This window comes from Canis aureus, chromosome 28 (genome assembly GCF_053574225.1).
Source record: "Canis aureus isolate CA01 chromosome 28, VMU_Caureus_v.1.0, whole genome shotgun sequence".
NCBI lineage: Eukaryota > Metazoa > Chordata > Mammalia > Carnivora > Canidae > Canis > Canis aureus.
Window position 1 is genome coordinate 31,696,141 of NC_135638.1, and position 72,089 is coordinate 31,768,229.

At 35.3% G+C, this 72,089-nt stretch overlaps 1 long non-coding RNA gene across 1 annotated transcript; it reads left to right on the top strand.

The window, feature by feature from the left end:
- The first annotated feature begins 6,391 nt into the window (after positions 1–6,391).
- LOC144300608 (uncharacterized) lies at positions 6,392–59,196 on the top strand. Its single transcript, XR_013367385.1, has 2 exons — positions 6,392–6,830; positions 59,051–59,196. It is a non-coding gene; the product is annotated as an uncharacterized LOC144300608 (long non-coding RNA).
- Positions 59,197–72,089: the final 12,893 nt, after the last annotated feature.

The following is a 72,089-nucleotide window of genomic DNA, read 5'->3' on the forward strand; positions in this document are numbered from 1 at the left end:
TACAGTTAGATAGGCAGTTTATATTTTTTAGGAAGATATCATATATGGCATGTTCCTCCCTCTTCAGATAAACCAGTTTCTGATTTAGAGAGAGCTTTGAAAGTTATCTTATGGTGTGTTTGGAGGTTAAAAACAGAAGTTTAGATTTATCATAAGAAATGTCTAAGATAACTGTTTAGTAAAATAATTTATTAAAGGAGAAAACAAACATGTAATCATCAATTTGGTCTCCAGGTAGAAGTATCTCAGAGAGAAGCTAATTTGATTAATTCAAATTAAGTGTGAAGCCATTTATGTAAAAAGACACAGATACATGTGACAAAACACTTAAATTTTACATGCACATAGATATATAAATGCTAAGGAAATAGAGATTATGAAAGAAATATATCAGAGCCTGATAGCTTTGGAAGACACTGGCACTTGGTGTTGGGAAGGGAGGAGGACTATAGGGAAATAATGGCTGGACTCAATTGCGATGAGGTAAGGGTTTATATCTGAAAGCCAGGAATCAGTAAGGTTGCTTTTCCTGACTTCTAGGTATAAAATAAACAAACCAAAAATATTTCAAATATCCTAACAAAGAAGTTAAGAAGCCTTCAGTTTATAAGTCAAAATTATATACAAAGCTGGAAAAAGCAGAGTCAGTATTGTACTATGAACCTACCTTACCTATTTAGTAAGAATGAGATTGTTTATATTGCAAAATATAAATAGTCTAATAAGCTAACAGTTTTTGATGAAGAAGAGTATCGGTAGAGTAGAATTTGCAAAATAGTGATGGATTTGTAACAAAGTTTGTTTTTCTAATCTGTAGTAATATAAGAACAATATAGGCAGTCTAGTGAGTTCTTCATAAATTTATTTCCTTAAAGGGCTGTTCTTCTATTTTCATTATAAAAGCTTTTTATAAAATGGATGGTGATAGAAGATGATCTATTTTTTCCCCTAATTGTCTTGCTTGATGAAATAGAAATTGAGCAAACTTTTATTAGTACTTTTATTAGCTGTCTGTGAACTAAGAATTGTTCCTGGTAGATTGATGTTTTATCATTATGCGAAGTCTCTCTTCACCTCTGGCAACGACACTACCCTAACCATCCACCCTGCTTGCATAGGATAGCTATATTAGTTTAGTGTTAGCTTACTATGTCTTTTCCCATTCTTTTCCTTTCAACTTTCCTGTATTCTTAATTTTAAGGTGTCTCTCTAGTAACAGCATATATTTGGATTTTTCTAAATCACTATGGCAGTACCTCTTTTCATTGGAATATTAATTATATTTACATTGGGTATTTTACTGAAATATTTGTGTTGAAATCTACATCATCCTGCTTGGTTTCTACTTTTCTATCTTCTTTGGTTCTCTTTTTTTCCTCTTCTGTGCTTCTTATAGAAAAATATCAAGAATTTTTGTTCCAATGTTCTCCTGTATTAGATATTGGTTATACTTTTTGTTTTTCCCACTTAAACTGTTACCATAGAGATCAGAACTTTCATCCTTGACTTATTAAAGATTAATATAAATTAGTACTTTTACGCATCCCAGATAATGAAAGATCTATTTTAAATCCATTTACCCTTTTGTGCTATTGTTTTCATGTAATTTATTTTACCTGTATGCCTTGGTTTGGCATCTCTTCCCCTCCCCCACACAGATCCTAGGACAAGAATCAGCATTCAGCGCTTATTCAGAAATTGATCCCAGAAGGAAAGTGATCAACTGGGGAAGGGAGAAAACTCAACCAAATATATCTTAATGATCAGGTCACAGTTCGGAAGCCTAATGTGTTCAGGGCTATACTACTACTTCAACCACTTATTACATTCTCAATTTCAATTAGTGTATTTTTCAGTACCAAAATGTGTATTTGATTTTTTTTTTATTAATTCGATTTCCTGACAAAATTCAGATGACAAGATGAAGAATTTTACCAGAACACTATAGCTTATTAAACCGTTATACTCCAGCCTATTTCTATTCCTGGTATTGGGACTATGTGTTGATCTGTTTTTGGTGTTCGTTCTTTCCTTTTTAATTTCATTTACGTGGTCCTGACATTGTGCGGCACTCTGGATTATGCTATCTTCCTCCACAGAAGATTTGCTTTTCTTCTGAGAATCAGAATAAATTCTAATCTCCTTCCCTCGGTCAAGGTTTTTGATCTATGTCAGGGCTGCTGTAGATCTCTGCTTGGATTCCTGAGGCATAGCCTTTCACAAGGATTGACTGGAATCCTGGGGTACTTTCTGTCCTAATGGGCCTTGAATCTCAAATTTTCTTTCCTCCTCCTCTGATTACTGAAACCATTGAAAACTCTGCTTAAATGTCAAACCGAAGGTTTCTGCCTGTCTTTTCGGTACTCACTTGATGTAGTTTAGGAATCAGAAAGTGCCAGGAGGCAGGGCTCTCTTTAAAGCATTTCTCTTTTCACCAAAAGCTTGGCCCCTTAAAACCTTGTTGCATAAAATTGTTTTCTTACTCATAAAAAAGCTATTTCCTTTTTTGCGTTTATCCAGTTTTTATTTATTTGTTTTTGATGGGATCATTGGTTTAAAGTGACCTATTCTCTCACAGCCAGAAGCCAAGATTATTGTGTTAAGGTGGAAATTCTAAATTATTGTATGGTCTTAGTGAATAACCCTAGCAATAAATGTTGAGAGTCTCTGGAGATTTTTGTTTCCCCATAATTAGTAATGCCCTAAGTGCAGATGCCATATTTTTTATGAAGGTGGAAATAATAAGGATGAAAAGATGTATAGGCCTCGGCAACTTATGAGTGTAAAATCCACTCTTTTTTACCTCCCCCCCAAATTACTACAGTGCCCCAGGTGGTGATCTCTTTTAATGAATTAATTAATAACTTAATTATTTCAATGAAAGCTAAAGTTTTAAAACATATATTAATTTTTTGTTCCTCTGTGCTCAGAGCTGTTCTAAGCAGTAAGAGCTATAAATGTGGAAGGTGACAGTGAACAAAAAATAGATATATGATAAATAGTCCCTATTAACAGTGCTTTTATAGCTAAGTTGGTCAGAAAAGACTAACAAGTATAAGAAATCAGTGAACAAATAAATGGGAATTATATCACATTGATAATAAGTGAAAAGGAATAATAATGTAAAAAAGATTCACAGGGACACTATCTAATGAGGTGTTAGAGCCATTATTTGGTAAAGTTATTTGCAACCAAAATTTCTACTAAGATTAGTCTCATATATTTTATGATATCCTCAGAGGAAAATAGCGAATGTATGCAACATGTTTATTCTTATAATCCATCATAATTACCATTATAAGTCCTAGAATGAGAAACTGTACATGCATGTCCACACATAGAATATTCTAGTTAATGAAAAAGCTCTAGTAACAAATTCTCTTTTTAAGAGGTTACCATTCTCAAGCAAAGAACAGATTAGGAGCACTTACTAACAGTATTATTTAATTTTTATGCAAATACAATGTGAAGTGAGTTTATTCCTGATACTTTTCACAAAGAAACTGGACAATTTCTTGTGGTGATATTCTCTTTTGTTGTTTTGGCCAAAGATATCACAGGACTCAATTATCTCAAGTCATTTTTAAGATTACACACTTTCATTTTCATCTTTATTTATGATTTTTACTCCAAAAAAACCCACAATAATAATAATACATCAATGATATGCTTTTTAAAAAAATCACAGTAAGAACATGAGATTTAAATAGTAGATACTTTGTAAAAAGTACCAGGTATTTCTATGATATAGCCATCATTTTAATATAAAAATCTCAGTTTATCCTGAAGCATAACTAGGTAGAAAAGCATTATAAATATCAGTTATACATGAAGGCATTGACAGCATTATGCTAAGAGCTATAGCAAAAAAAAGTGAAATGGAATCTATTCATATGTGAATATATGTATATATAAACATACACCTATTACATAAAATACCACCGTGCTTTAAGAACCATAATAAAATGAATGGAGTACTGCTTTAAAGTCTAGTTAATGCAAGTAACAACCAGTTATAAGACCTAATGGAGAAAAATAAAACTTTAATAGTAGCAACATAATAGCTAACGTACTTAAGACAAACTTACTAGTAATGGACCATCTATAAGAAGAAAACCTTAAAATACTGAAAGACACAAAAGAAGATTTTCATTTAAACAAGTGGAAAGTTCTGCCATATTTTTGAAAAGAAAAAACCAACAACATAATGAAGTTGAATCTCCCAGTATCAATCTTATCAATTGGTTGGCCAAATATACACAAAAATTCTAGAAAAAAAAAACATAATAAATTGGACTGCTTTGTAATTTATTAAACCACATTATAAAGCTAACTATATGAAAACAGAGTGGTATGTGCCTATAACTAGATAAAACAGAATAGAAAATCCATCTAAGTCCATTAGTCATTTTTTTCATCTGATTAAGAAAGCACTTTAAGTTAAGTAATAAAAAATATGAGTTACTAAGTAAATTAAACTGAGTCAATAGTAAGTCATTCTGAAAAAAAGTACATAAATTTGGATTCTTGCCTCACACAATAAATTCCAGGTGGATCAAAGAATTATAAATTAAAAATTAAGCATAAATTATTATTAGTGGGAAAAAACTCAAGCACACAGAATTATGTTATAATCTCAGAATGGTGAAGGCCTCTTAACCATTACACACAATTCTAGAAGGCTTGTAATAACATATTGGTAAATGTAACTAAATGAGATATAGTATTCCTGGCTGAAGAAAAAGCAAACAAAATCATAAGAAAATTGACAAATGGGGAAAAAATTTGCAACTTACATTACAAATTATAAGTTTTCCTAATGTGGAAACATTTCTACCAATTAATAAAATATTCTAAAACAGTTAAAAATTTGCAAAGCACATGAAAAATCAGATTACAGAAAATGAAATATAAATATTTGACTCCTAAACATGAAAAGACACTCAATCTCATTTATAGTTAGGAAAATACAAAATTATAATTTTGCACGATATGGTTTTCACTTATACATATCGGCAAATATTAAACAGTTTGATAACACAGAGGCACTTGCATACTTCTTACTAGAAGTATAAATTGGTACAACTATATGGAAGGCAATTTAGCACTAGTTAGGACAAGTTTCAAAAATGAGGCTTATCCTTTGCCCTTATTCATATTCTGCTATTGGGAATTTATTCTACATATGTATCCACACATGTTTAAAATAACGATGCTTAATTACTCATTGAATTACCTTTTGATATTGCAAAAATACTGAAATAAACTTGTTTTTGTCACTAAAGGAGTGGTTAAGATTATTGTCACATTTTTTTAATTCTTTAAAAAAAAAGATTTTATTTATTCATGAGAGACAGAGAGAGAGGGGCAGAGACACAGGCAGAGAGAAAAGTAGGCTCCATGCAGGGAGCCCAATGTGGACTCGATCCCCAGACTTCAGGATCACACTCGGGGCCAAAGGCAGGCACTAAACTGCTGAGCCACCCAAGCATCCCATCTAAGATACATTTTTAAAAGAATAAAGAAGATGAGAGTTCTGTTATCGGAAAACTACCTGTTTGGTGCTGAATTATGATCCTTCAAAATTCATATGTTGAAGTTCTAAACTCCAGTACCTCAGAATGTGACTGTATTAGGAGATAAGGCCTTTAAACGGGTTATTAAAGTAAAATGAAGTCATATGGGGGCCCTAATCCAATAAGGCTGCTATCCTTATAAGAAGAAAATAGGGCATAGACAAACCACACAGACCTAGGGGAAACCATGTGAGGATACGGTGAGAAGAGAAGCCCCTGCAAACCAAGAGAGGATTCAGAAGAAATCAAATCTGCCAACATTCTGATCTTAGACTTCTTCCTTCTAAAACTGTTGTTTACATGTCTGTTGCTTAAACTACGCTGCTTGTGGTGTTTTATTATGGCAACATGAGCAGACTAATACCATGTTGACTAATACACTACCATTTGTGTAAAAACAATCTATATGTATGTATACATGTATTTACTTGTATAGAAAATATCTTGAAGGGTAGACAAGCTGGTTTCAGTGTCTTCTGTGAGAAAACTAACTGTGCTGTCAATGAAAAGGTGTGGGAGAGACTTCTGGAAAGAGGAAAGGAACCCAAAGAAAAGTTTGAGTAGTAACACCTCTCCATTTAATTAGCATGTTACTTGGAGGAAAATCATTTAGCCATACAGTGCCTCCATGAGACATCTGTAAAATAGGGTGTGATATGACCACTAACTGATCTCCTAGCTCTACAAATGAGCACATAATTAATGTTATATCATTTGAGAAGTTTTTACCCAAATTAGGAAAAAGTGATGACTGAGGAAAAATAAATATGTGAACAGTTAGTATCTAACCAAAGGATTAGTAGTAGTATGTATCATGAAAGACTGAAGTTCAGAAGAAACTGAGGATGAAAACATGGGTTAGTTCCAACTTGAGCAAGGAAAAATACTGAGAAATAATCCCATTGATTATGGGCAGATGGTATAAAGTTAGCAAAAGAGAGAAAGGAAATAGGAATCCCCTATTTTATTTCTGTCCTCCCTGTCAAAATGAATGATCTTCAGCCTGCAAAGAGTGGAAAATATATTGGGTACGGGGAAATTGAAACTGAAAGATAAGTGAACAGATTGTAAGAGAGTATCCAGCTTCTCAAAATGAATCCACTTTTCTGGACCCAGATGAACTGTTCCAAGGTACTGAGAGAACTTGTCGGAGAGAGCCCTTGGCTACCATCAATAATCATTAAGGAGATAGTAGAGAAGAATAAATGTTATCCTGGTTTTAAAAAGTTTCAGAATGTGCCTTCAACAAACCACGTAAGTGTCTTCTTTCTCCTCTTATTCTTTATTTCTAAAACTTTTTATGTGGTTATAGAATGAAGGCAAGTCTCTGGAGCAAATGGTTAATTATTTCAGATACAAGCTTGTAGAAAGGAAATTCATAATCCCTAGAAACCAGACTAGGTACACACAAAGAATAAATAAATCATGGCGGACCGACTGCTTTTTTTGTCCTTGCAAATTATTTTTCTCATATCTCTATCATGGCCCATGTGATGTTGTGAAGTATTTGCTTACATACGTGTGTCCCTAAATATACTGTGAGTTCTTCAGGATATGGATGATGTTCTATTTTAGGTTCTGAGCTTTTAACATCCTAGTAATTTTTTTGGAGGCTTAGGAGCAATATCAGCTGTAAGCAGAGTACTTGTGGGTTTCATCAAGGCATTTGACAAAATTTCTAACATCTGTGATGTGTGGTCACAGTGAAGAAAATCTCTACAAATAATATTCATTGCCTGTTGAATTGCATTATGCAAGGATTGCTGGTGAATGGATATTAACTAGGGGGAGGTCTCTATTTACTCACTTTGAACCCTTATCTTCAGTTCAGCTTTGTTTGGAATCAAAGAAGTCATAGATACACTCAGAAAATTTATGAATCATATATACGTTATTGAGTATGGTACTGTGCCAGGCTTGTATCAAGGATAAAACAGTGGGGAGGGGCAGGGAGTGCTTAGTCCTTGCCATTGGAGAATTTGTAGCATGAGAGAAGGAACAGATAAATATATTTAAGTACAAGATTGGCAGAGGAAACTGCAAAGTTTTTCTATAGAATGAGTTTAATGTTGGCAATCTGGCTGAAGGTGGTGCCTACAAGGCTTGTCTGGAAGCTGTATTTGCACAGTAAGGATTGATTTTACTTAACTATATATTTACTTGAGGATGTTTTGGGTGAGGACTATTCTGGAAGATTATGAAAATGTGGGTTGAGGATGAAGCTTCTAGACAGTTCTATGACAGAGAAAGTACAGAGAGCTATGGGGTTACATAGTAGTAGAATCTCACTCAATCCATATCCGAGAGGCATATGACTTAATTTAGTGGAAACATTGTTCTGCCTGCATCATGAAAATAAGTAAGAGGAATTAGTGGAGAAAAAGACAAATGTTGCAGATAGAAAGAGTAATACCCACCAAGTTATAGAGACAGGATCACTACATCTTAGAATATCTAGAAATGTGGTATGATTAGAATGCAGACTGAAATTGAGGGAGTATAACATGATGAGCCAGGATTAATAGCCTTGTTTGCAAAGCTACAGTCTGTATTTATCCTTAGAATGATGGAAGCAAATGTAGGTTTTTAACCCTAGAGTATAACATACTCACTGTGTTTTCAGAAAGGTTCTTTGGGCTGAAAAACAGATTGGAGATGCTGCAAATGGAATCAGGGAGCCCACTTAAAAAGATGTTACAGGAGCAGGAGGTATTGGTGGCTTTCCTGGGGAAGTGGAGGAGTAGAGGAATCATGACCTTACCAGACATGGTAGCATTGATGGAAATGTGGAATCTATTGCCTGGGTTGCATGGAGTCAAGAGGAAGAGTCATATTAAATTGCAATGTTTCCAGCTTGGGCCTCTATGACATTCACTAAGTCAGGACACAGGATGAAAAGTATGCTTGGAATTTAAAGGGTAGATGAAGATTTGTTGTGGTAAATGGTGAGCAGAAGAGACACTACAATAAAGATACTGATGTGTTCTCTCTTTACCTTGGGAAAATACAATAAATAAAAACTTATTGGTACTGAAAAAAAAATACTGATGTGTTTATTGCAGCATTATTTTCAATGGCCAAGATATGGAAGTAACCTTAGTACCCATCTATAAATGAATAGATAAAAAATATTATACACACATACACACACAATGGACTATTACTTAGCCTTAAAAAAGAATGAGATCTTGCCATTTGTGACAACAAAGATGGACCTGGAGTGTATTATACTAAATGAAGTAAGTCAGACAGAGAAAGACAAATACCATGTGGTTTCACTCATATATGGAATTTAAGAAACAAAACAAATGAAAACAAAGAAAAAAGAGACAAACAATAAAACAGACTCTTAAAGACAGAACAAACTGGTGGTTGCCAGAGGAGAGGTAGAGGAGGGGATGAAAGAAAGAGATGAAGAAGATTAAGAGGACACTTATGTCGAGCACCAAGAAATGTATAAAATTGTTGCATTACTATATTGTACACCTGAAACTAATATAACACTAGATGCTAACTATACTTGAATAAAAAAGATAATTATATGATAATCAACAGCATATAGATCAGATTATTATTATTATTATTATTATTATTATTATTATTATTATTACTTTGTCATTCCTGGCTTTAAGAACTTAATGAATGCTGTGGTGCAAAACATATGCATAGCAATGTTTATGACCTCCCCTAAAGCCCTTCTTTGGATTCTAGATTAAGAACCTTTGTTAGGGATCCCTGGGTGGTTTAGCAGTTTAGCGCCTGGCTTCGGCCCAGGGTGTGATCCTGGAGTCCCCGGATCGAGTCCCACATCAGGCTCCCTGCATGGAGCCTGCTTCTCCCTCTGCCTGTGTCCCTGCCTCTCTCTCTCTCTCTCTCTCTCTCTCTCTCCGTGTCTCATGAATAAACAAATAAAATCTTAAAAAAAAAAAAGAACCCTTGTTAAAGGAATGAATAGGATCCCCTAGAAGGTATGTATATGTTGAAATGGAACAAGTATTATCATGGGACCCTGAGGAATAATCGGCAGAGAATAATAAACTTACAAGATGACTAAGGAAGAGAAGTCAGAGAGTAAAGAGTAAAATCAGGAATGTGTGTCATGGAAACCAACTGAAAATATTTTAAGTATGAGGAACTTGCTAGCTGTTGTAAAAGATAGATTTGCCAATACATAGAACAAATGTGGGTAAATAAATATTTCAAGCAATGAAGAGTGATACAACAAATCCAATAAGAAGAAATGTAAGTATTATTAAACAGAAAATCTTAGACTTGGGTCCAAAATGCCAGCTGAAAGATGATAGAAAAGCAACATTTTTATTTAACTGAAATTCATGAAAAGCTTTAGGACTGGTACTATCAATAGAATAATCATTGTTTACAGTAATGTAGGTAGATTGGGAAGAATAAGTAATTGTCCCATTCTTAATACTAAGTAGCATTAAATAGTTTAAGATCTTCCTTTGTAAAACCTAGATCAGTTAGAAATATTGGTGTCTTTAAAACTATGATTCATCAATTCAGGTAAGAATCCTAGTAATTACTTGTGTCTAGAAATGGCTGCTCCTGAAATCAGCATGTTCGTCAACATTGTGGAAGGAGTTTAAGCAGAAGTTAGATGATCAACGTCTGCAATATTAAGGAGACTAATCAGACAGTAATTAGAGGTTGGGGCTGGATGACCTTTAAGTTTTATTCTAATTCTACTATTTTAAGATTTGAAGATTTCTACTAAGCTTTTAAAATATAAGCCTAAGTAAATCTAAAGAAAACTATGTGTTCTCCCAGTCATTTTATTACTATATACATTATATCATTATAATACATTTTATCATTGTAGACTCTAGGTTTAGTCTTTTCTGGACTGTAGTGATTTTATATCCCCAACAAACTTTACATAAGAAGTTATGTTGTGAGCCTTCAAGTTTTAAATTTTCTTTAAAGGTTAATCATTTGGATGTTATAAAATAAAAAAGTAATTGCTAAAGCCGTTGTTCATTATGCAAAAAAAAAAAAAAATAAGTAGTGAGTATATCAGGTTGTCCCCAGAACATACAGGTCACAGAGAGGTGCTTATAATTAAAGTAATATTTAAAAACAAACAAACAACTGTCCACTTCCAGAATTATATGATACCAGTGATTTTCATCAAACTCTTAATACTTTAACTTGATTGTTGCTTTGAAAAACTTAATGAAAATGGAGACACAATTTTCTAATAAAGAGAAAGGAAAGTTTCTATAAAAGCTGAGGCAAACAATTTATTGAACGGTAATAATGCCAAGAACTTTTTTTCCCTTCTTTTCAGACAGTATTATAACACCACTGAGAAAAGTGGTTGGAAAATAAAAATAAATAAGCGTTTAATCAAAAGACAGAATTTGTACAAGGCTATCTGTATTTTATGTGTGATGTTATTCATACATATTTGTAGAAAGCATGTTCCCATCCTGTCTCTTCCCCCCAGTTGCTGGAGAAAGAAAGGCTGTACCTGCATTGGAACTTGCCTCAGAATGTCTACCCACAAGATCCTATTCCAGCCAGCTTTTAGTGCCTTATGATTTTGCCAAGAAATAAGGGAAAAAAGATTCCTAAGATGGCTCTTTCAGTGCAGCAAAGAGAAGGAGAGGCTGTATGTTTTCTATGGCCCTATGTAATTCAGATCCAAGATGACTCATACCTCTTAAGTGAGAATAAGCTTAAAAAATTAGCCCATTTTCCTCTCCTTCAGGCTTAGTGTCCCCATCAGCCAAACCAAGCAAAGAGTTCACTTTGAAAGAAATGTCGCAGCAGACAGCAAAGCTTGACAACAAAGGACTCGTTTGTGAAGAGATTATCACCAAGGCAGCTTGTGGTTATGATTTTGGGCAAAATAGATTCATAGGAGTCATAGTTCTTTTAAACACATTTTTGTACTTGGACATATGAAAATTGGTATCAGTCTCATGCCAAAGAAAGTATATGCAGAAGATCTTCAAATAAACTCATCGATGTGCAAGTAATTAAATATAAATATCATAAACTGTAATTAATATCATTATCACTAAAAAATGATGTTTTATATATACAAAGGCATGTGTTACATGAAGCATGCAGACAGTGGTCTATAATACCATTCTAACTAAAAGGAATAGGTTCTGCAGATCAATGGGTAATCCCAAGACTGGGCATAAAACACCTTTTGATTTCAGAAAGTAAAGAAGTGCTTAAAAAATGATAAGGGTATATGACAAAGACATGAGTCAGGTAGAAGAGGCTCCCACTGCCCCAATACAGGAAAATTTGAGCACCAAAATAATCAAGAACAGTAAAGAATGCTAAACCATTGGAAAAAAGAAGAAACTATTAGTTCATACCAGTAACAAAAAGATTATTGATGAGTAGATAATAGATGAATAAATTAATGATAGATCAGATAGATGATAGATAGGTAGATAGATAGTAGATAGCAGACAAATAATGGTAAGAGAGTCAAAAAACTAAATGTAGAAGGAGAAAACTTAAAAAATCATGATTTTGTATCCATCATAGTAAAAATTGGATCAAGCAGGATGATCAATGTCAGAGGAAATTTATATGAAAAGCGGGATATTTACATAGTCATAAGGAATCTCCCCACAGATTGTTGATTGATAATAATATGGTGCAGGGATTGGACAACATATTGGCTGAATGATCAAAATTAACATCACCACTGAGAGGCAGATGGACATTGTGTGCCTCCAGATGTGATAACGCTGAGACAGGCACAACATCACTTACACATCATTCTAGCCATGATCCTAAGAAAACATTGACAAAATCAAAATAAGAAATGGTTTATTTAAAAATAAAACAAGTTTATTTTTCAAAAATGTTAATGTTGAAGGAAAAAAGAGACACAGTGGAAATATTCCAGATTAAAGGAAACTGAAGAAACATAACTGATCCTAAAGAGGACTGTGTAAGAAGGGAACAACATATTATTAAGCATACTTTTGGGTCAACTGGCAAAATTGGAATACAAACAGTAGATTATACAGAGGTATCCTATCAAATTCATCCTTCTACTGTGGTTAGGTAACAGAATCTCTGTGTTCTTAGGAAATATCCATTGAAGTCTTTAAAAGTAAGGTATAAACAGCTTATTTTCAATTAATTCAGAAAATAAAACACACATGATGAAGCAAAAGGGGTAAGTTAATAATATTTTGGGTACATGTTGAATCTGAGTAAAAGGTACTTTGGGAGTTCTTTATACTGTTGATATTTTTGCATTTTTGTACTGCACTTATTTTTTACAAATTTTCTAGAAGTATAAATTTATTTTTAAATTAAAGGTTATTTTTTTTTAAGTTCATGCTAGATCTTTGAAGATAAAGTTGGTACAATATGTAGTCCTGTCGTCCTGGAATCCAAATCCTAATTGGGGTGGAGGATCCAACGCATGTATGAAAAACTAATCCTGAGGATCGTACATGACAAAGAATTTCCATAAAATACTTTTCTTTTTGCCTTTTTGAGTGCAAACTCTTTTTGATGCTGTAAGCTTTCAAAATAAAATCGATATCATCACTTTGATGGTATTTTAGTGTCTTTCCATTAAATGGTTTTAGAGTTAATTTGATTGACCCTGATGTTAAAGTACACTAAAAAAAAAAAATATCAAACTCAAAGAAATGCCTCACTTCGATGATAGTCTCAGGTATTCACAATGTAGTGTTGTATTTTTTTAGAATTGAGAGCATAAATGTGGAAAATCCCAAAACTATTCCTCACCAAAGCTAAATGTGGAAAGTGGAGGATGGGAACCAGCAGACATCAGCCCATGTATTGATTAGGTTGCAAAGACCAAATTTTAACTTACTCAGCAGCCATACTTTATTTTGAAGACTTTCATGTTATTATGGTGGTCATGCACATGTGCATGACCACCATAATGAATTCAGGGGCATAAATGATGTGTGATAACAAAATACAAACATCCACCAACACAGAATTGTGAAAGACGAGTGACTTCAAAGCAGTCAGTAGTCCTATGGAACAACGCTGAAAAAAAGAAAAGATATGCAGCAAACTCCTCTGCATGGAGTCTTTTACCACCTAGCTCTTTTTTTTCTCCACTACTACTGGGGTCACCATTCAGGATGACTTCCACATCAGGACAACCCACCTGATAATACAGCCTTTGGGTCCCTTGATGTTTTCATGCCTCATGGTTAATTCCACAGGCCAGCTCTATAATCACTCTCAAACTACTTTCAACTTCTGTGCCCCTTTCTTCTTCCCAAATGCTGCTGGAGAGAAATACACAACTCTGCTGCCTGGTTTCATTTCAATTTGTAACTACAGAGCTCAAGTGAGTCCTGAGTACTTGTCTGCAGTCAAGTACTCTCCCATCTGCCAGATGCCTCTTTCTTGATACCTTCTCTCTCTTTGTATGCTCATCATCCTTTCTCCCATACTTACTTCTTTTTTTAACTGAGAAAATGTAGGTTATTAGAAGAGATCTGAGTAATATCAAATTGGCCATTGTTTCTGTATCTGCCTTCCTTCAAGGGGTATGGTGGTCCTCCCTTCTCTAATGTAACCCCTCCACTTACACACAGGACCCTAATCTACACAAGGACTCTGTTCATGCCATTATCCCTCTCTCCCCTTTGGCAATAAATTTATTGTCTCCACCACCAGTTAATCATCCCCATCCTGCATCTGTCTTTCATCTCCATTCACTTCTGCATAAGTCATTTTCTATTTAATCACTTTCAGCCCTAGAATTCCATATTTATATTTGACAGAAAACATCTGACACTCTCTTTGTATTTCTAATAGACATGTCTCATGTCAAAATAGGTATTTTGATCTTAACCCTCTCCCAATTGCTTCCTCTTCTCCCCATTATTTTATCTCCCAGTAAAGTGTACCATCGTTTCATGCCATTGCAAAGTATAAAAGCCTAGAAGCCTGGATTGTTTCTTTACTGCCCCCAATCTAGCCAGTCTGGCCACTTTTAACTAATTTTTACAGTTACTACCATAATCTAAGCGACTGTCATGTCTTGATGGATATACTTAAGGATGATCACAACTATCATCACCAAAACCATGTTGATGCCTATTTCAGGCAATAGATTAATTTTGAATGATAGAAATATAGTAGGGTAGGAAAAATTCACCCACTTTGTAGTAAGTAGTGGTGATCTTAAGTTATAAACATGGTTCCTTACCTTAGGACTTACAAAGTAATCACAAAAATATTAATATTCACTGGTAGTTTCTACTATTCATCATACATAATTGACACTGTGCTTAAAGCTTAAAATAAATTATCACATTTGTTCTTTACAATCTTCTTTTAAAGTAGGGAGTTTGATCCCCAATTTAAAGCTAATGAATAAAGGCTCATAAAGAATAACTATAGCTAAGGATCCCCTAGCTGGTAAACACTACAACAAGCCATGTTCATGCTTATCATCACATCAGAGAACCTCTTGATCTCACACTTTCACCTTTTAGCACAGAAAGTTTCATAGCAATATAAGAGACTAATAGAAATGCAGCATAACTTGTAGAGACTTTGAGGGGAGAGAGAGAGAGTCTAGCCTGAAGCTCAGAGCATCAATATCTGGTCAGTGAGAAGACTTCGTGGAGGAAGTGTTAGAGCTCAGCTTTGAAAGAAATAACAGCATGACAAAGAACTAGGCCCCAAAATGGAACTCAAATACACACTTATGATAGTGTGAGCAAACCGGCAGCTCATGTAGTAGCAAGGTTAGATCAAGAAAGGTGATGAAGCAAAATCTTCCTGACCTTGAAGACAAGTGCAAGAGTTTATACATTATTCTGCAAGCAATATATTGACCAATTTTTCTGTAGTGAACAACCTTGAACTCTCAGGGCCTTGCAAAAGCAAATCTTGACTTTCATGCTCACACGGCTACTGGTTAGCTGTGTTTCTCTTACTTTGACTGAGGTTGACTGAGTCTGGCTGGACTCCAGGCTTCCATTTCAGGATCTGGTGTGCTCCACCTGCCATCTTTCTCAGGCTCACTCTGAAGGCACAGGTACCAGGAGAATGCATTTCTCATGATGGATCACAGGCTCACATGCCCTCAAGGCATGTGTGATGCCTCCTAGGCATTGGTTCCAAACTGGCCAGCACACTCTCACTTCTGTCCTATTCCATTGCTAAAACAAGTCATATGGCCAAGCCCATAGCGAGAGGCACTGAAGAATCCGAGGGCAAACTGGGAGGAATAATGAAGAGGGAACAGTAATCCACAGACAATACAGAGTACTTAAGGTATTTGAGAAGATCATCAGAAAATGCAATCATGACAGGATAGGAGGGAGCCAGAAGGAGAGATAGAATCCAAGAAATCAGATAGGAAATTACTGTAACAACTATGAAGGAGATAAGGTCCTTGACTAATGCAACTTCAGTAGAAAAAGAGAGATATTAGAAGGGGAAGATACAGTACAGTGGCAAGGAAAAGCTGGCACGACTTGGTGACACCCTAGATATTGGGAAAGGAGAAGTGAACTCAGCATGACTCCAAGGATCTGTTGACAGAAAGTTTAAGAAGGGGAAATAAAGTGCTGAATATTGAGGAAAGATGATGAATTTGGTTTCTTGTTTTATAATGAGTTCTGGTGCCATCTTAAACTAACCCCCCATCCCAAATAAAACAATTAACTTAGGAAATGGGAAAAGTTTCTCTACTCCCACCTCAGGGCAAAAACCCAGGCTGTCTTGACATGCTTTGCAGTTGGCCCATGGCAGGAAGTTACTGTGTTTATATCAACTTAACCTCTAGAGATTGTGGATATGAAATAAGTTGTACACGGTAAATACTACTGTGTGCTTCCCCACACAGGGCTCTCTGGGCTCACACTTCCCCACCAAGGCCCCCACCACACTGCATTTAATGGTCAATCTTCAGTTGTCTCTCAACTACACCATTTCTTTATTCACTTTGCCTCTCTGGTGCCTCCAAAGGAGGCTGCTGGGGCTTCAGGGTTACATTTTCCAGCTTATGCCATAGAGGAAGGTGGGGAAGAAGGGAGATCTAATAGGCCCTGAGTGAACTAGCTCATTTGCCTCATTCAATAGTAATAACTATAATTTATTGCTAAGAATGTAAAACTCTGAGTTGATTTTTATTAATTTATTTTTTAATTATTTGACCTACAAATATAGCAAAGTGGCTGGGCTTGCTAAATATTCTGAAAATTGAAAATCAAATATTTAATATTTAAATTGGAAAAAAAAGTCAGCTCTAGATAACAGCACTGTAAAGAATGAAAACAATTTTCAAAGACAGTGAAAGGAACCTGCCTCTATGCCTACCGATCACCAGGAGAAAGGAAGAGAGACGGTAAAAAGAATGGCAAAGCAACAAGAAAGCTAGGTTTATTTTTAGTGTATCTTTTCTGCAGAAGGAAATGAGGACATTTTTTATAACAAAGGCCATTTTATAAGAGATTGGATTGTGTCCTTTCTAAAGTTATAGAATCACTTGAGAAAAATAGTGTTGGAAGTCACTAAGAAAGTGTAATAGTGAAGATTTTTTTGAAATAAAGTGCGAAAAAAGTAAAGATACATATATTAAAGTTTCTTTGAAGAATTCTCTGAGGAGAAACAATTTAAGTCACTATTACAGATAACATTAATGCCTATGTATCCTGATCCTAGAATATCATCTTAAAACGCTATCTTAAAACCTGAGTGCAAGCATACAGATGTATACATTTTTAAATATATCAGAATATTTTTTGGAATATACTTAGTTTGCATGTTTAAGCTAGTCAATAGCAAAACTGTTTACTGTAATTCACATTTGTTTTTCTTAAATTAGTAATTAATTTTTAATATCCTCCAAGGTATTTTTGCTAATGAACATTTTATAATTTTTTCCTCTTATTTTGCATTCTACTTTTAACTGACAGAGGAGAAAAACAATGTGACATATGGATCAAAAGCAGAAAATAAGTAAGGTTCTTTCCTTATTTCTTATGTTTTCTTTATCATCCTGAGTCTATGCTCTAAGTTATCATTATCAGAAATGTGTGTAAAATGCCTTCATAAGAAACCATTGAATTACTAATTTATTGCCATTTTAGCTAAAAGAGGTGAGTAATAAACCTGGCTCCTTTTTCAATGAATGTGAAACTAAATAGATGGAATTTCCTGCTTAGGTAAAGGTTTGTGGGATACATAGAAATGAACAATTGAAGTGTTGTAAATTTTGTCTCTGAAACACTGAAATCTGAAGACATTCCATTTTCTTATCTTGATCCATGCTTAATAGCACTTGGCTTTCTGCCAGATGACCATGGCATTATTTACATCACTGAAACTTTGGCATGTCTGTGTGGGACTTACAACTTTTTCCCAGACTCTTATTTTTCCAATTTGCTGCTACTTGGTGACCGGGTGCTTTTTTCAACTTATAACAGCTTGGATGTGTGTCCAAGGATGGCAAAATTAAGGATAAAAACCATGCAGAATTCTGATCCCACTGCCATACCTACACGACTTAGGATATTCCATCAGCAATTAATAAAATGTTACTTATTACGTTTTTCTTTTCATGTTATATAAATATATTTAATTTTTTCAAGGATAAATAAATAACTCAAGCAACCTCAGGTATAGAGCAAATGTGTAAAACATTCAGGGTACTATACTCATGCTTTTTGTAAAGTTTAGGTTCATTGGTTTAAACCAATCTCTCTGGATTTTCTAGGACAAAGTCCCAGTATTCATCTAATCTTAATAATGCTTTTCTTCATGATTGATTAAGAATTATTAAGTCTTCAGTGACCATGGTACACTTCTTTCTTTGCTTTTAAAGCAATCCATCACTTCTTTTAAAAACTAGCCAGAATGGATTATTCCTTTTAAAGAAAAACCTACATTATGGAGTAAGACCTTCTTTTGGAAAGCACAGTGGTATATATGCAAGTCTAAGGACAGTGTCAGACCAACCCAAATACAAATCCTGATTCTACCTACGACTTGTGTGATCTTCAAAAATAAGTTCATCTGCCTGAATTTCAGTTTCTTTATTTGTCAAATTGGGATAATAGCTCACTTGAAAGTTTATTACTAGACTTAATGACATTTGTGAAGTACCTTCCATACTGTGCGCTCCCAACTATGCATTTTCTCTTCTTTATTATTCTTATTTAAAAAATCACTCCCAATAACGAGGTTGCCCTTCTGCACATGTGGCACTATGTCTTTCTCACATGATTCTCGTGGAAATCCTCAACTTAAGTCTGTATAAATGAATAACAAACTTGGTTTTTAATTGGACCACATTGAGTTTTATGCCTGGGAAATTTATTTTAAAATAAACTGTATAACATTTCTATAAAAACATAAAAATTTTAAATCACTCTTGGCAATAAAAATACTTTATCCCTCAAGCTGGTGCAAAACACTGGTTGAAACAGATCATCTTTCTTCAAGTCTTCCTAGAGTGAAAATAGTAGACAAACATTTGTGACATGGGAAAATTTCTCAAACATTGTATTTCAGTTTCCTTATCTATAAAATATTTTTAAAAATCCTTATCTGTAAAAAATAAAAATAGTACCTTATCTCATAAGGTTGTATGAAGATTAAATATGATAAAGAACAAAAACTGCTGGCACATTCAAAGTTAACTTTTTTTGTTGCTGTTACCATCATCATCTTCATCACTGTCTGATTGGTTAGAATCCAGGCTCTAGGAAAGTTTATCAACACTCTGAACTTCCCTTCTCTTATCTCCAAATAGAAGGAATAATTGAATCACAGGCTTATACAGCACTTAACACAATACTGGGCAAACAATAAGCACTGTAGGGGCGCCAGGTTGGCTCAGTTGTTTAAGCATCTGACTCAGCTTTTACTCAGGTCATGATCTCAGGGTTGTGAGATAGAGCCCTGCATCAGGCTCCACACTGGGCATGGAGTCTGCTTAAGATTCTCTCTCTCCTGTTGCCCTTCCTTCCCGACTTGTGTCCTTTCTCTCTGTCTTTCAAAACAAAACAAAAAAAATAGAATAAGCACTCAAAAATATTATTTATATTATTGTAAATATTCCAGACACATCCCCTACATGAAATATGTTATAGAACAGAATTTTATGTTGATTTGGGCTTGTATCGCTTTATGTTCCCTTAAACTGTTCCTCACCAGTTCTTCCTTGAAAGAGACTGCTCCTATATTATGTTATATCTGATTAGGAGACGTTCCCATTCACCCATGTTGGTTCCCAACCTCCAGTTTCAAGTGCTTGAATCCATAACTGCAGTATCCCTTCTACATTCCCACCCCCAGCTCACACTCAGCCACTCACACCCAACCCTGCGACAGTATTACTTTCTGGCAGATTCTCAAGGCACTGTTTTCATTGTAAAGTGCTTGCACATGTCTTTTCATTAACTTATTCTTAGGGATTTCCTAGGCTACTCAATGTATCCATTTTTTCTTCAGTAAATTTTAGTAGTTTATGTCTCTCAAGGAATTTGTCCACTTAATCTGTTATTTGAATTTATTGGTACAGAATTTTTTATATTATTTCCCTTGTTAGACTTTTAGTAGGTCTAAAAACTGTAGCATTGAAATTTTTCTCATTCCTGATGTTTATAATTTGTGTCTTGTCTCTTTTTTTTCTCCTTGATCAGTTTAACTAGAAGTTTGTCAATTTTGGAAATATTTTCAAGTAACCAGTTTTGGATATCTTTGGTTTTCTGTGATGTTTTTCTGTTTTTATTCCATTAACTGTGACTATGATTCTTATTATTTCTTTGTTCTACTTATTAGGTTTAATTTACTTTTCTTCTAGATGCTTAAGGTGGAAGGAATCTTAAATCAATGTTTTGAGACCTTTTACTTCTATAATATGAAGGCATTTAGTATGATAAATCTTGCCAATAATATTCCTTTAAATATATCCTCTGTTTTTATTTTCATTCAATTCAGAATATTTTTCATATATATTTTGATTTTTGCCTTCAATGAATGTGAAGTATGTTATTGTGCTATCTTGTTTCCATATATTTGGGAAATTTCCAGAGATATTTCTGCTATCATTCTGAATTATCTATTTCTCCTGTGAATTTATATATTTCTCCTTATATTTCTATTCACTGTTGCTTCTACATTTTTAATCTCCATTATTCAGTACATAAAATGACACACTTTTCTTTATGATACAAACTTCTTGATCCTTGGTACACCTGGGTAGCTCAGTGGTTGAGCATCTGCCTTCAGCTCAGATCATGATCTTGGGATCCTGGGATCAAGTTCTGCAATGAGCTTCCCACAGGGAGCCTGCTTCTCCTTCTGCCTGTCTGTCTGTCTGTCTCTCTCTCTGTCTCTCATGAATAAAATAAATAAAAGCTTTAAAACAAAAACAAAAACAAAAAAAAACTTCTATATCCTTGCTAATATCCTTTGCTGTGTTATCCACTTTGATGAATATACTCACTCCAGTATTCTTTTGATTAATTTTAGTATCTCATATCTCTACCATGCTTTTCCTTTTTAACCTATTTGTATCTTTATTATTAAAGTGTTTCTTGTAGGGAGCATAATAGTAAGTCTTACTTTTTAATCTAATGACTCTGTCTTTTAGTAGGACAATTTAAACTATTTGCATTAATGTGGTGGGTATGGATAATTTATCATTTTGATCTTTGTTTTCTATTTTTCCCATCCATTCTTTGTTGCCCATTTCTTCTTTTTTTGTGCTTTCTTTTGGGATTAATATGTAATTAATAACATATACTACATATTATATATTATGGAATATATAATAATACATAAAGATATAACTATAACATATAGATTTAGTAACATATAAGAATCCTTATATTTTACATGTTAATACATATTCATATGTAATATCCCAGTCAGCCACATGATCATCTACAATATTAAACAACCAGTACACTTACAATGATTCTATAACCATACAACTATTCTGGTTTTCACTTTCAGCATAGTACTCAATAAATTGTATGGGTTATTCAAGACTTTATTATAAAATAGACTTTGCTTGGATAACTTTGCCCAAATGCAGGCTAATGTAAGTGCTCTGACCACATTCAAGGTAGACAAGGCAAAGCTATAATGTTTGGTGGGTGAGGTGTATTAAACGTATTTTTGACTTTCAATTTTTTCAATATATGATGATTTTTTTTTTTTTGTGATGTAACCCCATGATGAGTAAAGGAAGATCTGTAGATATCATTTAACCAAATATCTGGGAAGTATGGCATGGCAAACTTGACATATAAAATTAGCCATCACAGACTCTATTTTAACTCTTTTGTTGGCTAATTAGTAACAAGTCTTACTTTTTTATTTTAGTGATTGCCTTAGGATTCACAATAAGCCTCTTCAACTTTTTGACCATCTCCTTTCAAGTTAATATTATGTCATTTTACTTATAGTACTAGACCTTTAATACTTTCAGGATGCTTGGGTGGTTTGGTTGGTTAGGCATCTGATTCTTGATTTTGGCTCAGACCATGATCTCAGAGTCATAAGATGAAGCCCTATGTTGGGCTCTGTGCTCGGTGAGAAGTCTGCTTAAAATTCTCTCTCTTCCTCTTCCTCCCCTTGCTTGCTCTTGTGCTCTCTCTCTCTCTCTGTAAAACAAATAAAGTTTTAAAATAGTATACTTCTATGACTCTTCTGATATCTGTGCTGTTATTGTCATACATTTTACCTTTATATATGTTGTTGCACACATATATTATTATTACATGTTAGTCAACTAACTTTTAATGAATTTTAATTGATAAGAAAATAATCTTGGGCAGTTACCATTTTTAATGCTCTTCATTCCTTTGTGTTGATCCATATTGCCATCTGACATTTGCTTATGTCCATAAAAGGACTTCCTCCAACATTTCTACAGTTCTGGTCTTCCAGTGATAAGTTCTTTCAGGTTTTTATGGCTGCAAAAGGCATTACTTTACCTTCATTTTTGAAAGGTATTTTTTGCTGGGTATAGAATCTTAGGTTGATAGTTTGGGGTTTTTTTCTTTTCTTTTTCTTTTAATACTTTATTTTTTTTCCTTTTTTTTAAAATGTATTTTTTTATTGGAGTTCAATTTGCCAACATATAGCATAACACCCAGTGCTCATCCCATCAAGTGCCCCCCTCAGTTCCCGTCACCCAGTCACCCCATTCCCCCACCCACTTCGCTTTCCACTATCACTTGTTCTGTTTCCCAGAGTTAGGTGTCTCTCATGTTCTGTCACCATCACTGATATTTCCCACTCATTTTCTCTCCTTTCCCCTTTATTCCCTTTCACTATTTTTTATATTCCCCAAATAAATGAGACCATATAATGTTTGTCCTTCAACTGACTTACTTCACTCAGTATAATACTCTCCAGTTCCACCAACGTTGAAACGAATGGTGAGCATTTGTCGTTTCTAATGGCTGAGTAATATTCCATTGTATATATAGATCACATATTCTTTATCCATTCATCTTTTGATGGACACCGAGGCTCCTTCCACAGTTTGGATATTGTGGACATTGCTGCTATAAACATTGGGGTACAGATGTCCTGACATTTCACTGCATCTGTATCTTTGGGGTAAATACCCAGTAATGCAATTGGGCAGTTCTATTTTTAACTCTTTGAGGAACCTCCACAGAGTTTTTCAGAGTGGCTGCACCAGTTCACATTCCCATCAACAGTGCAAGAGGGTTCCCCTTTCTCCACATCCTCTCCAACATTTGTTATTTCCTGTCTTGTTAATGTTCACCATTCTCACTGTTGTGAGGTGGTATCTCATTGTGGTTTTGATTTGTATTTCCCTGATGTCAAGTGATGTGGAGCATTTTCTCATGTGCTTGTTGGCCATGTGTATGTCTTATTCGTGAAATTTGTGTTCATTTCTTGTGCCCATTTCATGATTGGATTGTTTATTTCTTTGCTGTTGAGTTTAATAAGTTATTTATAGATCTTGGATACTAGTCCTTTATCTGATATGTCATTTGCAATTATCTTCTCCCATTCTGTGGCTTGCCTTTTAGTTTTTTTGACTGTTTCTTTTGCTCAGCAGAAGTTTTTTATCTTGATTAAGTCCCAATAGTTCATTTTTGCTTTTGTTTTCCTTGCCTTTATAGATGTATCCTGCAAGAAGTTGCTGTGGCCAAGTTCAAAAACGGTGTTGCCTGTGTTCTCCTCTAGGATTTTGATGGGTTCTTGTCTCACATTTAGATCTTTCATCCATTTTGAGTTTATCTTGGTATGGTGTAAGAAAATGGTCCTGTTTCTTTCTTCTACATGAGGCTGTCCAGTTTCCCCAACACCATTTGTTGAAGAGACTGTCCTTTTTCCAGTGGATAGGCTTTCCTACTTTGTCAAATATTAGTTGACCATAGAGTTGGGGGGCCATTTCTGGATTCTCTATTCTGTTCCATTGATCTATGTGTCTGTTTTTGTGCCAATACCACACTGTCTTGATGATCACAGCTTTGTAGTACAACCTGAAATCTGGCATTGTGATGCCCCCAGCTCTGGTTTTCTTTTTCAACATTCCCCTGGCTATTCGGGGTCTTTTCTGTTTCCACACAAATCTTAAGATTATTTGTTTCAACTCTCTGAAGAAAGTCCATGGTATTTTGATAGGGATTGCTGTAAATGTGTAAATTGCCTGGGTAGCATAGACATTTTCACAATATTAACTCTTCCAATCCATGAGCATGGAATATTTTTCCATCTCTTTGTGTCTTCCTCAATTTCTTTCAGAAGTGTTCTATAGTTTTTAGGGTATAGATCCTTTACTGCTTTTGTTAGGTTTATTCCTAGGTATCTTATGCTTTTGGGTGCAATTGTAAATGAGACTGACTCCTTAATTTCTCTTTCTTCAGTCTCATTGTTAGTGTATAGAAATGCCACTGATTTCTGGGCATTGATTTTGTATCCTGCCACACTGCCAAATTGCTGTATGAGTTCTAGCAATCTTGGGGTGGAGTCTCATGGGTTTTCTATGTACAGTATCATGTCATCTGCAAAGAGGGAGAGTTTGACTTCTTCTTTGCCAATTTGAATGCCTTTTATTTCTTTTTGTTGTCTGATTGCTGAGGCTAGGACTTCTAGTACTATGTTGAATAGCAGTGGGAGAGTGGACATCTCTGTCTTGTTCCTGATCTTAGGGGAAAAGCTCCCAGTGTTTCCCCATTGAGAATGATATTTGCTGTGAGCTTTTCATAGATGGCTTTTAAGATGCTGAGGAATGTTCCCTCTATCACTACACTCTGAAGAGTTTTGGTCAGGAATGGATGCTGTATTTTGTCAAATGCTTTCTCTGTATCTATTGAGAGCATCATATGGTCTTGTTTTTTCTCTTGCTGATATGATCTAACACATTGATTGTTTTATGAGTGTTGAACCACCCTTGCATCCAGGTGATAAATCCCACTTGGTCATGGTGAATAATTTTCTTAATGTACTGTTGGATCCTATTGGCTAGTATCTTGTTGAGAATTTTTGCATCTGTGTTCATCAGGGATATTGGCCTATAATTTTCCATTTTGGTGGGATCTTTGGTTTTGGAATTAAGGTGATACTGGCCCCATAAAATGAGTTTGGAAGTATTCCATCCCTTTCTATTTTTTGGAACAGCTTTGGTAGGATAGGTATTGTTTCTTCTTTAAACGTTTGATAGAATTCCCCTGGGAAGCCATCTGTCCCTGGACTTTTGTGTCTTGGGAAGGTTTTTGATGACTGCTTCAATTTCCTCCCTGGTTATTGGCCTGTTCAGGTTTTCTCTTTCTTCTTGTTCCAGTGTTGGTAGTTTGTGGTTTTCCAGAAATGCATCCATTTTTTCTAAATTGCCTAATTTATTGGTGTATAACTGCTCATGTTTTAAAAATCATTTGTATTTCCTTGGTATTGGTTGTGATCTCTCCTTTTTCATTTGTGATTTTATCAATTTGAGTCTTTTCTCTTTTGTTTTTAATAAGGCTGGCTAATGGTTTATCTATCTTATTAATTCTTTCAAAGAACCAACTTCTGGTTTTGTTGATCTATTCCACAGTTCTTCTGGTTTCTATTTCATTGAGTTCTGCTCGAATCTTTCTTAACTCTCTTCTGCTTGGTGTAGGTTTTATTTGCTGTTCTTTCTCCAGTTCCTTTATGTGCAAGGTTAGCTTGTGTATTTGAGTTTTTTCAATTTTTTGAGAGATGCTTGCATTACAGCAAGCATGTAATTTCCCTCTCAGGACTGTTTTTGCTGCATCCCAAAGATTTTTAATGGTTATATCTTCATTCTCATTAGTTTCCATGAAACTTTTTAATTCTTCTCTAATTTCTTGGTTGACCCTTTCATCTTTTAGCAGGATGCTCTTTAACCTCCACGTGTTTGAATTTCTTCCAAATTTCTTCTGTGATTTAGTTCTAGTTTCAAAGCATTATGGTCTGAAAATATGCAGGGGACAATCCCAAGTTTTGGTATCAGTTAAGACCTGATTTATGACCCAGTATGTGGTCTATTCTGGAGAAAGTTCCATGTGCACTTGAGAAGAATGTGTATTCAGTTGCATTTGGATGTAAAGTTCTGTAAATATCTGTGAAATCCATCTGGTCTGTGTATCATTTAAAGCTCTTGTTTCTTTGGAGATGGTGTGTTTTGAAGATCTGTCATTTACAGAGAGTGCTGTGTTGAAGTCTCCCAGTATTAGTGTATTATTATCTAAGTATGTCTTTACTTTGGTTATTAATTGATTGATATACTTGGCAGCTCCCACATTAGGGACATAAATATTCATGATGGTTAGGTCTTCTTGTTGGATAGATCCTTTAACTATGATGTAGTGTCCCACTTCATCTCTTACTACAGTCTTTGGGATAAACTTTATCTGATATGAGGATTGCTACCCCTGCTTTCTTTGAGGACCATTCGAATGGTAAATGGTTTTCCAACCTTTTATTTTCAGGCTATAGGTGTCCTTAGATCTAAAATGAGTCTCTTGTAGACACCAAATAGATGGGTCTTGCTTTTTTATCCAGTCTGAAACCCTGCATCTCTTGATGGGATCATTAAGCCCATTCACATTCAGAGTTACTATTGAAAGATATGAATTGTGTCATTATAATACCTATTCGGTCCCTGTTTTTGTGGATTGTTTCTTTGGGCATCCTCTTCCTTTTAGAGTCCCCCTTAATATTTCTTGCAGAGCTGGTTAGGTGGTCACATATTCCTTCAGTTTCTGCCTATCTTGGAAGCTCTTTATCTCTCCTTCTATTCTGAATGAGAGCCTTGCTGGATAAAGTATTCTTGGCTGCACGTTCTTCTCATTTAGGACCCATTTAGATCTCTGTGGAGAGATCTGCTTTTAATATCGTATTTCTCCCCATATAGGTTAGGGATCTCTTGTCTCTTGCTGCTTTAAGGATTTTCTCTTTATCTTTGGAATTTGCAAGTTTCACTATTAAATGTCGAGGCGTTGAGTCACTATTAAATGTCGAGGCGTTGAGCGGTTTTTACTGATTTTAGGAGGGGATCTCTCTATCTCCTGGATCTAAATGCCTGTTTCCCTCCCCAAGTAAGGGAAGTTCTCAGCTGTGGTTTGTTCAAATATGCTTTCTGGTCCTCTGTCCCTCTCGGCGTCCTCTGGAACCCCAATTAAACATAGGTTTTTCCTTCTGAGGCTGTCATTTATTTTCCTTAATCTTTCCTCATGGTCTTTCATTTTTCTCTTTTTTCCTCAGCTTCCTTCCTTGCCACCAACTTGTCTTCTATGTCACTCACTTGTTCTTCTACCTCATTAACCCTTGTCATTAGGACCTCCAGTTTGGATTGCATCTCATTTAATTGATTTTTAATTTTGGCCTGATTAGATCTAAATTCTGCAGTTATGAAGTGTCTTGAATCCTTTGTGCTTTTTTCCAGAGCCACCAGTATCTTTATAATTGTGCTTCTGAATTGGCTTTCTGACATCGAATTGTAATCCAAATTCTGTAACTCTGTGGGAGAGAGTACTGTTTCTGATTCTTTCTTTTGTGGTGATTTCTTCTCTCTAGTCATTTTGCTCAGTGCAGAGTGGGTAAAAACGTGTTGAACTGGAAAAAGGAAGAAAAAAAAAGAAAAAACAACAACAAAAACAAGGAGGGGTACCCTCTAGTTCTATATACTGTAAATCCCTCGACTTCCCCTAGAGCTTTCTGGCGCTGCTCAGCCAAGAACTTGCTCTTCCTCCGTCCTTCCAGCTGGTCTTCTGGGGGAGGGGCCAGCTGTCCTGATTCTCAGGTGTGTGCACCAGGGGGATGCCCTGCCCCCTGCCAGGTGCCAGGCTCAGTGGGAGCTGTTTATCCTGTGAGACCCCGGCTCCCTGGACGCCTGCTCTGTCCCAAGCACAGGGTGACACCAGGAGGAACAACCTCACTGGCAGCAGCCAGCCTTCCAGCCCTGGAGTCAGCTCCTGCAGTAACCACCACAGTCTCCCAGTCCACACTGGCTTGGATGCTCCGGGGATGGGGGAGTGCTGATTTGCACAGCTTGGGGGACTCGGCGGCAGGAGCATCCTCCGTGTCCTGTGTCCTCCTGTCCTCTGCCTGTCCCTGGGGGAGCACAGGATCCTGGGCTGTGTCGCCCGGTGCCCTGGGATCCGGGCCCTGCGCTGCTGGAATTGCGCTCCCCAGCAGTGACTCCCGAAGGCAGCAGGGTGCAGCCCCTTCCACCCGGAGCCCCTGCCTGACGCACCACTTCTCCCTGAGGCCCCGAAGGGCGGGCTCCGGCCCTTTACCAAGCTTGGCCTGTGGTGTGCAGCCCACTCTCCCCCAGGCGCCCCTCCTCTATTAGTGACTCCAGGAGACTGGAGGCTCCAGTGCCCTGCCTGGGGTTCTCCCCAAGTTCCCTGCCAAGCAACTTTCCCTCTGGGAAGAATCTGGTGCGGATTGTTAAAGTTCCAGCTTCTCTGGGGCTGGGCTCTCCCGTCCCAGAGGCATTCGCCGGGGGCCTTAGCCCGGCTCCTCGTGGGGCCCCTCCCCCACTGGATTCTTTTTTTTTTTTCCACCTTCCTACGTTAGAAGTACAAACTCTTCTTTCTGTAGCATTCCAGCTGTTCTCTCTTTAAATCTCAGGTTGAATTAGTAAGTTTTCAGGATGATTTGGAAGTTATCTAGGTGAGTTGGTGGGGCCAGGTGACTTGGGGAACCTACTCCTCAGCCACCTTGCCCCGCTCCTCTTCTAATACTTTAATATTGTTTCTTTGGTATCTTAACTTTCATTGTGTCTGACAAATCCCTCTAATTCTTACCTTTATCCTCTATATGGAATGCAGCTTTTTTCTCTGCCTGCTTATAAGATTTTATCTTTATCATTACTTTTGAGAATTCTTCCTCTGATGTACCTTGGTGGAATTTTCTTCATTTTCCTGTGCTTATGGGTTTATTAGTCTTTTTCAAGGGTGAGTTATAGTTCATCAAATTTGGAAAGTTCTATTATTTCTTCAAAATTCCTTGCTCCCCCTTGCCTGTGGGGCTCCAGTTGCACATACATGAGGATGCTTATAGGTATCCCACAGATCACTGATGCTCTGCTCTTCTTAATTAACTTTTCTCTCTGTGCTTCATTTTGGAAATCTTTTTCTACATCTTCAAGACCGTTTTTTTTTTTTTTTATTCTGCATTATCTAATCAGACCTTAACACTAAATAGTGTATTTACATCTCACACATTGTAGTTTCCATCTCTGAAAGTTTAATATCTAGCTTTATAACAATCTTCCATGTTTCTAATTAATTATTATAATAACTTTTAATGTCTTTGTCTGCTAATTCTCACACCTATGTCAATCTTCAATCAGTTTCAGTTGACTGCCTGGTGAATTTTACCTTGTTGGACACTGAATATTTTTGTATACCTGTAAGTGTTCTTGAGCTTTGTTTTGGGACACTGTTAAGTTATTTGGAAAGCATTTGATCTTATCAGACCTTAATATTACAATTTGTTGGGTGGGAATAAACAGTCTCAGTTTGGGATAAACTGAGGAAACCCATCAGTGAGGAAAGATCATCCTGAGTGTTCTTCTAAATACCCTGTAAATAGAGTTTTCCACTTTGGCTGGAAAATCATGTCTCAATTTTTAAAATTTGTGTTTACTTGCTTTTCTTTATATTTTATTTCATACTTTTGAAAATAAAACCTACTTGAATAAGGCAAAACTATCAACATAGTTGGATTAGGGTCCCTAGGAGATGATCATCTGTTTAGATATTCTGTATTACAGAATGGGAATGGATAAGAACCTTTGCTAGAAAAGCCAGATCAGAGCAGTACATTTTAATGCAGTAAATTGTGAATCTTCAGCATGAGTTCTTATGTCAGCATTTTGTGCTTCATTTTGATCATCTGAAGGTAATTCACTAAAACATTCCTTAGAAAAAGATCATATGAAAAATATTCCCTAATGTCTTGGATGTAAAATTCATAGATCATATTTTCTTAATCATCATAAGGTAGTGTGTTAAAAATCCATGACAATTTTATTTCCCTAAGTCACTTCATGTATTTTTTCCTGATGCTCAATAATTTTACCAACCAATGTTTTGGTGATACTCATTATATTAGCTACTTTCTCTTTAGCAGCTTCAAGCAACAAACATTTATTATCTCACAGTTTTTATGAGCCAATAATCCAAGTTTGATGGAGTGCCTCTGACTCCGGAGCATTAACAAGGCTGTAACCTAGGTGTTGTTGGGCTGTGGTCATTCTAGTAATTGACTATGAAGAATCTGCTTCCCAGGCACTCACACAGCTATGAATCTCAGAAGATCTAAAATTCAGTTCATTTCCTTGGCAGGTCTCAGTTACTCACAGATTCTTGACTGAAGACATTGATTCCTTGCTGAAATACACCCCTACATAAGACTATGTATAACATGGCAGCTTGCTACCCCCTCAGAAAGTTTGGGAGTAGAGAGGGAAGGAGACAGAGACTGAGAGAGACAGAGAGGGCACGATGGAAGTTCTATTATTTTTATAACCTAATCTTGGAGGGCTGTAATATACTCATTGGAAGTGACTCCCTGGATCCAGCCCACACTTGGAGGGTGAACACACTAGCATGTGAATACTAGGAAATGGGGATCATTGGGAGACATTTTAGAGGCTACTTATTGCAGCCATTGTGTTGATTTTTCTAGGAACTATATAGTAAGCTCTTTCAGTAATTAGTTTCAAGACATCTTTTACTTAAAAATTTCTTTTCTTTTTTTTTAAGATTTTATTTATTTATTCATGAGAGACACACACAGAGAGAGGGAGAGAGAGAGAGAGAGAAGCAGAGGGAGAAGCAGGCTCCATGCAGGTAGCCCAACACGGTACTTGATCCCGGGTCTCTAGGATCATGCCCTGGGCTGAAGTCAGCGCTAAACCACTGAGCCATCTGGGCTGACCAAGAAATTTCTTATTACAATTTTTAGAATGTAAAGATTTTTTTTCTGTTCAGTTGCTTTTCTTTTTTCTTTTTTTCCTGTGATGGGAATATATACTCTCACATAAAGAAAATTGAAAATCATAAACAGAAATTGAAAAATAACTGCTCATTAGTGAATAAGTAAAGTCCATTTTCACATTTGTTCTAACTTCAAAAAGAGAGATTTAGTTATAACACAGGTGGGATAAGATTGATTTTATTTATTGGCCTTTACACAGTATATGGGGATGGTCACTTCAAAAGAGGGTCAGCTGGCGTGTGTGGGTGCTGAGATTTCTGAGCAAGTATTGCATGAAATACTTTACTTTTAAAGTGACAATGAAATTTTCTGAGCCAAAGGCAACCATTACATATTCTTCAGTCATATACTAATAATGGATGATGAAGATGAAGATGTTTGTGACAAATAATAATGGCAAAAAAGAAGTTAAATGTCTATTTTCCCCATGATTTTCAAAGCTATCTTAAACGTATGAACAGCCTGAATGTTCAATAATTTTAAGTTAAGGAAAATTTAGCGAGAATATTTAGACATTTAAATAAAATAGCTTGAAATGTTGTGAATATTCTTTTTCTATTTATTTTATTACCAGACCAATTTAATGTTGGAAGGTAAAAATTCATTTTCTGTCTTTTCTTTATGGCAATGCAGATTCATATCTAAAACCCATTGAATGACACTAAAGAACAACTGTAATAAAGTTATATAAACCTGATTATCTTTCATCCAGAAAATATAGCTCCTAGTACTCCCAACTTTGTGTTAGTAATAGCAATTAATGAGGTAGAAAGTCAAGCTGATTCTAGAATCTTCTGCCTAAGGAGTGGTTATCCTAAGCACTGGATCTCAAGGCACAAATGATCTACGTAAGAAATTCTAATTTTCTTAACAAAGTAATAACTTTCTTGGTCATGCATGAAGCCATATTAAAGATGAAATATAAGGGTACCAAACTAAATTATATTCATCATATTTTTAAATGAAAGCCTACATATGTATTTTTCCTTATCCTTTTATTTGTTTAATTGCATATTAAGAGAATGCTTATAATTAAAGCTGAGCTTAAAGGGGAAAAAAGGATAAGAGGTACGTGTATTTTCCTTTCAATTGAATCATTTTGGATAGTAAGTAATGGATACAAGTGTGTTCCATACAAAATATATACTCATTTCCGAGTCTCCGTGTGGCTATATTTCCCATTTTTAAAATCTTTTCTCTTCTTTTTTTTCCTCTGTTAGAATGTATTCAAAGTGCTTCTGACTGACTAGACCAAAAGAAATGCTCATGTAAAATGAGAGCCTCACATCCCCCCACCCTCAACTCTACTCCTGCCCTTTTAACGAACAAACACCTACTTGGATTTTATGCCCTAAGTTTTCAGATTCTCCCTCCTGACATAAATGTCAGCCTTAGTTCATTACATTTACTTAGAAAATAACAAGTGTTTGATTCATATTTGTTTCTGGAGAACATCTAATCATTAGGTTTGTGGCTTTAGAGCTCTAATAAATATACTAATTGCACCAGATATTTTTGGTAGACATTTTATAAACATTTTTGCAGTTATGCAATGTTAAACAAGTTGTTCATTTTGTCTGGTATTTGGTAACATGCATTTATAGACAGTTGCTAACTCACACTCTATTTTGTGGTATAGAATTTAATTTCTTTTTGACATGACAGCAAATCCTATCTGGCTTTTTGTTTAATATTCATGGCTTTCTACATTGGTTTTTAATTTTTTAACTGGGAATTTGTTCACACATAACAAAATTATATTCTATAAGTTCACAAATTTCTTCCTGTACTTATTGCAAGATTCTAATAAAAATATAACTCTTAGTTGCAAATTATATAATTTCAAAATTTTTTCTATCTTTTGTTAAAAATAGCAGTTAATTTCTTAGGTTATTGAATAAAAAAGTTACCATAATAAGTGTACAGCATAAATGTAAACTTTTATATCCATCATCTCCCAGAAGACACTCTGTAATGGAGACTACATAGATATATTTCCTTCATACGAGAACCATAAAGCTGAATCTGTACTTAGGATGTTATTCTTTCCTGATGAGTGTTTGAAGCAATAAAGAGGGATATTTGGTTCTTGATAACTGAAAAAAAAAAAAGCTGGCTGGTTTTTCTAAATTTAGTTTGCTACTGCACTACTATGGTGTATGTGTAATACAATAATGTAGTAGTTTATGCATACTTCATGCACAAGGATATTTTATGTTTTAAATCCGGTGATTTATGACAAATTCACCTTTGATATTTATAGCCAACTCGGTGCTTTATGCTTGGCTAGTTACCCGATATCTTTTTCCCCCTAGTGCTTTATGAACTGTAGTAATTGTTAAAGTTACACTAAAATCATTCTAGTTTCAGCAAAATCATAAAGGAAATCTGACACATTTAATAACTACCAAATATTTTTTTTAATATTTATTTATTTTTAATTGTGATAGTCACAGAGAGAGAGAGAGAGAGAGAGAGGCAGAGACACAGGCAGAGGGAGAAGCAGGCTCCATGCACCGGGAGCCCGATGTGGGATTCGATCCCGGGTCTCCAGGATCGCGCCCTGGGCCAAAGGCAGGCGCCAAACCGCTGCGCCACCCAGGGATCCCACTACCAAATATTTTAACAAAAAAAACTTACCAAAGATCTGTTACTTCACTAATGCATCTGTTAAGGTATTTTTTTTAAAGATTTTATTTATTTATTTATTTATTTATTTATTTATTTATTTGAGACACAGAGAGAGAGGTAGAGACATAGGCAGAGGGAGAAGCAGGCTCCTTCCAGAAAGCCTGATGCAGAACTCGATCCCAGAACCCCAGGATCATGCCCTGATTGAAGACAGGCCCTCAACCACTGAGCCACCCAGGTGCCCATGTTAAGATATTTTTTAATGAAATCTGGCAGTTTGTAAATATGTACACTCTTTAAAATTTACAGAGCAAAAGTAGAAGAAAATACGCCAGGTGATATCATGAACCTGGAGCAAGATACAAGAGCCACACTGAAAGGAGTGGGACAGACTATCCAAACAATGAAGAGAGAACAGCAAAAATGAAACTCAATGCTTCACCAACAATTCCTTAAAAACAAACTAAAAAACTTTATTGGGAAAGCTGAGTTACAACTAAAAGTGTACAAAGGGATTTAAAGATAAATTGGAGTTTGAAAAACATTATCATCTATTTGAAGACATAAGTATAGTACAGGACACGACTAGAAGAAATGTACACAGTAAATAAACAAATGAAAGATAATACCAACAAATGAAAATAGGAGCTTTATGTAAAAAAAAAAAATAACTGAATTTGCAAATGGTAAAATGGTCTGGTAAAACTTACTGGAGGAGATACATTTTAGACCTAGACATTGAGACATGCGTTGGAAATGTATTGATAAGGAGAAAGTTTGGAATTTTATGGGCAAGAAGACATAATAAATATAATGTAATTGGCATGGGGATTATTAATCTACATTTAGGATATTAAACATGTATTTATACATCACAATCATTCTGTGCTTTAGCATTTTAAGCTTTTCCTAAGGGATATGAGTATAATTAATAAAAAACAAGATCTACATGGCCTACCATGATGGAGCCTATGGTTTAGTGAAAGAAAAAGACCAATGAACAAATGTGTTAGTTTTCTCTAGCTGCTCTAACAGATTACAGATTAATTTAGCAGCTTAAAACAACCTGAATCTTACAATATGTGGAGGTCAAAAATCCAAAATGGTCTTTATGGGGCTAAAATCAACATGCCTACAAAACTATTTCTTTTGTAGACTCCTAGGAGAAGTCATTCTTTGCCTTTTCCAGCTTCTATGGTGTGCCTACATTCCTGACTCAGAACCCCTTCTTCCTTCTGCAAGGCCAGCAGGGTAGTATCTTCATCTCTCTCTCACTCTGTCTCTCTCTTTCCTTGTCCCCCATTTGCATTGTCAAATCTCTTTCTCAGACACTTTTGTGATTACATGGAACACACCTGATTAATGGAAGATAGCCTTCCCATCTTAAGATCCATAACTTACTTCTACAAAATCCCTTTTGACATGTAAATTAATACATTCACAGATTTTGGTAATTAGGACATGGTTATCTTGGAGGTAGGGCATTATTCTACCTACCACAACCAACAGTTATAATAAACTGTGGTAGGCATGAGCACAGAGGGAGTGCAAGTGCAATGGGAATTCATGGGATGACCACCTATGTATTAAGAACAATGAATAAAATATATGGAAGTTATACATTATTTATAACAACCAGAGTGGACTTCTTGAGCAATTCAATAACATAAAAAAATAAAAATGAAGCAAACTATTATAAGACTTAAGTATAGGATACACTAGAATTTTGTTAGTGTCCATTGGAGTAGTTCAGATATGAGACAAGGTTAGCTTGCATGAGGACATTCAAAATGGAAATTTAGAAGATGAGATCAGGTCTACTGGTGTTGTCTATGTGAATGATGAGGGAACTCTACACAGTGGGTGTGAAGAGTTGGTGGTGAGATTATTCCACTAGGGAGGGTGTAAAGTAGCTTATTGGACGTATGGCACTATAATCAGAGTGAGAAACTGACCCAGGCTAGGTAAAATTGAGAGTCAGCTACATTCAATTGGTAATGAAAGCATGAGCCTGGAAGAGTTCCCCAAAGGAATGCAAGTAGTAAAAAAAGCAATGAGAGCCAAGGCCTTCCTTGAAATTTTGAGGATATCAGAGTTAACCTAGAGGAAAAAGAAAATCGAAAAATAGGCAGTTCTTAAGAAATCCGAACTTTCTCTAGAATATAAAAATATTTATATTTATATTTATATTTATATAAAAAATCCTGGTTCAAGAATTGAACGTGTCTATGTTTAGCAAAAGATTTATAACATCATTAATGTTGGCCACACTTTAAAATGTTCAATCAAATGCAGAACTTTGTTGTAATTGCAATTTTACTCTCTGCTCAACTCTTTAAAAAGAAGTAAAATGTGTTAGAAAGAGTTTCAGGGATCCCGGGGTATCTCAGCGGTTCAGTGCCTGCCTTTGGCCCAGGGCGTGATCCTGGATCCCCGGATCCAGTCCCATGTGCGGCTCCCGGCATGGAGCCTGCTTCTCCCTCTGCCTGTGTCTCTGCCCCTCTCTCTGTGTCTATCATGAATAAATAAATAAATAAAGTCTTTTTTAAAAAAAGTTTCATGTTGTTTGAGGAAATAATATCTGTATTAAGATAATAAGCAACAAAATCATTTCCTTCTATAATGATAGACAACCTGCAAGGTAAAATAATAGTCCAACTTAGATAGAATTTCTTATTGACATCTTAATTCAAGGATACTATATGATTACTACTCCTATACTCTTAAAACAGAGACAAAAACTGAATAAGAACTTAATATTCCTTAGTTCCTTTTGAAGGAAAAAATTCCTTCAAAACATGATGGAGCCTTTTTAAATTAAGTGTATGGTTATCTACATACCTTTCTGGCTGTATTTGTGGAAATTAGATTACACTTTTGACAAAAGCCAAATTGAAATGAAAGTGTGCCCTTTTAAGGTTTTGAACAGTGTTTTAGACTCAAAAAAAAAAAAAAGCTTGGGAATATCTCAGGTAGAATTAATATTTTGATCCAAGAAAGAAGTGTGTGTGTGTGTGTTTGTGTGTGTATAGGTAAGGCAAACAAACAACGTTTTCTGTGTGAATTATATGTAAAATAAAAGACAGGTATAGTGCAACATATAATTATATAAATAATACACAATCCCTGCCCTCTTGTCTATTATTATTTTATTGACATGAATATGTGAAATAATTTCAAGTAAGACAGTATATTTTAGAGTACAAAACTATGATTCTAATAAGCTCTGAATCTATCACTAAACACTGTATTGACCTCTGGATCACAGAACTACTATCCATTAGATACACACTACACTACACTCCAGGCACTATCAAGCAATTTAACTTCATTATTTCATTTTATGTTCACAGCAGCTTTGTGAGGTCATTACTTATCTGGTTATAGGTATCAAACTTTTAGAGTACTTACTGTAGAAATATGGTTGTCAGCCTCTATCTGACCCATTCCAACCTCACCCAAGCTTCTCTGTCTGCCCAGACTTTCTGAGCACCCAGTGAGAACTCAAATTCCTATTCCTGCTAGTCTGCACCATCACTATTAAGATCACTGGCCTGTTTCTGGGACTGAATTCAGGTCTTGCCCATTGGAATTCTTCATTAGTTCATCTCACAACTTCAAAATCTATTACCTTGACTCACTCTTCAAAATAAAAAATGGTATAACCCTTACCATATCCCCACATTTAAGTCATCCTCAGTTTTCTTAGTTCTGAGAGACTGGTTGGACTCCAAATTTGGCCCATAATTCTCCCTCTCAGATTCTGTTTATGACTCTCTTGTTCCTGCTGCACCTGCCATAGCCCTTTCCAACTCCCCACTTGCCTCCTTTCTGTCTATCAACAACAACAGGTCAAAAGGCCGTTTGTCAGTTTTGCCAGTCTTCCGAGGTACAGAGTTTGAAAATATCCAAATATCCTCTGCTCAGTTGCACAAGTGCCAGGCAATAGCAAACAGTCAGAAAGTCTGGGTTCAATCTTTGGCCCTGCTATGTAGGTGTGTGATCAAGAGTACATTCTTTAGCTTCTCAGAGTTTTGGTTTATTCAGTCCTAAAGTGGGGATGATAGACTTTCTAAAGAAATAAAGCCTAAATGAGAAGATGTGTAGATGGCTTAGCTCAAAGGTAGATGATTAAAAAAAAAAAAAAAAAAGCATTCCTTCTTATTATATCACTAGGCTGAACTTCCCTCCCTTGCCTTTGCATTTCCACTTCGGTTCTTCATTCCAATACTTTGAATATCCAGAGCTTCTTGATCCACTTGTCCTTTATTCATTATTTGCCCAAGAATGAACAACTTTTGCTCAATGAAGTCCAGGGAAGAAATAAGCCTCACATTCTAGTTCATTGACTGTGACTTGTCACTTGCTGGCTCATTTCTCAGCTGTTGGGCACTGTCCCCATTCTCCCTAGCCTCTCATCTATCAGATGGATCCTTTGGCCAACCTGGCCCACTTCCCATAGTCCCTTTAAATCTATTCAGCATTCCAGCAGCAGTATCCGATATACTCTTCTAGATTGTGACTTCTCTGGATCTCCATTATTATTTTGACTTTATTTCCAACTGAGGTCCCTCTTTTGCTACTGTTGCTGCAGCCTCACATGGTCCAGCACTCCAGAATGAAGCTACATTCCTTTGTGTTAAAGCTGGGTCTCCTCCAGCTTATGCTTGGCTTGCAGTGCCCAGCAGTGAACTCTTAACTCTATGCCGGGAGCTAGTGTTGACGGTGACAGGACACACACAAAAACAAGGGTGGAAATCCACAGAGACAGATTGTTTAGCTGTTGCATTAATGAAAACAAATCATCCAGTTTGGCAAAATGCCATCCTTTAAACTGAGGGAACATGTTTTCTACTCTAATGTATTTGAATTCATTATTTTTTCCAAGTATATGTTATGGGTTTTAAGACATTTTTAGGGGGAAACACATAGATAACTTTGTTTTTTACCTTAAGCCAGTGTGTTCTACTAAATAACCATGTGCTGAATTTGCAATTAGAGAGAAGTTCTGAGAAATTCAAGTACAAGCTGACTGCTGAAGAACACAAATGCATGAAATGGAAGGGATGTACTTCAAAACAATGTTAACACAATTTCAGTGTTATTTAACATGAGTTGAGGTTTCCAATGTTGCTGTTGCTGTTGTCTTACATTAGCTGAGATTCTTCTGGACTCGTTAGCAATGCTTGCCATGACCTTCTTAATAAAAGCCATGGAAGCAAATTTATCATTAAATTTCATAAATTTATCATTACAAAGAACAAATCTATTAAAAATCAAAAACTGGTACTGGTAGCAATAATTCTTCTGAATGATTGTCCCACCTTAATAAATTCATCCTTCAGATTTGATGTACTTTCAAATAAACATGTTATTTCTTTTAAGTTAATCTCTAGGAAGTTAAGAAGCTATATTTAAAATAAGACCTAAGATATCCATATGCCACAGTACGGAACTTTAATCCTAACACGTATGCTTTTAAGAAATTGGAATCATGCCATGAAAATCTCCTAGTAAGTTACATACTAGCACAAATCACACTTCACCAAAATTATTTCTCCTGAGTGATAGTATCCATAAGGAAATGATTATTTTTCTTTCTACCACCATATTGTTTATCTCTCAACTTTTAGTATCTACTTAGAATCCAATGCTTTTGATTTAATCATTTTACATTCTCTAGAAGAATTTACTTTTGTGGAATTCTTGAGCACTTGGTCATGCTAGCCAAATATAACTTATCATTAAAAGACCATAATTAATCAGTATCTGTGTAAATATATTTTTAAAAACACATTTTAAAAATTTCACAACTTAAGGTATAGAAAAGTAGAATCGGTCTCCTTAAATGGCTAGCATAAGAGGGTTAAGAACTCTAGAAATTGTTCTGTGCCTCAGGTAAAAAGCAAATCAAACCTAAAGAAAGTTATTTTCATCCCAATGCAAGGATGTTAACAAAGTAAATCTTTCAGTCTTCTAGAACATAGCCAAATTGGAAGCTAATTTACTGCTGGTTGATGTCAGAAGCAATCTAACTTGTCCACCACAGAAACCACACAAAGAATATTATTCATAAGTGAACTACCTTGATAAGAAGCCTTCCTCAGAGCATAATTAGGAAATACGATGTCCCAAACCAGAGCTGAAGTTTTAATAATAAAAGACAGTATATTCTCTTTATAACTTTCATGACATAAAAGTAAAATATAACACAAGAGGTCAGATGATTCCAAACTGATGTCACCTCAAAGCAGTGAAAAATAGCAAATTCTTTTTGTACATTGGAAAAAATTGACAATGTTTTCCAAATACAGTTTAGAGAGTCCCAAATGGCATCCCATTTGTGATCCACTGATTCAATCAGTAATTACACAGAACATTACCAAATAATTTTTTTCCAGAATATTGATAGATATTTGCAGTTGTGGTTTGGCAAAGATCTCCAAATAAAGATAATATTCACTGTGTCCTGAATTTCAGTCTGGCTCTCACAAAAGCTATAGTAATGCTTTCTGAATTTTGGAAGGTGCTATCATTCTGGTACTCATTTCTCAATAACAGGAATCAAATATCTGTATTTAGTATGCCTACAGCTTAATCAGAGCATTTTTTTGTTCTTAAATCCAAAATATTTTCCTAATTCTTTTTTAGACTTTATTTATTTATTTGAGAGAGAGAAAGATAGAGATAGCGAGAGAGATCATGAGCACAGGGAGAGAGAGAAAAGCAGACTGCCTGCTGAGCAGGGAGCCCAAAGTGGAGCTTGATCCCAAGACCCTGGGATCATGACCTGAGCCAAAGGCAGACTCTTAACTCAGGTGCCCCATCCTAAATGTTTTCATGTTCAGACTTCTATTTCCTCCTCCTGTGGTTCATAGACCCTAAAGTTTAAGAAACACAGGAACTATACTCAAAATTTTAATAAGACTGATTTTAAACTGATACTCCACATGGATCTTTTTACATGGATTTGCTCATTTTATAATCACTGAAGGAATTCTGATGTTAATTCTGATCCTTAGATCTTCCTAGATATTCAGAAAGTATTGAGTTTTTACTTAATTTTTATGTTATGACAATAGTTATCATGCTGACTTTTAAACTGTTTGTATCAACTATTTTTCTCACTAAGAATCCATTTGGAATTTTAATATTTCACAATATGAATTAGTTATATAACCCAATTCAAAAGATACAGCCTGATGTAAGGAAAATGTTTCTTAAACGTAATTTTACAATTCAGACAACTGGATTGAAATCCTGGGTCTTTAACCTTCTTGGGGTGTAATCTTGGGCAATTGATGGGGGGGGACATAATTTGTTTAAAGCACTCTTTAGTATTCTTAGAATCCCTTACTCACTCTAGATTAAATTCAAACTTTTAAAAAAGTAGTGCTGAGGAACTGACTACTCCAGGTAACTCCCAGACCTGGACTCATTCATGACACCATATCTACCTTTATATATTTTTCTTTGTATACTGTTTCTCTGGGGAACAAATAAAAGGATTGGATGGACAGCTAGATTTCTAGCATTAAAAAAAGATGTTTATCACAATACAACTCTCTTGAACACAGATTTCATTTGAACAGCCCTAAATATCTGCTGCATTTTTTTAAATTTTTATTTATTTATGATAGAGAGAGAGAGAGAGAGAGAGAGAGGCAGAGACACAGGCAGAGGGAGAAGCAGAGGGAGGAGCAGGCTCCATGTACCGGGAGCCCGACGTGGGACTCGATCCCGGGTCTCCAGGATTGCACCCTGGGCCAAAGGCAGGCGCCAAACCGCTGCGCCACCCAGGGACCCCCATCTGCTGCATATTGAACATGAATTGGGACTAACCCCAAGAAGCAAGACTAAAAGAAATCCCTTCAAATTTTCACTTGATACACCAGAAATCTGGCCCATCCAGAGGTAGCTAGAAAATCACTGAATAGGGCAACCTGGCATGTAGCCATGAAGCATGGAATGACTCTCTTTGATGTGCGGATTTTGCCAGAACTCTGAGCCTGACAGTTGAGTTGTTCATTGGACAATAGTTATTGATGGTCATCAAAGGATCATCAGTACTTATTCACATAAGAAGGCACATACTGCGCTGCTTTTTAAACTCACATCCGGGATCCCTGGGTGGCGCAGCAGTTTGGCGCCTGCCTTTGGCCCAGGGCGCGATCCTGGAGACCAGGGATCGAATCCCACGTCGGGCTCCCGGAGCATGGAGCCTGCTTCTCCCTCTGCCTATGTTTCTGCCTGTCTCTCTCTCTCTCTCTGTGTGACTATCATAGATAAATTTTTTAAAAAAATTAAACTCACACCCATAGATCACAGTCAGAACAATCCTCAGAAAATAAATTCATGATACAGTTAAACCACAAATTATTAGGCAAAAAAAATGAAGTGTCAACATGATTTACTCATTTTATAATTACTTAGAGAATTACCTGGGTTATTCTGTTCTGATATGAATAAATAAATTTACTTTGGAGATTTCCAACCTAGGAAGTCCTGACAAGGGTTGATATTTGAGAGTCAACTATATAGGTAGGAAATAAGCAAAAATTCTCCTGTGAATGGCACAATCCCAGAGATTGCATGAGAGTGTCAGTCTGGTTTCCACTTTTAGGAAAAGGACTAAGAATGTATGTCAGTTACTTGAGGTAAAACAATTTACTCCTAAAATTCATTGCTTAAAAAGGCCATTTTATCATGACCGTGGATTTTGTGGGTAAGGAATTCAAACAAGATACAGTGAAGATGGCTTACTTGTTTGTACTTCATGATGTGAGGGGACCCACCTTGGAAGCCCAATTCTAGGGGGTAACTAGATGTCTGAGTGTGAGAATATCCTGTGGTGTCTTCATTCACATATCATATGATACTGGTTTCAGCCATGAACTTAGGTAAGGCTGTCAACTGGAACACTTTCTTGTGGCTATTTGGTCTGGATGCTCTCATAGCATGTTGATGTTGAGGTATTCAGACTCCTTACTTGGCAGCCCAACATCTCAAAAACGAGTATCCCAGAGAACAATGGGGAAGCTGTGCAGCTCTTTCCGACAGCTTCAAGAGTCATGCACCATCACTTTCACTGAATTCTGTTGTCACAGTCTGTCACAAGTATACCCAGATTTAAGGGTATACTTAGGAATATAGGAATATAAACATTGTCCCTCTGTGGCAAGAGTGTCAGAAAACCTGTTTATTGAAACCACCACAGACCCAAACAGGGGCCCAAGGCTGGGATAATATCAGGGATTTCAGGGCAGATCTTAACCACCATAAGCAAAAGCAAAGCAGAAAATAAAAAAGAAGTCTATGCTTTGTAAAAGACAATGTCAAAGAATAAGACAAGCCATAAACTGGGAGAAAATATTGGCAAAAACATATAAAGAAATATTAATATATCTATATAAAGAAATATTTTCCAAAATATATGAAGAACTCCTAAAATGTAATAAGAAAACAAACAACTTGATTAAAAATGAGCTAAAGACTTGAACAAACACCTCACAAAAGAAGATATACAGTGGCAAATAATCACATAAAAAGATGCTATATATCATATGTCATCAGAAAAATGCAAATTAAAACAATCATGAGATACTATTATATACTTTTAGAATGGCCAAATCTAGAGCACTGACAACACCAAATGCTGACAAGGATGTGGAGCAACAGAAACATTTGTTCATTGCTGATGGAAATGTAAAACGGTAGTGTCACTTTAGAAGACAGTTTGACAGATTCTTACAAAGCAAAACATATCCTTACCATATGATCTAGCAATTATGTTCCTTGATATTTACTCAGAGAAGATGAAAATTTACATCCACACAAAAACCCACACACGGATGTTTATAGCTTCACAAACACCAAACTTGGAGGCAACCAAGATGTCCTTCAGTAGATGAATGAAAAAACAAAATATAGTACATCCAGACAATGGAATATTATTCAACACTAAAAAGAAATGGACTATCAAGCTGTGAAAAGACATGGAAGAAATTTAAATGCATAACAATAGCGAAAGAAGTCAACCTGAAATGGCTACACACTGTAAGGTTTTAGCTATATAATATTCTGCAAAAGACAAAATTATGAACACAGTAAAAAGGAGAGTGGTTGCCAGGGATTGTGAGGGAGGGAAGGATGAATAGGTGGAGTGCAAAGATTTTTAGGGTAGTGCAACTACTCTGTATGATACTATACTAGCAGATACATGTCGTTATACATTTGTCCAAACCCATAGGGTGTACAACACCAAGAGGGACCCCTATGTTAACTACGGACTTTGGGAGATCTTGATATGCCTGTGTAGCTTTATCAATTGTAAGCAATGTCTGATAAAGAGAAAGAGAAATCCAATTTACATATTTAATCAACAAATATTGATAAGATACATACCATGTTTCTGACAAATGTGAGACACAGAATCAACAAGGTCCCTGTTCTCAGGAATCTCACATTTTAATGAGACATACATAAATACAAATTCAGATATATAAGATGATTAAAATTTATGATTCATGAGAAAAACATAACCTGGTTGGATACTTACATTTTCGGAATTATACTATATAGATAAATAATTTCCACTTGTAGGCAAGTCAGGAGTAAGAACACTAGAATACGCTGAAATCTAAAACAGACAAAACAGACCAGATGAGTGAAACAATGGTTTTCAAGATGCTGGGTATCAGTTAACAAAAGGCAGAGATGTTTGAGAGACATGAAATAAAACAATGTGAGCCCTAAGATTATATCTTGATTGTATCTGCATACTAGCTTTTTAGCTTTTTTTTTTTTTTTTTTTTTTTTTTTGAGTAGGCTCCACACCCAGGGGCTTGAACCATAACCCTGAAATCAAGAACTGAGCCAAGAACAAGTCAGACACTTAACCTGCTGAGCCACCCAGGCACTCTAATCTGCTTACTATCTTGAAGGATCTTCTAGGCTGCAGTATAGGTGGAGGGAACAGAGATAAAGCCCCAGCAGACTGAGTTGGGGGGCACAGAGCTAAATAAGACTCCAGGGCAATTAATGTAAATAGACTTCACATGATGGAGTACTAGAGAGTAGATATCTGCACTGAGCATTCACACAAGGCTAAAAATACTGTCTGTATCAACCATCAAGACTGGAGAAAATCTCATTTTTCATAAAGCATTTTTCATTTTCTCTATTTCTATAGAGAATTCACAAAACCCTTGTGTCTTAGTGAAAAATAACTAGCCCCACCCAAAGTGTTGCTTGGGCCCTGCCTAACAAATCCTAAAATCAATAGCAAAAACTATCAATCTATTTACAATAATTTGCTTTCATCCCAGAACAATGCTTAATATCTATTTATAGGGATACAATATCTAGTGCCCAAAAAGATAAAATTCATAAATTCTGTTACTTGATCAAAGATTATAAGGCATGCAAAGAAATAAGAAAATGCCAACCCACAATTGAAAGAAAAAAAATTCAGTTGATCAAAACTGATTCAGAACTGGCATAGATGTTATAATTAGCAGGCAAGTACGTTAAAACAATTATTATTATTGCATTCAATCTGTTCAAAAGTTAAGTAGAAACATAGGAGATTTTTTAAAGGTGCACATTATATTTTCAGATGTGAAAGCAATGTTGTGTAAGATTAAAATACATTGGATAGGATTAAGGCCCAAGTGGGCATGGAAGAATAAGAGATTATTAAACTTGAAGACATAGTCTAGGATATTTCAGAATGAAACACAGGCAGAAAAGAGAATTAAAAGAAATGAAAGAGCATCAGCAATCTATCAAACATGTTCAGATATAATATTTGTGTAAATGGTGCCCTTAAATGAAAAGATAGAGAAAAAATTGGAAAAATAATGGTCAAAAATTTTCCAAATTTGATGAAAATTATTACTCACTGATCCAAGAAACATAAAAGGCTTCAAGCACAAAAAATTAAAGAATATTACCATGATGCATCATAAGAAAAATGCTCAAAAGCAGTAACTAAATCTTAAAAGCAGAGAAAAAAAGATGCAACATATAAAGGAACAAATAAATTACAACAGATTTCTCTTGGAAACAATAAAAGCAAGAAGACAGTGGAACAAAATTTTCAAGATACTAGAAGAAAATAAACTTATAAATGTAGAATTCTATAAGCACCAAAAATGTCTTCCAAAGAAAGAAAGCAAAATAAAGACTTTATCATATATACAAAAACTGAAAGAATTTATCATCAGCAGAAGTGCACTGTAAGAAAAAATTAAGGAAGTTTTTCAGGCACAGGAAAAATGATAACAGATGGAAAATAGATCTACACAATGGAATGAAGAGCATCAGAGCATCATGCCAAATACATGAGTACATGTGTAAGATTTTTTCCTATTCCTTAGTATTTCTAAAAGATACACTTTTCAAAAAAAAAAGTGTGGAGTCTATAACATTTGTATAAGTAAAGCAAATTGACTGACAATAGTGTAGAAGAGAGGAAGGAGAGAAATGGAAATGTACTGTATTAATGTTTAATATGTGAGATGGGCATGATTACACTTTGAAAGGAGACCACCGAAATAAATACTCTCCTCCTTAAAGCAATTACCAATTTTTTAAAAATTTAGCTAGTAAGCCAACAAAAAGGATAAAATAGAATCATAAAACATATTCTATTTATCAAAAAGAAGTGGAAAAAAGAAGAAAAGGAGAATGTCTCCACTTAGGCTTAAAAAATTTAGAATGATAGTTGAACATATATGTATCATATGATCCAACCATTCTTCTCCTAGATATTTATCCAAGACAAAGAAAGCTTATGGTCATACAAAACTACTAAAAATGATTATAGCAGCTTAATTTGCAATAGCCAAAACTTGGAAACCACCTAAGTTGTCCATCCTCAAGATGATAGGTAAGCCAGTTGCAGCATATCCATACAAGAGAAAACTGCTCAAGATAGAAAGTAATGTATATGGGGCATCTGGGTGGCTCAGTAAATATTAGACTTTTAAAAAAGATTTTTATTTATTTATGAAAGACACAGAGAGAGGCAGAGACATGGGCAGAAGGAGAAGCAGGCTCCTAGCAAGGAGCCCCATGTGGGACTCGATCCCCAAACCCCAGGATCATGCCCTGAGCCAAAGGCAAACGCTCAACCACTGAGCCACCCAGGACCCAAGAATCAGACTCTTGAGTTTGGCTTAGGTCATGAACTCAGGGTGATAAGATTGAGCTCCACCTCCAGCTCTGGACTGGCTGTGGAGCCTGCATAAAATGAATTTCCTTCTCCCTCTGCCCCTCACACCACCTCATATTCTCTCCCTTAAAAAAAAAAAAAAGTAATTTGGTAGGGATTGCATTGAATGTGTAAATTGCCCTGGGTAGTATAGATATTTTCACAATATTAATTCTTCCAATCCATGAGCATGGAATATTTTTCCTTCTCTTTGTGTCTTCCTCAATTTCTTTCAGAAGTGTTCTGTAGTTTTTAGGGTATAGATCCTTTACCTCTTGGGTGAGGTTTATTCCTAGGTATCTTATGGTTTGGGGTGCAATTGTAAATGGGATTGACTCCTGAATTTCGCTTACTTCAGTCTCATTGTTAGTGTATAGAAATGCCACTGATTTCTGGGCGTTGATTTTGTATCCTGCCACATTTCTGCAGTGTTGTATGAGTTCTAGCAATCTTGGGGTGGAGTTTTTTGGGTCTTCTATGTACAGTATTATTTCATCTGTGAAGAGGGAAAGTTTAACTTCTTCTTTGCCAATTTGAATGCCTTTTATTTCTTTTTGTTGTCTGATTGCTGAGGCTAGGACTTCTAGTACTATGTTGAATAGCAGTGGTGAGAGTAGACATCCCTGTCATGTTCTTGATCTTAGGGGAAAGGTTCCCAGTGCTTCCCCATTGAGAATGATATTTGCTGTGGGCTTTTCGTAGATGGCTTTTAAGATGTCGAGGAATGTTCCCTCTATCCCTACACTCTGAAGAGTTTTGATAAGGAATGGAAGCTGTATTTTGTCAAATGCTTTCTCTGTATCTATTGAGAGGATCATATGGTTCTTGTTTTTTCTCTTGTTGATATGGTCTATCAAGTTGTTTTACAAGTGTTGAACCAGCCTTGCATCCCAGGGATAACTCCCACTTGGTCATGGTGAAGAATCTTCTTAATGTACTGTTGGATCCTATTGGCTAGTATCTTGTTGAGAATTTTTGCATCTGTGTTCATCAGGGATATTGGCCTATAATTCTCTTTTTTGGTGGGGTCTTTGTCTGGTTTTGGAATCAAGGTTATGCTGGCCTCATAAAACGAGTTTGGAAGTATTCCATCCCTTTCTATCCTTCGGAAGAGCTTTAGTAGAATAAGTATCAGTTCTTCTTTAAACATTTGATAGAATTCCCCTGGGAAGCCATCTGTCCCCGGACTTTTGTGTCTTGGGAGGTTTTTGATGACTGCTTCAATTTCCTCCCTGGTTATCGGCCTGTTCAGGTTTTCTATTTCTTCCTGTTCCAGTTTTGGTAATTTGTGGTTTTCCAGAAATGCATCCATTTCTTCTAGATTGCCTAAATTATTGGTGTATACCTGCTCATAATACGTTCTTGAAATCGTTTGTATTTCCTTGGTATTGGTTGTGATTTCTCCTCTTTCATTCTTGATTTTATTAATTCGAGTCTTTTCTTTTTTAATAAGGCTGGCTAGGGGCTTATCTGTTATGAATTCTTTCAAACAACCAACTTCTGGTTTTGTTGATCTGTTCTACAGTTCTTCTGTTCTCTATTTCATTGAGTCCTGCTCGAATCTCTATTATCACCCTTCTTCTGCCTGGTGTAGGTTTTACTTGCTGTTCTTTATCCAACTCCTTTAGGTGTGAGTTTAGCTTGTGTATTTGAGTTTGGAACAAATAATCTTAAGATTTGTGTGGAACCAAAAAAGACCCCGAATAGCCAGGGGAATATTGAAAAACCAATGCTGGGGGCATCACAATGCCAGATTTCAAGCTGTACTACAAAGCTGTGGTCATCAAGACAGTGTGGTATTGGCACAAAAACAGACACATAGATCAATGGAACAGAATAGAGAATCCAGAAATGGCCCCCCAACTCTATGGTCAACTAATATTTGACAAAGCAGGAAAGACTATCCACTGGAAAAAGGACGGTCTCTTCAACAAATGGTGTTGGGGAAACTGGACAGCCTCATGTAGAAGAAAGAAACAGGACCACTTTCTTACACCATACCAAGATAAACTCAAAATGGATGAAAGATCTAAATATGAGACAAGATTCCATCAAAATCCTAGAGAAGAACACAGGCAACACCCTTTTTGAACTTGGCCACAGCACCTTTTTGCAGGATACATCTATAAAGGCAAGGAAAACAAAAGCAAAAATGAACTATTGGGACTTAATCAAGATAAAAAGCTTCTGCTGAGCAAAAGAAACAGTCAACAAAACTAAAAGGCAACCCACAGAATAGGAGAAGATAATTGCAAATGACATATCAGATAAAGGGCTAATATCCAAGATCTATAAAGAACTTATTAAACTCAACACCCAAGAAACAAAGAATCCAGTCATGAAATGGGCACAAGAAATGAACAGAAATTTCACCAAAGAAGACATAGACATGGCCAACAAGCACATGAAAAAATGCTCCTCATCACTTGACATCAGGGAAATACAAATCAAAACCACAATGAGATACCACCTTACACCAGTGAGAATGTTGAACATTAACAAGACAGGAAACAACAAATGTTGGAGAGGATGTGGAAAAAGGGGAACCCTCTTGCATTGTTGGTGGGAATGTGAACTGGTGCAGCCACTCTGGAAAACTGTGTGGAGGTTTCTCAAATTGTTAAAAATAGAGTTACTCTATGACCCAGGAATTCCACTACTGGATATTTACCCCAAAGATACAGATGCAGTGAAATGTCAGGACAACTGTACACCAGTGTTTATAGCATCAACATCCACAATAGTCAAACTGTGGAGGGAGCCATGATGTCCTTCAACAGATGAATGGATAAAGAAGATGTGGTCTATATATACAATGGTATATTACTCAGCTATTAGAAAGGACGAATACCCACCATTTGCTTTGACATGGATGGAGCTGGAGGGTATTATGCTGAGAGAAGTAAGTCCATTGGAGAAGGACAATCATCATATTGTTTCACTCATACGGGGAATATAAGAAGCAACAAAAGGAATTATAAGGGAAAGGAGGGAAAATGAGTGGGAAAAATTAAAGAAGGTGACAAAACATGAGAGACTTCTAACTCTGGGAAATGAACAAAGGGTAGTGGAAGGGGAGTTGGGCAGAGTGATGAGGTAACTGAGTGATAGGCACTAAGGAGGACACTTGATGAGATGAGTCCTGGGTGTTACACTATATGTTGGCAAATCGAACTTCAATAAAAAATTAAATTAAATTAAAAAATAAAAAAGATAATGACATGCAGCAACATGAATGAATCTCAGAACAAGCTGAACAAAAAGAATTATACATGCTGTATGCTTCTATTTATATAATGATCAAATATTCAATCAAAACTATAGTGACAGAAAGCAGAGCAGTAATTGCCAGAAGGAGGTAGATAGAGATGCCTTGGGAAGGGATTATAAGGTGGCATTGGAAACTTTTGGTGGTGGTGGACACATTTATCTCCTTGATTCTGTTGATAGTTTCTTAGGTGTGTGCATAGGTCAAGAGCTACCAAATTATACAATTTAAATATGTACAGTTTAATGCATGTCAAAAATAATCCTACATAGAGAGTAATTTAAAATGATGGGAGGTTGTCAAGACAGAAAATATGATAAATGCAAAAAAGGCATAAGACTGAACTTTCAGATACCCAATATTTAAATATCATATAAAAAAGGACAAGCTTATAAGCATTGCCTTGAAGAAGCCATGGGAGAGTGAAGAAGAAAAGAAACAAGTAAAGAGTTTTTCAAGAAAGAGGAAATGGTCAGAAGTGTCAAATTCAGCTAAGAAGTCAGCACAATAAGAATTTGTTATTCCACTGGATTTGGACAAATGGAGAACTTTTGAAGGCTTTGTAAGATTTGCTTTGTTGCAACCACATGGGTGGAAGTCATGCTGGAATGGAATGAGGACTAAGTTGAATGTGAGAAAACTTGTGACAGCTAAATAAACAAGTTTTTCAGGAAGATAGCTGTGAGGGTCAACAAGAGTAGCTGGAGAAGGAAATGGGAGGGTGTGTGCTGTGCTGTGTGTGTGTGTTAAGATGAGAGTACTTTTCTGTATGTTAAAATGTTGAATCAAGGTTCTATTAGAGAAAGAAAAGAGGGAAGTAGATAGGTAGAGTATCAATTCCTCCAAAAATGCATGGAAGAAGAGCTGATGCATAGTGTGATGGACGGCTCATATAGTAGGACTTCTATTTGCTCAGAGTAGTTCTCTCTCTGAATGGTTCCTGGCATATTTTCAGATTTCAAAACTATTTGTAGATAAATGAATTAAAATTGCAGAGAAAATATTTTTTAATTACTCCTACTCCATTTACCCAATCACCAAAAAGTTATATACAAACTTTTTATTACACCTGACCTCTCACATTAAACTTTGCCAATGTGCTATTATACCACAAACAATTATTTTTTTCAATCTAGGATATTTTATGTTAATAAAGCCTTCAAAGATGTTGAGGGGCATGCCAGATTTATTTTGTACTTATTAGTAATCTTGACTATGAAGTTGCTGGGAGGATGGTAATAGGATTTGGATCCAAAGTAACATGTTTTGTAGAGACCAATAGAATTACATTTATAGTACAAAGCTTCCCAGGTCATTCTCCATTAAATCAGATATTTGGTCCTATTCCAGTCTTGATGAAGAAGGTGAAACAAGAATGATAAATTGTGAGACTATGGTTGGTTTTCCTTTGTTTTTGTTTGTCTGTTTTAGGTTTGTTAATTTGGGGGAGGCTGTCATCAAAAAACTCATTCAGACTTCTATTTGCAATAATTATTCAAATTATTTCAACAACCTTTCCATTGCGCTAATAACTTTAGGGAAATGACTATGTCAAATTTCATCTCAAAGAATAAACATTTCTTTGAGATAATAAATCAGGGATTAAATTTAGGCACAAAAATAATTTGGTAAGTGCTTTCACCAGAGTTAAAAAGTACTCCAAAGAGAGAGAAATCACCAAGTCTAGATTACATTGAGGGGGTGCTTTTAAGAGATGCTTTAGAAAATGATTTGCACTTAATTTCTGTTTGTGTACTACTCTGAATTAGAATTTTTGGTCTCAGCTATGAACAATTTGTATTTATAAGAAAAAAAATATCTTCTTAGATAGAAAGGTATTGATTTTATTTTAACCATAAGGTAACCTTGTGTCCCTGGAAAAGAATCACTTCCCACCTCAGATCTCTCTGGAACCCGACAATGAAGTGATAACTACTCCACATCAGCACTGAGAGGATTTCAAACAAAATGTAAAGTGCTCAGCATTTGACATACAGTGAGTGCTCAGTAGCCATGCTCAGTCTTCAAAGCCATGCTTCAGTCTTCATGCCTAGCCATGATGAAGAAACAAAAAATATTAAAGTCAAGTGTTAGTTATTGAGTTGGATAATGCAGTCATAAAGGGAAGCTAATGAAAATGTAGTCCTTAAGTGATCCATCAACCATTTATAATCCCCAGGGGCTGGGTATTTTTCTCCAGCGCTGAAACACAGAGACTTTTAACTTTAAAGGAAAGTTTAGTTTATCTGAAAGAGTGTTTCCAACTTTGGGAAGTCATCCATTTGGGTAACTTGGATTCACTTTGTACAATAATTTTGATATCTGTCATTTGTCCACCGGTTTGTTATTTTTGTAACTGCTAAGGACTTTTAGATATGATCTGGGAAATACATAGTTTGAATATGATATGATCCATTAATTGTGTATAAGTCTCATTTTCAAAAGCTCTCAGTGATTTTTTCCCCTTCTCTTTAGGCCCTATTCATGTAGTGGCAATTGCTACTGGCCAAAAATATAGGAGACCCAGTTGTAATAAAAAGGTCTTTATGATGAGCTGTGCACACTAGGCTGCACAAATATTGTGAGATTCCTTCTTACCATGAAAACTTTGAGAACATTGTCCTAAGCAAACAGAGCACAGTCCTCTTTAAATTTTTATTTTTGGCACAGAACCTTCTAAACTAGGCTGATTTAGATTTTTTTAGTTTATAAATCTTCCCTGACTTTTCTAAACAACACAAGCTCAGTGTGTGCCATTAGTGGCTTGTATCTTTTTCTTTCAAAATTTTCATAAATTTACTACCAAAATAAGTTCATAAATTGTGTTCATCTTTAGATGAATACATTCTATGATTCTTAGGAAAATAAAAATTTAGCACTTGGAACTTGAAATCTGAAGAATGTAGGGAAAATGTTAACTAACCCACCTGGGAAAAAGTACTTGAAATGAAAAACATCTGAATTTGCTAGAAGGTTGTTGTTTGTAATAAAAATGATTTTAGATTTAAAATGATAATTGCTTTCTAAAAAATCATAACAGAAAAAGCTAGAGGCATCAACTTTCTTAAAGACTTCAAACACTTTTTAATGAAAGCATGCTCTGAGCCTTGCTCCAAGCTAGGAGAAAATATAGTAGTTTTATGTGAGTTGAGAAATGAACATTAAATTGAACAAGTTTAAATAGTCAAATTATTTCTGATTAATCAACGTTTTTATATTTAAGAAAGCATTTCTGCCCCTAAATAAATAGCCTCATATAAATTGTACAAAACCTCAAAAATGTAAAATTAAAAACTACTTTGTTGATGTTTTCTATCTAGAGATGAGAAGATAATTATATCTGCAACATTTCACTAATACAGAGTTCTTTTTCCCCAAGATAAACATAGATGCCATGCTGTTGTCTGTCAAAGACCATTGGGATGAATAACCACTTACATAAAGGGATATCAAGATTTTGAGAGAATTGTGGGGGTCTTCCATATCATAAAAAATAAATAAGTTAAAATCTTTTCTTAGAAGCATAAGAATTAAAAAGTATATGTGTATATGTGTATATATTTTTTATATATAGTTGACTTGAAAAACATGGTTTTGAACTGCATGAGTCCATTCATACATGGGCTTTTTCTTACCCATAAATACAACAGATTACTGTAAATGTATTTTCTCTTCCTTATGACTTTCTTAATAGCATTTTCTTTCCTCTAGCTTACCTTATTGTTAGAATACAATATACATTACATATATAAAAATATATGTTAATCGACTGTCAATATTACCAGTAAGGCTTATGATCAATAATGGGTTATTAGTAATTAAGTTTTTTGGGAGTCAAAGGTTCTACGGGGATTTTTGACTATGCAGTTGCTGATGCCACTAACCTCTGAATTATTCAAGAGTTAGTTGTATAATGTGTGTGTGTGTGTGTGTGTGTGTGTATATATATATATATATATATATATATATACATATTTTTCTGTAAGCAAAATGCCCTATAGTAGAGTTAAAAATCTGTTAAATGGCTCATAGCAGTCCCATTTATCCTTTGACTAACTGGAGTAAGAAGTGGCAAGCTCTTTTGCCTTCTAAGTTGACTGCCTGAAGTGGTCTTTCTGAGTGTAAAGGAGAATAAATAAGTTCCATATCTTTGCCTAATATAAATTTGCCCAAGTCTGGAAAATATGACTCTGTAATATGTGACATATAAACAAGATAATAAATCATGTATTTTAGATATAAGCCAAATTTAATAATCCTGAACTCTGATCTTCTAATTTTATAGATAAGAAAACTAAGATGCCAAAGTTGTTAGTGGTTTGCTATAGTTATACCAGCAATTAATAAAAGAGGTCAGAGTTCAAACACTTAATTTAATATTCTTTTTCTCCATGCTTTATTATTATTATTTTTTGGTTAATCTGTGAGGATTTATAGTTCCAAAGAGCATCAGTTAAGTAGGATTCCCTCACCCCTAATAAAAGTTGCCACAAGTCATCACTAAAATTTTCCAAGAAAAAGTAGAAACAATAACACAGAAAATCAGAATTTCACAAGACATAATGCCAGAATCTAGGAAGAACTGGCTTTAGTTATAATATATGCAAAACTAGATTGAGAAAGAAAAACCTTCAGTTGACATTTATGATATATCTTAAATACTAAAAAATGATAATGCTTCATACATTCTCATACCTTTGTTTCCTTAATAAGGGATTCTACTAATTAGAAAACTAAGTATCCAGACCTTTTGTTCTTAAGTACAGAATGTAAAACTAGCATAGTACTTGTCCCTCACCCTTTTTCTGCCTTCTCCACATCTAAACCCCCAATTAACTGACATCTTTAAAGACACTACCAATTGTATAATATTGAATAGAAAACATAGAGAAGACAACGTTATGATCAATATTCTGTAAGAAGTTATCTTCACTGGCAAAACACTGTGAAAATAAAAAATAAAATACAATAACATAACCTAGCATAGACTAGACTGACATTAGTATTGGATGAGTATGATAGCTTTTCATGTTCCAAATGAGGTGGGCTTAGAAAGAAACATTGACCTATTAGAACTAACTTGCATTGGATGAATTCTTACCCCAAAATGGGCATTACTCATACATGTCAATTTGGCATCTAGTTGTAAATCTACAATCAAACAAGTGACAGAGGATGGATCAAGTGCAATGCAATTACAAGTTAACTTCATTTGGGTATAAGCAGAAAAGAAAAAGTGATGTGACATTTATAAATAAATTTTGTAAAACAAAAGACAGGGAATAGGATGCAGAAGGCTTATAGAAAAACTATACCTTTGAAAGTGATCTGCAACACAATCCAGAAATAAATATCACAAAAAGTTTGGGATCCAATATAGATGATAAAAAATCATAAACTGAAGAAATATGAGCACACAGACAGAAAAAGAGGACAGGATAGATTGAAAGGGAGATGGAAGACATGAAAAAGGATGGGACAATGGAAGATAACAAAATTGATACATGCTGGAAGATATAAACAACATAACAGATGGTGTAGAAAATTGAATCTGTATAATAGAAGGCAAATTTTATTTCTCCCAGATTTTAAAGAAAAAAATTAAGTTATATTTGGTAACTATCATATCATGCTACAAATAAAATCTCCATAAAAACATAAAAGGAAAATTTGTGCCACTCAAAATTTCCAAGAATGGCATTGTAAAACTAAAAATTAATAACTAACCATAAGACAAATCTAACTATATGGAAAACAAACCCAATCAGCTTGGGGAAGCCTAACAAAATACATGAGTCTTAACATTTGAGAAAGAAAATCAAAATTGTAACAAAGAAAATGATTATAATTAGAACTACAAATCAAACTTAGGAAATCCATCCAAAGCTTTACTTAGAGGAAAATTCATAGTCTTTAATGAATCTCATTATTAACAACTTATATGTCAGACAAAGGACAATTAAATTCATCAGGGGAAAATTAAGGGAAATAAATCAGAGAAACACATACTATTGAAAAGTCTAATATTTCTTTTATTCTAATATCTGTCTAAATATTTCCCAAATGTAATATTACTTTTTAAATGGTTGGGGACACTGTAATATCAGAAATTAAAATACCTGAGAAACTAACCCTATCACTATAAAAAAAATCCTTTACCTTCCAAATGAGAATTAACCACCATAATATAGCCTATTTGAGGCTCTAATCTCTCACTAGTAAGGGTTACATCCATCACATTGACTGTACAATTTGTGGCCATTTGTGATCTCACAGAATCCCTAAATCATACCTCACTGGCATGAAATTTCCTAAGAATCTACAAGCTTGTCTGCTGATGGGAGTATACTACTTGGCTAAAATAATTTCTTTTCGCCCACCAAACACATGATTAGCTCTTTCACACAAAAATATAGCAGTTTGTTTTCAAGTACTAAACCAAGGCATGTTTTGTTTTATCACAAGTCAAGGGGTACTCGAAAGCATTATAGAAAAATTCAAACCTTTCCTTTTATGAGCTTCAATTTTTTTTGGAGCTTAAATAACTGGTGTTAAATGCCAATTAACCCATGCTTTAATTGAGTCATGATCTTTTTTGTTTGTTTTGCAAATGACATATCTGATAAAGGTTTAGTATCCCAAATACATAAAGAACTTATACAACTCAACACCCGAATAACAAATAGTCCAATGAAAAATTGGGCAGAATATATGAATAGAGATTTCTCCAAGAAGAAATGCAGATGGCCAACAGACACATTGAAAGATATTCAAAATCACTCATCAGGGAAATGCAAATCAAAACTACAATGAGATATCACTTTATATCTGTCAAAACAGCTAAAATCAAAAACACAAAAAGCAAGTGTTAGAGAAGATGTGAAGAAATAGGAACCCTCTTGCATTGTTAATGTGAATGCAAATTGGTGCAGCCACTCTGGAAAACAGTATGGAAGATCCTCGAAAAGTTAAAGATGGAACTGTACCATGTTCCAGTAATTGCACTACTTAGTGTTTACCCAAAAATACGAAATATATATACTATATATATATATATATATCTCATTCAGCCATAAAAAAGAATGAAATCTTGCCATTTGCAAAGACATGGATGGCTCTAGAGAGTATGATGTTAAGTGAAATAAACCAGAGAAAGACAGATGCCATTGATTTCACTCATATGTGGAATTAAGAAACAAAACAAACCAATCAAGGGAATAAAGGGAGAGAAACAAATCAAGAAACAGACTCTTAACTATACAGAACAAACTTCTGGTTACCAGAGGGGAGTGGGGTGGGGTAGGATGAGTGAAATAGGGATGGGAATTAAAGAGTACACTTATCATACTGAGTGCTCAGTAATGTATATAATTGTTAAATCATTATTTGTATACCTGAAATGAATATAATGCTGTATGTTAGATATACTGAAATTAGAGTAAAGCTTAATTTAAAAAACAGTATGATAGTAAATTTGAAAAAAAAAAAAAAGACACCTTCCTTTTAAAAAAAGGAAGAAAAAGAAAGGTCAATTGTGGATGGATTTTCATCCACCAAAGGACAACACACATTTTCTTAAGAGTGGTTAGGCTATTCTAGTTCCTAATAATCCTATAGGCTCTTCCCATGAGGTTTTGGAATATATTATGCAAATTAAAGTTAATCTCCAAATTGGCACAATTCTTTACACACACTTATGTCTAACATATGTTAGAAAAATTGTCTAAATAAAGTTGATGAAAATGTGGGCATTTTACCAGCTAAAGGCAATGCTGATAGGTCTTAATTTACCTGGATATTATCCATATGTTTTGTAAATGTCATGTTCTTCTCAATACAAAAATTACATTGATTTCAAATTGTATAAGATTCTATAATAGGTTGACATTCTTTTTCTCTGGGACACACAAGATATAATAAGAAAATAACATTTTTCATCATCATCAAATCATCATTTTTCTTTTATTACTGGAAAAAAAGACACATATCACATTCCCTTTTCTCCATCACACCAATCAGAAAATCAAAACAAATAATAATTTGAAAACAATACAACTAATAGGATAGAGATCGCACAATGGGATAAAATAACGTGAAAGTTCACTATCGGGCAGCCCTGGTGGCTCAGTGGTTTAGTGCCGACTTCAGCCCAGGGTGTGATCCTGGAGTTCCAGGATCCAGTCCCACGTCAGGCTCCCTGAATGGAGCCTGCTTCTCCCTCTGCCTGTGTCTCTGCCTCTCTCTCTCTCTGTGTGTGTGTCTCTCATGAGTAAATAAAAATAAATAAAATCTTTAAAAAAAAGAAAGTTGCACTATCATTATTTTAATGAATATATTATTATTTATTCTTTACCAATCAAGGAAACCCCATGCCTTTGAAAATACTCTTTCATTGAGATCTTAGTTAAGCTTGTTTGAAAATATATTTTGAATTTAAAATACATTTATTTAAAGTAATATGGCAAAAAAAGTACTAGGAAAATCAGTTTAAATCGAAAAGGAAAGGTGAGATGTTATTATAATATCGGTTTAAAAAAGTGTGGTAGACATTTATATGATCATCTGTATAGTATTCTTACTATTATTTTCATGATTTATCTTCCTCTCTCCATGATGCTGCCACACATATCCCCAACTACATTTCTACATTTCTACCATTTTCTTACATGAAAGTACTACCCTAAGCAAAGCTGTTCTGTTGATAGTTGACCACCAATAGGATGGAATCATTTGAACATCCCAAGCCTTTGACTCACAATTAGTCTATAATTGGGCACAAGATATAAATTGAACAACATTTTCTACTAATTGGTTTGCTTTTTGAACCATAGACATCATCAAGTCTTTCTCAATATGATTCTCTGTCTCTCTCTCTCTCCTGCTCATATACTGAAGATACCATGTGTGGACACAGAGAAAAGATGGCCATCTTCAAGCCAGGAAGAAAGGTCTCAGCAGAAATCAACTCCAGTGGCAACTTGATCTTGAATTTGCAGCCTCCAGACTCTGAAAAAATAAATTTCTGTTGTTTCAGCACCCAATCTATGGTATTTTGTTATGGCAACTGGAGTAGACTAATGCAGAACTTTTTTTTTTACTTCAAGAAAGATCCCCAAATTGTGTAAACTTAAAGTCCTACAAAACTTGGATCTGGTCTTGAAAGTGAAGGGATTCAGAACAAGTGTCCCTAAAAATGTGCCACTTTGGTTTGTGGACTGTTTTAAGCTGAATGCAATCAAGATCCAGCAGAGAGGCAGAGATATAGGCAGAGGGAGAAGCAGGCTCCCTGCAGGGACCCCAGTGCAGGACTCGATCCCAGGACCCAGGATCACACCCTGAACCAAAGCAGATACTCAACCACTGAGCCAACCAGGCACCCTTCTCATGTCAATTTAATTATTAGACCAACCAGAATAACTTTTTAAGAGTAAAGGAAAAATTTTCCTCCCCAATAAGAGAAAAATTAAAAATAAGGAGAAAGCAGGGTGACAGGTGGGACATTGAGAAAATAATTCTAGTTTCTTTCCCCACCATCATCACTGAGACTGAAGCAGATTCACTATTTTTCCTCAGAAAATTATCAACATCAAATTTAATTCTAGGGAGCTTCAATCTTGGAGAATAAAGAGATTGGAATATTAGCTGAAGTTTTTGTTTCTATTTAACACAATAATCTTCAACAGAGAGGCTAGAGCTCAATAAATAATAAATAACATAATAATAAAATGGTTATATTAATAGTGTTGCATGAGCTCATTGTTTGTGATTGCAGTTCTCATTTTAGTCCCACAATAAACAGAGCTTGCATAGACAGGAATTCATATGATTAAACGTCCTACTTGCAAACATGAATATATTATGAAGTGTTAATGTGATACATTAATAAGTTATGTCATGTGGCATAGATTTTCTATGGGAATATGGAGAACATTTTCAGTGTCTTTTTTTTTTTAATTCAAAACAATTGATTTTGACAAAGTCTGGGGGGGAGTTAGAAGTTTTAGAGAAAATTGTTTCATACTACAGAGAGCCCAAGATAAAAGGCAGTCATTCTGGACTTCTGAAATACATCTGCATTTTTGGATCTCAAGCTGTGGTATTTAATCTATTTGCAGAATTCATTTATTCAGAAATCCCTAGTGACTCTTATCAGTTATCACATGTCAAACTAAACCCTTTTCCCTTTCTGCATGAAGAAAGCAGGTCACTGAAGACATAAAGTTCCTGTTCAGGAGATGGAAAGTTCTTATCCAGAGAAATTTTCCATTTTTATTATGTTATACATCATTACAGATAGCTACAACCTCAAATGATTTCCCAGTACATTATGTGGCTTATGGTAAAAAATGGAGCCTTCAAAGAATCCTAGTAGTCCTGGAATTAATCAAGAAACACTAGATCCTCTTGGGGGGCCTGGGTGGCTCAGTCAGTTAAGCAACTGATTTTGGCAAAGGTCATGTTCTCAGAGTCCTGGGATCAAGCCTGCATCAAGCTCTGCACTCAGCAGGGTATCTGCTTCTCCCTCCACCCTTCCCCAGTACGAGTGGGGCTCAAACTCTCTCTTTCTTTCAAATAAATAAACAAAATCTTGAAAAAAATAAACACAAAATCCTCTTAGTGTGTTATATGTTACAGGATCAGGACTCAATAAATATAATCAAATGACATCCTACATTTTCTAGGACTTCACAATATACTAGAGAACATCAAGACAAAAACGAATATTGTTATCCATTACGTTGTGGTAATATAGACTTACACATTCCATGATAATAGATGGTAGCTACACTTGTGATGAGCATAGCATAACATATAGAATTGTCAAGTCCCTATGCTGTACACCTGAAAACAGCATAATATTGTGTATTGACTATACTTGAGTGACAAAAATAGGGCAAATATAATAGGAAAATGGATTTAGGGAAGAATTTGGATGAGCTGTTCCAAAGGTTATATAAAAGTTTGCTAAAAGGTTATATAAAAGTTTGCTATATGGGAATGAAGAATCAGGGAAGAGGACCCCACCACCTACAAAGATCTGAAGGTAAGAAGTACAGTAGTTTCAATCACTGAGCAAATATTTAATAAGAATCAATTATAGGGGAACCTGGGTGGTGCAGCTGGTTCAGCCTCAGACTCCAAGTCTGATCACGCTCAAGTCATGATCTCAGCGTCGTGAAATCGTGTCCTGTGTAAGGTTCCTTGCCCAAGGAAGTGTCTGCTTAAGACTGTTTCTGCTCCTCCCCTCTGCACTCTCTCTCTACAATAAATAAATAAATCTTTCTTTAAAAAAAAAAAAGAAGAAGCAATTAAACATCTGACATTACACAGAGACCTGAGAACACAAAGGGGAACACAACATAATCCTTCCGGTCATAATTTGATTGTCACTAAGGTACCATGTACCTTCCAATCTGCTACAATGATGATAGGTGCATTTTGACACATCAGATAATTTAGAATGTTTTGTTAAAATCCAAGAAGTAATATTTTTAATGTTTTTCTTACTAGATCTTATTCCAGAGTACAAGAGAATATGAACAAAAGGCACATTTTTCTCTTTTATGTCTTAAGATCTTCTTTCTCTATCAAAACAATCTTATTCCAAATCAGAATGACTGATGTCTGATTTTTCTTTAAGGTTGATAAACCAGGGCAGGCTCATGGGGCTCGGTTTTCGGAGCTAATGTAATTTTGTTTCCAATAACAACGTAGTTATTTCTCTTTGAAGAGCAAAGTTTTCATGCTAGAAGTAGTGATGTGGAGATTAAGGTGATATTGCACATGTCACAACAGACCCCAGTGAGAATACATTTTGGAAGAGAAAAAAGTAAAGGTGACAGTCAACTCAGGTATGCCAAATTGCCAGAGGCACTGAAACCACAGCAAAAATCGCTAGTGCTTTCTTTTCCTGATTTCATACACATTTTTTACATGAAGCAGATTGTGACTATTGTCAGCCGTCATAGAGTTGTTTTACTTAATACATCATTTTATAAGACACCATGTCATACAGGGTAGACATTTGTACGTTAGGTTTTCTCTGAGAGTTGTGTGAAAACTCGTGTCAAAACAGGTAAAAATATATGATAGGATTCTTTCCATGTTTTAAGTAGGGGAAAGTGATTTTACACAGACCAAGATATTGTATGCTAGTTACTAATTTTGTTTAACTAAAAAAAATGGGATGCAAAAAAGAGAGTTGGTTTATTTAGTTTACCAGGGTTTGTCTTGCAAAAACAACTTACTCCTCTCTACTGTGTCATCCTAATCATATGATATTCACATTTCATGATATTGGAGTTTCATCCTATATATATATTCATATTGAATAATATTGGAGTTTTATCCTATATATATATAATATTCACAATGCATGATATTGGGGTTAATGTATTTAACACTTTTCACTGTTTCATGGACATAATTGCTTGGGAGAACATAAAACTGACTCTATTATTTTTCTCTGTGATGAAGACTTGAGAAGTAACTTAGAGCTGGCAGCTGACATCATTGAAACCCAGCAGCCAGCCAACTCCACCAGGGTGATCGCTGCTTTCTCTTGACATTTTCCGTGTAGATGCCATTCCACTAGCAGGAGCTGTGCTGCCCATATGCTTTGAACTGAGGGGCTGTCAACATTCAAATGGTAAATAACAGCAAATTTGAGTGTTTGGAAGCTGGAAAATTCAGGTTGTGAAAGGCAGGCATTGACATCTGTTGAGCCAAACTGTTGGCCATGATGGAGAACACAGACCTGCAGTGAGTAAGGGCTCTGTAGGACGGGCTAAATGATGGCTCAGAAATTTTCACACTACTTCTATACACCCAGGGAGAGAGAACAGGCAGCTGTTGGGATTACATTTTGACAACTCCGTCAACCAGAGAGTTTCAAGCACTGGCCATGCAATTGGGCCAAGTCACAGTTTTCACTGTTCCAGTTTCCAGTTGTATAGGAGTCAAGTGGATCATACTACTCTGTCAGAAAGCATTCTGGAGTAATCAGAATATAGATTATGTACACAAACATGACACAGTCTTAACATATGTGAGCCGATAACCATATGTGTGGTCCACACATTCACATGCTTTCCCTTAATTCTTTAATTTAATTCATGAGTCCAATGAGAATTATACATACCTATGTAGACAAGTGAATATTATAGATAATTACATAGACTTCGTAAGCTATTGTAAACTTCTAGAAAACTGGTTGTTTAGTGTATTTGTAGAATTCTGTCAATGGCAGACACTGTTATTATATTTTTTTTTTGCCACAGTTTTACTTATTTTGTACAGCTTCTGTCTGTTTTTCTTTTCCAATTTGTTCTCAGGATTACACCAATCAAAATCTGTCTCAATTTTACTGCCCATATGAATTCGGTTTTACAACTAATGAGTCTTGTGGGGTCAAAGTCCACATTTTTTTAGAATCTTAATATGTTTCTGAATATATAGTAAAATAAATCCTGCCTTATTGTTCCAAACATTGGTTTACAGGGACCAAATAATCAGCTCTCCTTTCCATATATTATCATGCTCAAAGCAGCCTTGCAGTTTCTCCCCAGATAATTTCACATAGCATAGCTTATGAGTGTACAATGCATTAGACGTAATAATATGATCTCTTGTATAAGGAACACCAAGGATGATTAATTTAATACAAAATTAGAATCCAGACAAATCTAGAATGGCTCTTTCACAGTAGGTGGGGAAAGACCCTTGAATTAGGCAGTCTAATCTGTATCCACCATCTCACTATAATCTCACTTCTCTCTCATTTCCCATGTTACCCATTCTCTTTTCTTTAATATTCAAAATGCTCTGCTTTACCCAAAGAAAAAGAGAAAAATCTCTGTCGCCTTTAGTTTCAAATTCATTCTTAAGAGTCTGTGATCATAAGTTCTAAAATGTATGGTAATGGCCATCTTCTATAAAATAGTTCTGTATCTTTACAGTTCAGCATCTCTCTTGCCATTTAAAATTCTTGTAACTCAATTGAAGTAAATCGCAGGAAGTTGATATGTATCACTTTACCTCATTACACCTTTTAAGAAGAGAAAGTGAAAATAATTGCACAAAGACTATGCTGTTCATTGATTTCATAGGATCTCTAATCCATTTTTGTAACAATCGCCTCCCTCACATTTCAGTGCATGTTTTGTATGCCACTGGAGCAGTGAGAAGATTACATTTAGAATTCGGCAAACTTTAGACAATAAAAAAGCGGTAGGATTGGTTCCCAGTTGTTTTTCAGTTTCTTCCAATTTATCACAAAAAGGAATTTCAATCTCTTCAGTCTTATGAAAAGGTCTCTGCCAGATATGTTTGTTTGATATATAACTAGCAATCTGTAAAAAGTTCAGAATATAGAGCAGTTTGCAAAGAATAAACTTGGAAAACTGAAATACAGTGTGCATCGTGTTTAAAAGTATTAACAAAAAACCAGCTTTGATCGATAAATAAGTGGTTTCTTTTGGATGTTTTGTACTTGTGATTCCCATGGGTCTGTCTGGGCACCTGACAATCTCACCAGCCTTTCTCAGCAGTAGCCGGTGATCTCGTTTTGCTTCCAGGGGTACAGTAATGTAACTGGCTCCCCTCAGACTGGGCCTGTTCTCAGAGACACAGAGTGACAGCCTAAACCACGTCTGCTGTGTCACCCAGTAGTTTAGGACAAAGTGCTCTAGAGGCTAAGCCTGAGCAAGTCAGTGTCATCTGCTTTGTCTCTGTAGACGCAAGACCCAGCAGGATCCGTAAGCGAGGTTTGGAAAAATATTTTGAACATCAGCTCTCCAAAGTTAAAAGTCACACTAGATTGTGTGTGTGTGTGTGTTGTTGTTGTTTTTTTTAAGATTCTTATTTATTCATTCATGAGAGACACAGAGAGAGAGAGAGGCAGAGACACTGGCAGAGGGAGAAGCAGGCTCCATGCAGGAAGCCCTAAGTGGGGCTCGATCCCGGGACTCTTGGTTCACGCCCTCCGAGGAAGGCAGGCGCTTAACCACTGAGCCATCCAGGGATCCCTAGATTGTGTATTTTTTTAAATCAAGGTTTAGCATCAGCGTGGAACATGGAGAACAGCATGCACGCCAGAGTGTCTGCCCAATAACAAATCACAGTTCTCGCCCTCATTTGGTTTTGAAAGCTTAGAACCAAGTTACTTAACCTTGCATGACTTAGTTTTGTCATCTGTAAAATGAGACTAGTAAAAGCACCTACCTCATAGGACTATTGTAAAGATTACGTGGCTTGCATATGCCAAGCCCTCTGTCAGTGCCTACCACGTTCCAACTACTCACATGGTAGCTATTACTACAACAAGCAATGATTATGCCATTTGTTCTATAGTATATGGAATCATACTTCTCATGAGTTCTTTGAGGGTGAAACCTTGTGTATGAGAAGCAGAGCAAGCAATGCTACCAGCTTATCTAACTCTGCCTTCATTGGGATGGCAGTTACTCAGCATGCCATCCCCTACTAAATGATTTCCAATCAATCACACATTATTGCACATCACTTTGCATCAGTCAGTAAGGACAATTCTCATTTTGAGAAGAAGCTAAGGGGTGAAGTCAATTACAGTTGCTTCATAGTTTCTGATTGCATATTCTCTATAAATATTGTAGGTATATAAGTCATACTGTCACATAAAACTATAAGTAATTAGAATTAAAGTTGTTACATCCTAGAAGAATGATGTAGAAACAATTATTTAACAACACTAAAAATAGATGGTTTTGTGCATACAAATTTACAGTTTAAGACGTCAAAAAGCACTGGACTTTAGATGAATAAAAATAAAAGAGACTACATTGAAGAAATAGCTAAAATAATCATCACAGCACCAGAAAATGTGTTGTGTTTGGTTTTTGTTGTTGTTGTTTTCATAGACTTTATTTGTTAGAGCAATTTTAGATTTGCAGATGGTACAGAGTTCCTTTAAAAAAAAGACTTATTTATTTATTTGAGCAAGAGAAAGCATGGTGGGGGAGGGGTAGAGAGAGAGTGAGAGAGAAAATATGAAGCAGACTGAGTGCAGGCCCCAACATGGGGCTTGATCTCATGACCCTGAGATCATGACCTGCACCAAAATCAAGAGTCAGACACTCCTAGAGACTTCTTATTCACCTCCCTTCCTGCCCTTCTGCACACAGTATCCACCATTATTAAAATCTTGCCTTAGTATGGTAAGATTGCTGAATTAATATTGATACTTTTTGTGATATATTAGAGTTCACTCTTTGTTTTGTACAGTTGTATGGGTTTTGACAAATGCATCATGTCACTTGTCTATTATTAGAATACCACACAGAACAATTTTAATGCCCTGAAAATCCCCTGAATTTCACCTATGCATCCCTCTCTTCCTCCCCTATAACTTCTATCAATCACTGATCTTTTTACTCTTTCCATAATTTTGCCTTTTCCAGAATATTATTTTGTTAAAATCATACAGTATATAACTTTTTCAATCTGCTTCTCTCACTTAGTAATGTGCATTTAAGATTTATTTGTGTCTTTTCATGGTTTGATAGTTCTTTCTTTTTAGCACTATGTAGTGTGACATTGTATGGATGTACCATGGTTCATTTAACCATCATGGTAGCTTCCACATTTTGGTAGTAATGAATAAACCTGCTTAAACATAATATATTTTCAATGCAGTTGAGTAAATGCTTAGGAGTATGATTGCTAAGTTGTATGTTAAGACTACCAACAAGCTATCTTGCAAAGTGGCTGTATCACTTGAATTCAAGTTCTTGTTGCTCTACATTTTTGCCAGCATTTTGTTTTGTAAGTGCTTTGGATTTTGATAATTCCGATAGATGTGTAGTGATAGCTCATTCTTTTAATTTACAATTCCCTGATGAAAACTGATATTGAGTACTTTTTCATATGTTTACTTGTTACACATATATTTTTGGTGGTTTCTGTCCAGAAATATTGCCCATTTTAAAAATAGGATTTGTTTTGTGTTTTAGTGTTGAATTTTAAGAGTACTTTGTATATTTTGGATACAAGTCCTTTATCAGATACGTGTTTTTAAAATATCTTCTCCTAGTCTGTGTCTTGCCCATTCTTTTAAAAACGTCTTTTGCAAAATAGAATTTTTGATTTTAATTCTTCACATTGGAGAAATAGTGGAAGTAATAATTATAGCATCAAAAAGGTGAAGTATCAATTACTTTTAATAAATTTATAGAGAATTATTTCTGAGTTCCTATGAAGGTAACAGCATGAAAGTTGTCAGTGACAAGGGTCCAGGAAAATTATGTGAAAACTTGATGAATAATTCTAGAAATAAAAAAAAAATTCTAGAAATACTTTCAGGAGCACTAAAAACGATGAAAGGATTTCAACAAGAGAATTTAAAGTGTGCTTTGGAAGATATACATAAACTTTCAAAAAAAAAGTTCAAAACGTAATACGTATGTACATATCAATGTCAACCAAGGGCTTCACTGGGATTTAAAGATGATACGTGATTTGGGATTGCAATCTACCCTCTAAAGCCAAATGACAGATTAGTCTCATCTTACATACTGAGTCCAGAGGATTGGTGGTAGCTGTGTGGAAAGCAGTCATTGATGGAGCAATGCTGTGTCTGCTGTGGAATACCCAGTGTTCAATGCCTAACCCTCAACTGTATCCATGAAAGGAACATCTCCTATATAAGACCAATTTTTTACTAGATGTGATAGAAGTGAGGCAATGCACCATAAACTGAATGGCAATTCCTTTCTTCTCTACTTCATTTTCTGCATTATGAACCACATGAAAAGACAGGCTTAGTGGTAGCTCTTGCTTTGGTGGAGGCAGGGGGCCCGGTCCTTAGCAGATCCAAGCAGGAATCTATACAAGACTCAAGGCTAGGCTAGATGATATTCCCTTTCCTAATGAACCAGTAGCAAAAAAAAAAAAAAAAAAAAAAAAAAAAAAATTAAATACTTTCCCAAATATTATAGATGTTGAAGTCATGTCTCTACTTCTTAGCTGTTCCTCTAGGCCTCAGATAAGAGTTTTCAAAACAGAAGATAAAAGGACAAAAGCTAAATAAAAGCTATGCAGGATGGCTGAATGGCTGAGAAAGAACATTCTTTCCCAGTAAAATCAGAATAAAGAAGCTTGTAAGGTATCAAATGGTGACAAGTGTAGATAACTTCATGCCAAATACTTGATGAAAAGAAGGAAAATAATTATCGTCCAGCATGTAAGTCCTTCAATTCTAAGCCAGAATCTCAGTCAAACTGATTAAGAAGGGCTGGCTATAGTTTTTTTTTTTTAATCTATGACTCATAATTAGTAATATTTTAAATTTGACAATTGTCTTTTCCCAGTGTTCAAGTACAAAATCTGAGACTTTGCGTATTTGTGAAGATGCACTTGTTTAACTGATTACAACATCATCCGAATATTGATCTGAAACCAAAGCAACAATCCTGTTGCTTAAGAGTGATGACAGCTTTCTTGCCAGATCAACAATAAAATGGCAGAACTGGTTAATTGTGCTCCTCCCTGCATTTCAACTTGAGCAAGTATCTAAATTTAGCAAATAAGCTGAATACAGGAATCTCCGAGCTTGTCAAAATATGATGGCAATTAAATTGACATCTCTTCTGCACCTCATTTTTAAAGGAATATATTTTTCAAGGCCTTGACAGTCAAAAACTATTTAGATTATTTATGACATTTCCAATGAGTTAGTAACATTTTTATTGCATTACATTTTGCATAATATAATTTGTCACTATTTCTTTATTAAGCTTGTTTTATATTCATAGTTGTCCCACAACACTATATTTTCCTCTTTGTCAGCCCACAACTTCATTATGAAGGATGAGGTTTTATCATTTCCCAGTGATGCAAATGTCTACAGTGAATAAGTGTCATTATGCAGGAACAGGAATTTAGTTTTCCTCCATTAACCAGGCAGGCTAATGACTCAACAAGTTTATAGCTTGCCACAAAATTTGATAGCTCAATGTGAGTTAGAGCAAATGAGAGTGACATGGATGTAAAGATTAGACAGTTGTACTTTTTTGGTGAGGGATGGATTTTCTAAATTTTCCTACACTGAGGCCCATATTTCCATTGACTTAAGGAGAAGGGTTCCATTGAATTAAGGAGTAGGGTTCCATTGAATCAATGCATAGGGACCTCTCTTGACTTGTCTCCTGAGATAGGGTAACTTTGGTTCTCTGCTGCTAGCAGTTCCACAAGTCACATGTTATCTCTTCATTTGACTATGTCAAATGGTGGGCATCTACTCTTACCTCCACATCAAAACCTCATCAATACTTCAACTCCTACAGAAAAAGGACACTGAATTCTGGAGAGTGCCAAGGGATGTCTCCATATGGAACTATCCACATATCTTATTTCTAAGTCCAGGGAACCCAAGAGAAGGTTAGACAGAAAAAGTGCTTGGCCTAAACAGGCAATACCTCTTGAATACAGAGCATAAGATGACCTTTCAGGGTCAGCTAGGCCCTTACAGATCTTCAGTCTCTCCCCACTACTAAAATGTATTTATGGCTTCAGATGAAAGAGAGGGATTAAGGAGAAGGCGGTTAGGATCCACGTACCCTAGCCTCTCTCATATCCTTAACACAGTATGAATTGATTATTCAATAACTTTACTGACATAAAGCTGAGGTATTAGATGATTTGTGAAAAAAAAGTAAGACCATCCTGAATGTCAGCGTGTGGGAAAAACGTCACTGCATGGAATATTGATCTCAAAAGACTATCCAAAAAAGACTAATAGGAAGAGAGCCCTTGATTCCGAGAGATAAAGCTTTATTCTAAAAGCCTCACAGTGGAATGAGGCCCACAAAAGAGGATAATTAATAAGTATCTAAAATTCAAAGCATTCTTTATTCCCCTCACAACCATATCATGAACAGAAAAGACAAAAAATAAGTTCACTTTGTTATAGATGAACTCAAATCAAAAAGATTTAAAAGTCTACCCAGTGTAAGCTGGTTAATTTATGCCATGTGAATTTTACCTGAATTAGGAGTAAACAAACAAATAAATAGACTGCTGATCTAGGGATGTACTACTTTTTTCCCCCTTTTCTTTCCTTTTTCTTAGCCAGCTGATGGACATTTGGGTTATTTATTATTTCTGGTTTTTATAAAAAATGTTGCTCTGAACATCGGAGTACATTCTCTTTAGGTGAATAATCACGAATAGAATTGCTAGGTCACTAGGGTAAGTGTGGTGTGTGCTCAACTTTATCAGAAACTTTCAAAATGCTTGTCATGGTGACTATACCATTTTACACTTCACCAACAATGTATACAAATTTCTCCTGATCATTGCCATCATTTGGTGTTGTCAGGTTTTGGGTTTTGAATTGTTTTCGGTCTTTTGTTTGTTTCTTTGTGTTTATATGTTTTAATCTTTTGCCATTCTAAAAGATGCATAGAGGTATCTCATTGTGCTTTTAATTTGCATTTCTGTAGTGGCTAATAATGTTGAATATCCTTTTATGTGCTTCTTTGCCTGTCTTTTATAGGAAAGTGAGTTTCAAATTTTTTTCCTTAAGTATTTATTGCTGCTCATCAGATTGATTGACTTATTATTAAGCATCAGGAATATTTTTAAATTTTATTTTATTTTAATTCCAATATAGTTAACATACAGTGTTATTTATATTCATTTCAAGGAATATGTTTTGAAAATTTTTTTCCTTGTGCATGGTTTGTCTTTTCATTGTCTTAATGTCTTAATGGTATCTTTGAAGTGCAAAATTCTTTAATTTTGATGAAATCCAATTTACTAATTATTTTCTTTCACAATTTTTGCTTAATATGTCCTATTTAAGAAATCTTTACTGAATGGCAAATAGATCATTAAGATGTTCTTCTACACTTGCTTTTAAAAGTTTTACAGTTTCAGTTCTGAAATTTGAGCTAATTTTTGTATGTGAATTTTGGTAATAACTGAACTAATTTTTTTCCTTTGCAAATGGCTATTCAAGCATTTCACAAATTTGTTAAAAAGTTTATCCTTCTACATGGAATTGCTATTGCACAATTGTCAAAAATCAGTTGTCTACATGTGTATGGGTTTGTTTATGGTCTCTATTCTATTCCATCCATTTGTCTAACATGATAATAATAGCATGTTACATTGATTACTAAATCTTTATTATAATGAGTAGTTTAACCTTACAAACTTATCCTTTTTTTTTTCTTTTAGTAGTATCTACACCCAACATGGGAATCAAACTCACAACTGTAAGATCAAGAGTCACATGCTCTAGCAACCAAGCCAGCTAGGCACCCCAAATTTATCCCTTTTCAAAGTTGTTTTAGCAATTCTAGGTTCTTTGCTTTCCCATGTTAATTTTAGAATCAGTTGATCAATTTTCTCAAAAAATGTCTTCCAGATTTTAATTGGAATTGTATTAAATGTACAGACAAAGCAGGAGAATATTGACATCTTAAGGATACCGAATCTTCCAATCCATGTTAAGGCATATATCTCCATTTATTAACGTCATCTTTTTTTAATGTCATTTTTAATAACTTTTAGTTTTCACTTTCACATATATATTGTTAACTACTTCCATAAACGTTTCATATTTTGATACTATTTTAAATTTGATGCAGTTGTAAATTTGATACAACTGTAAATTTTAGTTTCAATTTCTAAATGTTTATTGATAATATATAGAAATACAACTTATGTTAGTACATTAATCTTATATCCTGAAATCTTATCATACACATTTACTAGTTCTAGTATTTTTGTGCTAGATTCTTGAAATATGTCTATAGATCCATTGCCTGCAAATAAAGTCAGTTTAACTTTATCCCTTAAAATCCCTATGCCTTCAGTAAAAAAAAAAAAAATATATATATATATATATATATATACTTTAGTATTATTGATTGCATTAGCTAGGACATTCCCC